The sequence below is a fragment of the Syngnathus scovelli genome, chromosome 5 (genome assembly GCF_024217435.2).
Source record: "Syngnathus scovelli strain Florida chromosome 5, RoL_Ssco_1.2, whole genome shotgun sequence".
NCBI classification, from domain to species: domain Eukaryota; kingdom Metazoa; phylum Chordata; class Actinopteri; order Syngnathiformes; family Syngnathidae; genus Syngnathus; species Syngnathus scovelli.
The window spans coordinates 11,245,359-11,317,447 of NC_090851.1; the positions used below are offsets into that span (position 1 = coordinate 11,245,359).

The window sequence follows — 72,089 nt, forward strand, 5'->3', positions numbered from 1 at the left end:
ATCGAGGCTGATACTTGTCGTTTTGCCGACTATTGGCTTTTTGCCGACTTTTTTTTATTAATCCAATGCCCGATAAGTGATCATTTTAAAACTGGGTCAGGGATTAATCGTTTCTCCTATGCTATTGTACTTTTTCCAGCTATAGTTACAATAAGCTTCAATAATGCTGCATCTTAGTTTTGAATCCGAGGATCCGAGCTATCACATGTTGTCAAAAATAACATTTACATTTAGATATTCTCCCTTTCACTTCACTTTCAGTTAAATGTATAAGAGATGCAGCATTTCTTTTAATTTTCAACTTTAAGCAAGATTGTGCAAAAGATTAACATTTAAATTAGAATTACTTCATAAAACATTCAGGGATCTATTTATTTAACAGTATGAGAGGTGCTCTTGACTCTTGGAACTCCCTGCATTTTTTGTTTCCAATTATAAAATAAAGATGTCATTTGTTTAAAAAAAAAGAAGAAGAAAGAAATAGCATGTAAATCTGAAAAGCTGCTGTTTAATAAACAAAAGACGTGCATGGTGTGCATGTGGGTGTGACTGGTTGTTCGTCTCTATACTATATACCGTGACTGGCTTGGTGACCTGTTAAGGTTGTTGTCTGCCTTTCACCCAATGTCAGAATGTCATGGATAAGCTCCAGCGCCCTTTATGACCCTGAACAGAACAAGCATTGTTGAAATTGTATGGATGTGTGGTCTAGTGTTTTATTGGGGGATCAAACAAAGTATTGAAGAAAAATCTAAAAGGTAATCGGTATCGCATCGAATCAAAATTGTCCCGCATTGCCCATCCCTAACTGCATGGATGACAGCGTGTTGCCAGTCGAGAAGAGATGAGTCGGAAGGAGTGGAATAAAAGATTTTTGAGGCAAGAGCTGTATTCTTGTTGTTCAAAATAATACATTTTAGCGAAGTACTGTATGGGTATACACTTTTCTTGCTTGTTTGATATTGACCAACAGTAAAAGCATAATAAAATAATGAAATCTCTCATTTTAGGGGTGGTGGGATTACATTTAGGGGTAGTGTAGTATTCCAAAAATAGGCTAGAAACACCTACGGTTTTCTCTCAAAGTTCTTCTGTTTCTTTGCAACCTCCTTGAATGTGCTCAAGGAGCTTCAGCACCTTCATCCCTGAATCTCTGACACACTCGGGAGCTCGATAATGACTCCACAGACGAGACGTTGCCTGTCATTCTGTCCATCACTTTGCCAATTTTCAAGCTAGTGGCCCCTAAATTTAATCATCTCTACATCTTCATGATACAGACCAGCCTGTCGAAAGGAGAAAATCACACATATCGTTTTTCTTTATTTGTGTCCCCACACAGTGTTAAAGAAAAAAAATATTTTCAAATCTGAGTTAGCATACCCATTTTATAATGTTTCACTGTATGTGATTAAAAAATGCTTTGATTCTGAGGGGATCTGTACTCCAACCATTTGTAATAACACTTAATTTTTCATGTCTGATGAGATCTGACGGATAGGATATGTGAAATTATCATCGTGAGCAAGCCATTACAAACATTTTGGATCGTGACAAAACTGTTTTGGAGGATTGAAATGAGTGATTATAGTTCTTGAATTATAATTATTAAATATCACTGTCTTAATAGCAGTCTTGTAATGTGAGTACTACTTTAGCACAATTATATATATATATATATATATATATATATATATATATATATATATATATATATATATATATATATATATATATATATATATATATATATATATATATATATATATTGCACAAGTGGGGGTTCACCTTGGGCAGCCATATTGGTGCATGCATGTGTTTGTGTGAGTGATATTCTGGCCCCAGGGTCCTGAGCCATCATGCTTTATGAGGTGTGGCAAGGTGAGAGCAAAACATCTGCTCAGCCAAAGAAAAGCCTTGGTCTGGGTCTCATACTGGATTTTGAGAGTGGGAGTGCACACGCCCACACGCATGCACGCACGCACACACACACACACACACACACACTCACACACACACACACACACACACACACACACACACACGCACACACACACACACACACACACACGCACACACACGCACATACACACACAAACACAACGTGCCAGTTACTCTTTCATGTATTGAACTGGTATACCACTTTACACACAACCAGAAAATCATGTCTTCTACACAGTATATACAGTTAGTAGTTAAATGAGTTAAAAGTCCTTACTATATGCAACTGGAGATTTCCCACCCAGATACACACTCCTCTTAAAGGCGTGTTACCTTTGATACCTGTTCTTGGATTGTACTTGTTTCCTCTCATTCTAGCTTTTCCTGGACGTCGAGGGCATTGAAAGAATCCCCCAGTACCTGCCATCATTCCCCATCCTTCCACTTCACCCTCGCTTTTGCTGCCCTTTCTGTCTCTTTTCAGAACACCCATGAGAGGAGAACTGCCATGTTAGGTCTGCTGGAGAAAGAATAGACACACACAGTGTTCAGACTGCCTTTGACACCCGAATCACTGAACCTGCCCACATCCACTCTCACCAACCTTGTCTGTCAGGCCGTTTGTGTGCGCATGTGTGTGCATGTGTGTAGGTACGTGCATATGTGACTCAAGCGAAACACCCTATTTATGCAAGCAAAGATTGCTAAAAAAAAAATTCACACTCTGGAAAGACAAGTGGGAAGATGTGCTGACTCTTGACGGTGTCTGCTTCCTTGTTGCAATTTTCCTTAAGAGCTATAAAGAGCTGCAAAGACAGTCAGCTTTGATTCATTTTTTTTTTCTTTTGTCCAGTTTCAAGCTTTAGCTCAGAATAACCCTTTAATTTAAACCCACTGAAATACTTGGAAAATACGATTTGAGTATACTACGTTACCTCAACCCTAACCTCCCTCCTTCCCTCCCTCCCTCCATTCAATGTTCTTTTTTTTAATTTTTAAACGTATTACATAATGTAGCTATAACACCATACTAAACTTTTTCTGGTAGATGAAATCAGTTGAAAATGCTCAAATGACTCTACCACTAATTACTGAATACTGTTCCAAGCAATTTGGATGGGACATAGTTAAATTGGTTACAATACATTTTGGTTCACTTTGTTGGACAGTGTCCTGACAGATTTGGTAGATTGACATGCAGTGGGGAAAAGTAAGTTGTTTCAGTTTCAATTGGCAGGAAGTCCAGATTTTTTTTACACTTGCTTTGTGTTCCTGTCATGATTGTCCAAGCTCCCATGGAACTGTAAAATGCTTTCAGAAGTCAAGAGGATGTGAACAAATAGAAATAGGCCTTAGTGCGAATTACAAGCACAAGTTACTCTCACCTCAGTGAAAAAAAGCAAAAGCTTGAAACCCAGTGATGGGCATCTCAGACAGACAACCATTTTGCGAACAGAACACGAGAAATTTTCTTGATCCACACCACTTATGCAGCTAATTTAGTGTCCAATTCTGCCGCTGACGTCACGCTAAGACATTGGGGGATAGTGATAAAAAACTAGCATTCCGGGAGCAATTATTTACTTTCATCTTCCTTTACAATGGATAGATTTCATTGAGGATAAACACCAGTTTATTTTTATTTTTTTACCAAAAATTCATTAAGAAATATGATGCTAAAGGTACTTTTTTTTCATGTAAAAACTTCTGCTTTGCACAGATAATTGGATTTGATTATACGTAAGTAATCTCAAGACTCTGTTCAACCCAAACAATTGAAAGCAGTCATTTCAAAACATGGAATTCTATCACTGTATAAACACTCATTCAAAAATAATGTACTTTCATATCTGCTAATACACAAATACAAAATACTTAATCAGTCTTTATTGTTACAGATTAACAATTTTGTTAACTTCTGACTTCGATCCATTATCCGAACCATATTAACCTTACAAGGGTCACGGAGTGTTGGAGCCTATCCCAGCTGATTTCGGGCAGTAGGCAGGGGACACCGTGAAGTGGTTGCCAGCCAATCGCAGAGCACATATAGACAATCAACCATTCACTCTCGGAATCCCATAAGGACAATTGTCAATTCACCTACCAAGCTGGGAGAATGTGGGGGGGGGGGAAATAGGCACAAGGAGCATCGTTTGGTCAACTCGACAAAAGAAATACTGTCAATTTACCTGAAGTGAGTATATTGTCCGTATCACAATTGATTGCTATATCTCAGGGTTTTGTATTGATATGCAGATACCCGGTGTCAATACACAAGTTCAACATATAAAATGTTTTCAGTGTTCTTCACCTTGTTTTTTCAACACTGTAAACATATCGAAAAATCTTACTCATGGATGATCGGTATCCGAATCAGATGCATAAAACCTCAATATGAAAAAACCCTAAAATACTTATTGTATCTTTGTACAAATATTTTATTTTTATTTTTTTTTGCATACAGGATGCTCACCACCACACAAATGGATTCTCAGTTTTATACCCCCTTTTCCACTATGCACATCCCGAACATTTGGTGAGACAAATCACAGAGGGACATGCAACCATTACTTTTAACAGTCATAGAGCAACCTATCCATCTAAGTCTTGACACATAGCAGTGTAAAAATAATGCTGCAGCACTTAAAAAGGCACCAGGGAAATTGAGACATGGTAGCCAAAAGCACTTCTGTTTATATCTAATGGGATGCCACATAGTGCAATTGGCTGGTGACCGGTCCAGAATATTCCCCCCAAAATTCAGCTGGGATAATCTCGACTTCCCCTATGACCCTAATGGGAACAAGTGGTATAGAAAATGGATGGCCGGAATGCACACATACCAGATAAGAGAATCTGCACATGTATTTATTCAGACCATTATAATCCCTCAAGAGGAAATTTAACTGACTCTGCTGTATATTTTTGTTGCACACCACACAGAGAACCAACTCACACACATGCATGTATGCGGGGAGGCATGTCAGATCGAAAGGGGACAGCAAACAATGCTGCATAACTTCAGCAGAAGACTTACCATCGGGCAAAGACAGTTAATGATTGAACAAACGTCATTTTGGAGATATCCTAAAAAGTGATTATTTTGGAGGTACAATGTTTTGTCCTGATGGCATTGATATTAACAAGCATTTGCTGGAATTGTGCCATGCCAAATGCTCCATTGCAGATCACCTGTTTGTTTTTCACAAGCAGTTTGTAGACAGTCCTCCACTTGAAGGTCTCTTATCTTTGATGAAATTACTATTACTCACAGTGACTCAGCAAAAACTCCGTTGCTATTAACAAGCATTTGCTGGTATTGCACCATGCCAAATGCTCTATGGCAGATCACCTGTTTGTTTTTCACTGGCAGTTTGTAGACAGTCCTCCACTTGAGGGTCTCTTATCTTTGATGAAAGTACTATTATTCACAGTGACTCATCAAAAGCTCTGTGGTTTATATGTGACTCATTGCTCTCTCTTCACCTCCACATTTGAAACATTATCAGAAGTTTTTTCCCATCCTAAAAATATGGCCAAGTCTATCAATGACTGATAAAGAAAACCATTGCTCATGCATTTTATGTCACCTCATCTTGAAAATGACCTAATGTGTTGCTTTCTTGTCTTTCCATATTCAGTAGAAGTCTGCAGATATGCAGCATAATGTTATAGCAAGACTATTGCTTGGAGTTTGCTCATATTACCCCTATTCTGGCTAACCTACACTGGTTTTACTTGAGATTGAGAGTGATTTTCAAGTTTTGCTACTTAAAATATCAAAATATTACATGGCATGTAGCACCTTCTTACTTAGCTACTTCAGTGGGACTTAATGTTCTCTCCCTGGCTTGGCCTTACACTTACAACAAACTGGTCTTTTGATGACTCAGCAGGCTCACAAAAAGTTTACATGTCAGCTCAAGGAAGTGCAAAATATCTTACAGAAAAACCTTATCTTTACAGTCAGAAGAGTTAAAACATGGAATAAACTATCCACATTTTAGACTTAAACTGACAAAATAGTCAGCTGAACATCAGGCCTGTACTCATATGTGTGTGCGTGTGTGTGTGTCTTTATTTTAAACAATTATATATTTTTTATGACTACAGTTTTAATTATTTGTCTGAAAGCTCGTCCAGGGGCAGGCATCAGGAAATAGCACTGGCTACAAATGCAGTGAGGCATAGAAGTTGTTTCTTTTGCATTATAGTTGTGGCATCTCTCTCTCCTCAAATACATATGAAATTAAATGGAAAAATAATAAAGCATTCTCTAATTGAGTACCAGTCCTCCCGAATTCCCTACCAGTAGAAATTTATAGAACTGCTTAAACCTCTATTTATGACTTCTGTCTCCATGTTTGCACCTAGTCTGCAACTGGTCTGCAACTAGTCTGTGACTAGTCTTCCCCCTTGCCCTTGTAAGGATTGCAAACCGCAAAGAGAGGCTGTTGCTGTTACTATGGAGGCATCTACCTTCTTGTAAAATGGATTGTCAGGCTGTTTAAAGACTCGCTAACATGAATTTAGAATTTTTTTCTTAATACATGTTTGAAGGTAATTGCTGAAATTTGTTCCTATATTGTACTCAATTGTGGCGGTTTATGCATGTGGACGATGTTGTTGGCAACCTGTTGTTAATGAAAGATTGGCAAATTCCAGTACCGACAAGCAAGTTAAAATTAAAGGATACAAACAGATGATACCAATGGTAACAAAAGAGCCAAGCATAATATCCATAGACATTTAAGGTCAAGTCCAACTTCAAAGTAAATTTGTAACAGATCGCACCATCCGTCATTGTTTGAGCCAACATGAACGTTATGGAAGACGACCAAGAAGGACACACCATTGTTAAAAATACAAAAAATAAATAAATAAACAAATAAATAAATACACAACTGTCCCAAAATGTACTTTGGACAGACACAACAAAACTGGTACATGTTGGCATGGCACACAAGTTCCATGTTCACATTTCATTAAGGAGGGTTTCCTGCAACCAACAATGACAATAGCTCCATAACATTATCACAAATAAAAATAAAAACTTTCCGCTATAAGAGGCAAAAAAAAAGGACAGAGATGAGCTTGCATCTGTGCCTTTAAATTGAAATAATGCTATGGATGAACAAATGTAAGAGTAGAGGACTATACATGTTCACATCGAGTTAGTAGATTTTTCTCCCCCTACTATCATTACTGAGAACAATATAAACATCCCTTACTGGAGTCTTAAGCAAACATGAAGGAGTCCAGTCACAGTCGAATAAGGACTGAGTGCAACCACCAGATGTGATGCTACATTAGAGTGAGCCAGCAAGACACCATTAGTCGTCTTCAACTTCAAGCTGAGAGATGGCCTCTCTACCATCTGAGCCAAATAGTCAAAAGGCAAGCCAAGCATGCAATAGGATACTTGCATTCCTTTTTCTGGGTGTTCAACGATGTACTTTGGGAACCACTTTGAGTAGAATGGTAGATCACTGTGTGTGACTGTGTGTGTGAGTGTTTGTGTGCGTGTTAATTAGTGCTGTGTATGAATCGGTGGTAATTCAAATTGAGTAGCGAGTTGGCCATAAAGAAAACTAAGTGTTAAAGTGTAAAAGTTTAAAATAGATATGTTTAATATGTATAAACATGCTAAAGAACATTTTAGAATTATATACCTCGCACACGAACTCCCCAGATACAGACAGCACATAACGTGTCCCACCAGAGGGGCACAGACACTGGACCACTGCTACACCGTAATTAAGGATGCATACCACTCTGTGGCTCGTGCAGCTTCAGGACTCTCGGACCACTGTCTAGTAACTAGACTCTAGTTCATCTGATCCCGGCCTACAGGCAGAAAATAAAAACTTCTAAGCCTGTGGTGAGGACTGTGAGGAAGTGGACAGTGGAGTCAAGGCAGGACCTCCAAGCCTGCTTTGACTGCACCGATTGGGGAGTTTTTGCAGCTGCAACTTCAGACCTGCATGAACTCACTGACACTGTCACATCATACATCAGTTTTTGTGAGGATCTGTGTGTGCAGACTAAGACCTTCTGCACGTACAACAACGACAAACCTTGGTTTACACCGAACCTCAGGACGCTGTGCAAAGTCAAAGAGGAGGCCTACAGGAGCGGCGAACAGGACCTGTTCAAGCAGACCAGAAACACAATGAACCGAGAGGTCAGGAAAGCCAGGAGGTGTTACGGGGAGAGCCTGGAGAGACACCTCTCTGCCAATCCTGATCCCTCAACAGTGTGGAAAGGTCTGCAGAGCATCACGGGCTTCAAGAAACGAACCCCACGTCCTGTGGAGAGCCCAAGGCTTGCTAACCAGCTAAACAGGTTCTGCAGCACAATCTACATACTCACCTCCCCCCACAACTGCTCTGTCCACACCTCCATCACCGTTGTCACCGACTCTCTCTCTTGCAGAGGCCGTGCCCACACTCCAGATCCGCGAGGAGGAAGTGCGCCAGATGTTCCGGAGACAAATATCAGGAAAGCACCGGGCCCAGACAGCGTGTCACCTTCCTGCTTGAAAGTCTACGCTGAGCAGCTGGCGCTCACCTTTGCACGGATCTTCAACCGTTCCCTGGAGCTGTGTGAGGTGCCCTCGTGCTTCAAGAGCTCCACCATCGTTCCAGTGGCCAAGAAGCCCACCATCACAGGTTTGAATGACTATAGACCTGTCACACTGACATCTGTGGTCATGAAATCTTTCGAGAGGTTAGTGCTGAACCACCTGAAGGGTGTCACGGGCCCCCTGCTTGACCCCCTCCAGTTTGCCTACCGGGCAAACAGGTCGGTGGATGATGCGGTCAACATGGGACTGCACTACATCCTGCACCACCTGGACACCCCAGGAACATACGCCAGGATCCTGTTTGTGAACTTCAGCTCGGCGTTCAACACCATCGCTCCTGACATCCTCCAACAGAAGCTCATCCAGCTCGCGGTGCCTGCCTCCACCTGTCAGTGGATCATCAGCTTCCTGACCAACAGGGGAGGCTGGGGAGCATCACATCTAACACCCGGACCACCAATACTGGAGCTCCTCAGCGGTGCGTCCTCTCCCCACTGCTCTTCTCTCTCTACACCAACGATTTCTCCTCAGGTGACTCTCCTGTGAAGCTTCTGAAGTATGCAGACGACACCACTCTCATCGGACTGCTTCAGAACGGTGATGAGACTGCGTACAGACAGGAGGTGGAGCGGCTGGTCCACTGGTGCAGCCAAAACCACCTGGAGCTGAACCCGCTCAAGACCGTGGAGATGACAGTGGACTTCAGGCGAGACCCTTCACCGCTTTCACCCCTCACTATCCGCAGTAATACTATTCTCACCAGTTGCATCGCTGTCTGGGGTGGTAACTGCACTGAACAGAACTTGAAGGCCCTGCAGCGCATAATGAATACGGCTGGTAAGATTATTGGTGCTTCGCTCCCCTCCCTGAAAGACATTTACACCTCCCATCTCGCCCGCAAGGCAACCTCGATTGCCAGAGATGTGAGTCACCCGGCTCACTCTTTGTTTGACCTTCTGCCCTCTGGGAAGAGGTACAGGAGCCTGCGCTCCCGCACCACCAGACTCGCCAACAGCTTCTTTCTCCAGGCTGTTAGGGCCCTGAACTCGCTACCCCCTTCTGCGTAGCGTGCGGCACTGTTGCGCTATTTTCGGGAATGTCTGCTGTACGCGCACTTGCTCCTTTTTTTTCTGCTCCTCTTATTTATTTATTTATTGTTGTGTTATTTATTCATTATTTATTCAGCACGCTTTTGTTATACTTGTTTACTTGTTTGTCTGTTGTGAGCCATGTCTTGTCACCGTGGGATAGGGGGGAACAAAATTTCGGTTTCTTTGTGTGTCTTTGGCATGTGGAGAAATTGACAATAAAGCTGACTTTGACTTTGACTTTGATTCTCTCCACAGACACCTTCAAGTTCCTGGGAACCACAATCTCTCGGGACCTGAAATGGACCGGCCACATAGACTCTGTCCGGAAGAAGGCCCAGCAGAGGCTGTACTTCCTGAGACAGCTCAAGAAGTTCAACCTGCCGCGGGAGCTGCTGAAGACCTTCTACACTGCCATCATCCAGTCTGTCCTCTGCACCTCCATCACTGTCTGGTTTGGATCGGCCTCCAAACAAGACAAGCACAGACTGCAACGGACAATCAGGACTGCAGAAAAGATAATTGGAATCAACCTCCCATCTATCCAAGACTTGTACCTGTCCAGGACCAGTAAACGTGCAAGTAACATCTCTACAGACCCTTCTCACCCAGGTTGCAGTCTGTTTGAACTACTCCCCTCCGGACGGCGTTATAGAGCTCTGTACGCCAAAACCAGCAGACACAGAGACAGCTTCTTCCCCCAGGCTGTTGCTCTGATGAACTCACACCACTCTTAGATTCTCAGAGTCATTACTGTGCAATAACATCCTGCTCTCCACTCCTTTTTTGAATTGTCTACACTGTTTGTACTATGTGTCCTCTCTGCATCCATTGAAGCCTGGTCATCCTAGAAGAGGGACCCTCCCATCTGTGGTCTCTTCTCAAGGTTTCTCATTTCCCCTAGCTGGAGTTTTGAGTTTTTCCTTGCCCTCTTGGGAGTTTAAGATCAGGGGATGTTTGAGAATATTTGCCATTTTTCACATGCCCTGAGTGTTGATGTTAGTCACCTAAATGTTGAACAGAGGCTGTGATTTACCGAAGTCAAATTCCTTGTTTGGCACGCTCAAACATGGCGAATAAAAAGTCTTGAATCTTGAATATATTCACACACACACACACATATATATATATTTTTTTTAATTATTTCCAATTCCCGTATTTTCCAGACTATAAGCCGCTACTTTTTGCTCAAGCTTTGAACGCTGCAGTTTGTAGTCGAGTGTGGCTTATGTATAGATTTTTCATTATTTTTATGATATTGTAAGACAATTTGTTTTGGTAATACAAGTAATAGAAATGAGGACTTTTAATTTAAAACACCTGCTTATAGTCCAGTGCACCTTATATATGAACGAAAACAGGATTTTCCACTTTTAGCTGGTGCTTCTTATATTCAGTTGTGGCTTATAATCCAGAAATTAAGGTAGTTACTTGTGAGAATATATTGTAAAAGACAAAAGCTAACACATTTATTGTATGTGCAGACATGCAATTTTAGTCATTTATCCGTACATCTTGGATATAGTTTGAAACAAAAAGGAGGCGTTTCTGCTGGATTGAATTTTAGCACTGGACATTGTTTTATAACAGGAGAGTAACCTTGTGCACTGTGTTGAGTAAACAGTGTCTGTTTCCAGCATGCTAAAAAGCCCTTTGCTATTGTCTGACAACTTTCTAAATGAAGCTCATTATGCACTCATTGATTTTTCATATTCCTTCTCACCGGTAAATAGCCCCAAGGTGCTCCTCTTACACTTTGCCCTCCCATCTCTCTGTAGTACCCGCAATTGTTATCGCTCTGCTGTGTTTTATCAGTCTCTCAATAAACATCAAAACACACCAGACACTTTAGGGAGATGAACATTTTCCAATTAGCAAAGCAAATACCTCAAGCTTACACTCGCCATGCCACATAGTGTATCCGAAAGCATGGGTGGCCGTTACAGACAATTAAAATTGTAAATGTGAGGATGAGGGTTTTGTGTCAATGAACTTGACTGGCCTGCACAGTTCTAACATCAACCCAAGAGAACACCTTTGGGATGAATTAGAACAGTGACTAAGAGCCAGACCTTATCATCCACCAATGTTTGTGACCTCACACATGCCTCTGAGGGGAAAAAAAAAGGCAAAACTTCCTATAAAAACACCTCAAACCATTGTAGAAAGCCTTCCCAGAGGAGTTGAAGCTGTTTTCGCTATCAGTGAAAATGAGTTTATATTCAAATAAAGGCAGGTGAGTGAATATTTTGGTAATATAGGTTAAATCACAAGTCATAACCTGTAACCCACAAGTCATTTTGTCATAGGCCAGTCTATGTCAAGCTATCTCAAGTCAATTCTTGTGCAAAGTCACATTAGAAGTCGAGTCACTTATTTATTTCACTCTTACTTGCATAATTCTCTCCTCATAACAGTCGAAGTCCTAATCATTCAAATGGTGACATCATTGGCCAATTTATGTAATTAACTTGTGTATTACAGCTCTCAACGTAATGCACAATATAAAATCACTTCGTAATACTCTCTATTTAGTTCAATATAGGAGGTCTTCGCCATTTATTTAAAACAAAAAAAAAACATCTAGCAAGATTATATCTCATTACTACATTTGCTATTTCCAAGTTCCATTCGGGTAATACTATAAGCTTGGGCTATGTTTATACTGCAAGTCAATTATGATTTTTCTTTTTTTTTTGCCCATTTCATGTCAATGTGAACAGTACAATCACAATATATACCGTAATTTTTGGACTATAAGTCGCACCGGAGTATGTCGCACCAGCCATAAAATGCACAATACAGTGAAAAAAAAAACATACTTAAGTCGCAGAAGGTCTCTGTGGCGCAATCGGTTAGCGCATTCGGCTGTTAACCGAAAGGTTGGTGGTTCAACCCCACCCAGAGACGGATCCCTTTTGTGTTTGGAAGACTTGATGTTTGGATCTGGGTCACAGTCATTTATCCCTGTGGACGGAAACTATGCAAATGTATTGGTTGCTGAAGAGCACACGATTACCTTGTTCCAAAATATACCCTTACGTTGATTTCAATTTTGTACGTCGAACGTGAATTGGCCTTCCTAACCAATTTTATAGTACTACCCAAAATTCAGATTCACCGCTCTGAGGCCCATGATACAGAATCGGCACCATTATTCTTTCCTAGCTTCTGTGAGACAGAATTCATGTGAGTTGAATCTCGTGCCCGGTTTATTTACTGCCAGATCACTATCCCTTAAAAACTAAATCATACGTACAATTGAAGGTCTCTGTGGCGCAATCGGTTAGCGCATTCGGCTGTTAACCGAAAGGTTGGTGGTTCAACCCCACCCAGGGACGGATCCCTTTTGTGTTGGGAAGACTTGATGTTTGGATCTGGGTCACAGTCATTTATCCCTGTGGACGGAAACTATGCAAATGTATTGGTTGCTGAAGAGCACACGATTACCTTGTTCCAAAATATACCCTTACGTGATACGTTGATTTCAATTTTGTACGTCAAACGTGAATTGGCCTTCCTAACCAATTTTATAGTACTACCCAAAATTCAGATTCACCGCTCTGAGGCCCATGATACAGAATCCGCACCATTATTCTTTCCTAGCTTCTGTGAGACAGAATTCATGTGAGTTGAATCTCGTGCCCGGTTTATTTACTGCCAGATCACTATCCCTTAAAAACTAAATCATATGTACAATGGAAGGTCTCTGTGGCGCAATCGGTTAGCGCATTCGGCTGTTAACCGAAATGTTGGTGGTTCAACCCCACCCAGGGACGGATCCCTTTTGTGTTGGGAAGACTTGATGTTTGGATCTGGTTCACAGTCATTTATCCCTGTGGATGGAAACTATGCAAATGTTTTGGTTGCTGAAGAGCACACGATTACCTTGTTCCAAAATATACCCTTACGTGATATGTTGATTTCAATTTTGTACGTCGAACGTGAATTGGCCTTCCTAACCAATTTTATAGTACTACCCAAAATTCAGATTCACCGCTCTGAGGCCCATGATACAGAATCGGCACCATTATTCTTTCCTAGCTTCTGTGAGACAGAATTCATGTGAGTTGAATCTCGTGCCCGGTTTAGATACTGCCAGATCACTATCCCTTAAAAACTAAATCAAAAGTGGAACGGAAGGTCTCTGTGGCGCAATTGGTTAGCGCATTCGGCTGTTAACCGAAAGGTTGGTGGTTCAACCCCACCCAGGGACGTCTATATGTCTCTTCCTTCTATTTGCATCAAAGTCACACCTTTAACTTTCATTGTGAAAGAAACCATAATTTTCGGACTATAAGTCGCACCGGAGTATAAGTCGCACCAGCCATAAAATGCACAATAAAGTGAAAAAAAACATACCGTATTTGCCGGTGTATTGGTCGACCTTTTTCGATCCAAAATCGACCGAAAAAAATCGACCTCGACTCATACACCGAGTCATAAAATTTAACTTCATATTCATCGCTTCAAATGTGATGGTAACCAAGGCCGTTTCTCATGCATCTCATTGTGCGTTGCTCATTTGAACCGGGCGGCGTGCGCGAGTGCGCGGCCCGCTGGAAGTCACAGCCGATCCGCTCGGCGGGGGCTATTTTCGGCCACTTGGCGCGTGCGCACGGCCTCCCGGATGTGCCGGGCGGGTGCGCGAGCTCGCCGGCCGCTGGAAGTCCAATGAGGCGCCGCGATCTCCTCCGCGGTGCTTATAAACAGCCAATCCGCTCCGCGGGGGCTATTTTCGGCCACTTGGCGCGTGCGCACGGCCTCCCGGATGTGCCGGGCGGGTGCGCGAGCTCGCCGGCCGCTGGAAGTCCAATGAGGCGCCGCGATCTCCTCCGCGGTGCTTATAAACAGCTGATCCGCTCGGCGGGGGCTATTTTCGGCCACTTGGCGCGTGCGCACGGCCTCCCGGATGTGCCGGGCGGGTGCGTGAGCTCGCCGGCCGCTGGAAGTCCAATGAGGCGCCGCGATCACCTCCGCGGTGCTTATAAAGTTCCGATCCGCTCGGCTTGGAGCTATTTCCGGCCTCCCGTTGGTGCCGGGCGGCGTGCGCGAGCTCGCCGGCCGCTGGAAGTCGAATGAGGCGCCGCGATCTCCTCCGCGGTGCTTATAAAGTGCCGATCCGCTCGGCTTGGAGCTATTTCCGGCCTCCCGTCGGTGCCGGGCGGCGTGCGCGAGCTCGCCGGCCGCTGGAAGTCGAATGAGGCGCCGCGATCTCCTCCGCGGTGCTTATAAAGTGCCGATCCGCTCGGCTTGGAGCTATTTCCGGCCTCCCGTCGGTGCCGGGCGGCGTGCGCGAGCTCGCCGGCCGCTGGAAGTCGAATGAGGCGCCGCGATCTCCTCCGCGGTGCTTATAAAGTGCCGATCCGCTCGGCTTGGAGCTATTTCCGGCCTCCCGTTGGTGCCGGGCGGCGTGCGCGAGCTCGCCGGCCGCGATCTCCTCCGCGGTGCTTATAAACAGCCGCATGCGCACGGCCTCCCGGAATTTGAACACATTTCGTCAATAAATTTCGCATATTGAATTTTGAAGTTTAATATAATGCAACAATTGAGCTCGACTTATACAAAGGATATATCATAAAATCGTAAATTTCCGTCGAATTTTAGGGGGTCGACTTATACACCGAGTCGACCTGTACACCGGCAAATACGGTATATAAGTCGCACCGGAGTATAAGTCGCACTTTTGGGGCAAATTTATTTGTCAAAATCCAACACCAAGAACAGACATGAACCAGCAACAACAGGCTAAACGATACGGTATGCTAACGTGACATATACACAAACGAGGAGCTGAGAACGGGCCTGAGTAACATTCAGAGTTATTCAAATAAGTATTACATAAATAACACGTTTATCAAACCATCTGTGTCACTCCAATTCATTAAATCCATCGATCATCCTTTATGTAAACAATGCCGCGTATGCGCCACATATGCGCCGCTGACGTCGGACTCGTAAGTTGCATTTCTAATTATTCCACAGACCCATATAACGATATATAAAGTATATTTCAAATAACTATCATATAACAACAATATTACCAAACCATCTGTGTCACTCCTAATCATTAAATCCATCGATCAAATTCCCCGTCCTTTATGTCAACAACGCCGCGTGCGCGCCGCACAGATCTAGTATACAACTATATTGTAGCGTTAACAAAGTACCAGGAAACACGTGGGTTTGGTAAACGGCTCTTTATTTAACAAAACAAGAGTTCAACGAGCCAACAACTACTGAACTGTAACGATAAAAACATATACAAGTTGCTACACGAAATAAAATATATCAAATAACTATAACATAAATACGTTTTTCAAACCTTGTGTCACTCCAAATCATTAAATCCTTCAAACGTGGGGCCCTTCGTCATCTTCGTCATCCCGTGATAGAATCCTTCCAAGCAGAACAGGAACACCACAAGTCAGCCATAACCGATCACTGTAAAAGAGAAAACCACATCATGGACTGGGAAAAGGCCAGAGTCATCCGCACTGAAGAAAATAAACATCAGCGTTGGATCAGGGAGGCCATTGAGATCCGCAAGCGGGGCCCGAGGACCATCAACAGGGATGAGGGAGCCTATATGCTCTCTACAACCTGGAACAGCATTCTGGAGAGGTGGATGGACAGCAGAGGGCGTGACTCACCTGTCAAATCTGACAGGTGAGCCACGCCTTCATCCATCAGCTGATAAAGACGCGTCACTATCACATCTGATGAAGGCGGAAGAAACCGCCGAAACATGTCAAAACATGTCAGGTAATGAACCTAAAACAATTTGTTTGATATAAAAGAAACCAGTGAAATGATATATATATATATATATATATATATATATATATATATATATATATATATATATATATATATATATATATATATATTATTATTATTATTATTATTATTTTTTTTTTTAATCTGACCCAGGCCTCTTTTGTATGTGTATCTAAATCGGAGCTGTATTGGTTTTGACTTCAATCTGGATGCATCGGGCCTATCCTATGTGGCTTAAAACATCATGAGAAAAAAGATGACATAAAAAGCATGAATCTCCTTAGTAAGGGCTTTGATTGATCAAAAGGCTAATCCTCCAATGGAGACTGTGCCATTTTCAGTATGTGCCAAAGACATAAAATGAACTTTGGTTCAGTCTTTCAAAGTCATCATCTATCAAGTAAAGTCCCAAGTCATTAACCCTGAAGTCCAAGGCAAGAATGACGTTTTTTTTTTTTTTTTTTTTTTTTTGTCAAGTCTTGTTACAAGTCATCAAAACAGTGCGTCAAGTCCCCATCTCGGGCCAGTGAATGAGGGCTAAATGTGCTAATGTTCTAATTTGGTTTAGACCAAACCAAAGGTATGAAAACAACCTTTGGTTACTTAAACATTTAAAAATGAATGCAATTTTTATGCCACATTGCGCACCATGCCCCTATTTGTTCCTACTGTGTCTCCCGTATGAGTATTTTTTTCACGTTTATGTCACATTACCTTTTCTCTGCTCTACCCAGCTTTTCACTTAGATTGTTTTCGCCACATTTCATTCCTAATCTTGTCATTTATTCATCCCCCACTGTTAACACTTTTAAGCCTCATTTCCTATTTTCTCACTAACATTAACTCATAGGCGCTTCTCTACTACGATCTAAACAAATTGAATGTATTATTTTATGTATATGCAATCATAATTTTTTAAACTCAGCCTTGATCTTTTCTATGACACAAGATCTCCATTCCCCGTATTTTCTCCTCCACCCTTCTATGCTCAAACTACCACAGTTCCACTTGATATCGCCCTCTAAACTTGCGCTCCTTCCTTTTTGTGAGTGTGTGTGTGTGTGTGTATGTGTGTGTGTTGTGTACGTGTGTGTGTCCTGATCAAATGAGGTGATTCAAATGGCATTTTATGGGGCCTTGCAGCATAACCAGGCTGAACATGACAGGCAATCATAAAAGCTATTGTCTGACGTGCATGCCATTTTAATGTATTCCATTTGATTTAATGCATGCAAAAGGTGAAGCCGAATGCGTGAGGATGAGTGGTCTTGGGGGTGGAAGGCTCGGGCATTTCGAGAAGAACTGACAGCAAAAAAAGACACCATGAGTTAAAATGCAGCACCGAGAAAGCCAAGTATTTCAGCCCCAATTTAAGCGTTCTTCACTCAAGTATAAAAGGGATTGCACAGCTATGCCAATATCTAATTTCTAGCAAAGATTTGCCATTTGGAGTGAAAGTGAAAATTTAACACATGCAGAGTAGCAGACTGAGGGAGGAATTCAAGAGAGATGGCAGACGGTAAGTGTGAAATATTAAAAACAAAATGCAATATCCAATGCATGAAGTGATTACATACCAGAGAGAGTTGAAGGTGTGAGCATTCTGATATTTGTTGCTTGGAAAATTATTCATTTCAAAGAACCATCATATTTGCATCTGGTGTCATTCCACTTTCACTCAAATTCAGGAAAACTATGACAAGGGCAATTGCACAAATCTGTTGTTAGATGCATGATTTATTTTTGACAAGCCAGTATAGTTGAGAGGGAGTTTAATTCTATAGGCAAGTGTTTATTTCTTTAATCGCACACAGAAAATATTCCAGCAAAGATTTACTGACTGTGAGGCAGATGTCAACCACGTATTCCAAGCTGACTTCACAAGTGCATTCATGTTTCTTTTCTCACTGTTGTCCTTGCCTAAATGTGTCACAAGAGCTAAAACAAGGTGTGCTGACAGCTTGTGTGACATGCTGGTGGCAAGTTCACATTTCAGTTCCATTGTCAACAGCACATTTTTTCTCTTTGTGCTTGCATTTTGAAAAAACAAAAAAAGCAAAACAAATTGGGGGCACGGGTGAATATAGAGTTTATAATATTTAACAAGTTTTCACTCATTCAATCATTTTATTTATTTTTCAAAAACTGTTAGTAAACCCTTAACATTTTCACTTTAAGTCAGTTTGTTGATGATAAGGTGATACATTATTATACATAATTTTCATATTACATGAAAAATCAGCAGGTAATAATAATGAATTAAAGTTTTTTGCAATCTTGAGCCAAAGGGTTGCTCAATCAGAATATAACAGTTAAAATTATTTTAAGGCAACTTCTAGGGTGAGAGATTTGTGTCAAAATGATTAACACGTGTTTTTCATATCCACAATTATATATTGGTGATTTTCACGTGTTTTTCTAATCCACAAATATATTCATAATTTTCATGTGTTTTTAAGTGTGTGAGTGTCTAGATATTTACATATCGTACATTATTTGGTCCCATCCATCCATTATCTATATTGCTTGTCCCCACGGGGTCGTGGGTGTGCTGGAGCCTATCCCAGCAGTCATCGGGCAGTAGGCGGGAGACACCCTGAACCGGTTGCCAGCCACAGGGCACAGAGAGACAAACAACCATCTGTACTCAGACTCACACATACGGGCAATTTGGAGTGCTCAATCAGCCTACCATGCAGGCACGGGGAGAACATGCAAACTCCACACAGGGAGGGCCGGAGGGGGAATGGACCCCGCACCCTCTGAACTGCGAGGCGAACATGCTCACCCGTGCACACCATGCCGCCTATCTTTAACTGTTGTTTTAAAGAATTTTTAGAGGGCTGGTATGCTTTGGAAACTAAGAATGTACTAATAAAATACCCTACTTGGAACCATCGTTTAAATGGAAGTACGCCATTATCCAGTTTAAGATATTGGTGAGCTATGCCAAGTTCTTTGGCAAGACACTGGAGTGTCCTGGCCTGAAGTACAGCCTGTGCTGCAATATCATCAGTCAGTGAAAAGAGAAACCATTCGATAATTGGACAAAAAGAGGTGGTGTAAATAGAATCAGTGGGAGATAAATCACTTCAATTGAAGTAAATAAGGTAGTGTGAAGGAGAAGACACTTGGGGGTACCTTTGAATAATTCCCTCTTTATGCTAAGTCTGAGTCGAAATCCAACTTTTTCCAACAGTTTTGCATCAGCATAATAAAATCACATTTCACAGAGCCACAAAGTCCAGATGGGTTCTGTTCATCACTTCTGGTTGACATTGTCAGTTTCCACATTCAAACCCCAATTCCCACAAAGTTGAGATGTTGTGTGAAACATTAATGAAATCAGAATACAATGATTTGCAAATCAATTTCAACCTTTATGGAATACACAAAGATAAGATATTTAATATTCAAAGTCAAACTGAAAAACTGTATTGTTATTTTGTAACTGTTTTATATGAATAGTAACTTGCAACTTCTGTGCTCACTGAGATGATTTTATTAAAAAGAAATCATTTGATGGAAATAAGTCAAAGCTATTTCAAAGCACCACATCCAGACTTCATCGCAACTGTGGTTTGCAGACAAAAACAAATCAAATATTTGAGGAAATTATCTCTTCAAGTACACTAATTATTCAAGACTTGAGGTATATAAGCAATAAAAGTCCTGCGCATAAATCAAATATGGGAAGTGTACAATAACCAATGGCTCATGTTTTCACTTCTGTTTAAACCTTCATCAATAGACCTCTTTTTGGCAGGTAGGATTTCTCGTGTAATTTCTGTAACAAAGCCATTTATTTGTATTTATTCCTGAGAGAAAAAGCATGTGCATCATATCAACTGGATTTCATCTCACCAAATTACATTTAAGAGGAGCTAAAATCTAATATGTACCACTGTGGGGTAGTCACACATTACTCACCTCCAGTTTAAAAGGATAGTAGTTTATTTTTGTGTTGTAAACATTATGTTAAATCCATCTGGTAAACGTGATTAAATTTCCAAAGTGCTTTCTGTGATTCACATTATTGGAAAAAACAAACAAACACAAACAAAAATGTCTATTTCTCGACAAAAAATAAACCTGATGATTTGGCTGTTTCTTTGTGTAAGACAAACCTTGCAAGTGCAATGCAAGTGACATGAGAGGAAGAGGACAGAAATTGGCCAACAACATTCGTTGCATGATTGGAGCTAATTAGCACTGAAAAAGTTCAATTTGGAAATGTTTTCTATAAATATGTAAGCAGAATCTTGAGTCAGAAAATAGGGGCATACAGTATTACGGAATATATACTTTTGTTTATATACAAATAGTTGAATCTCCGCAGTGACTGCCCATCCATCAAGCAGTGTTTAGTTGTATGTGCTTTCAGTGGGGAGTTACTCGACTTAATCCACCTCTTAATACCACCACTGTGACATCACAATCCTAGAAACCATTAATTCTGTTTAAAAAAACAGTGACACTAAGTGAATATACCTTCAGTGGGACGAGGTTGTCGGTGGAATTGTGGCCAGCCACAGTAAACCGTGATGCAGACACAGCAGGGCAACAGCCTGATCCACCAAGAAGAAAAAAATGTTCCTCCTCCAAGATGATGACTGGACACAGACACCTTTTGATATTTAGTACGTCATGCATAAAACCTTGGGGAAAAAAATGTTTATGACGGAAAGGCACCTCTAAATTGTGAAGAAAAATACCTAAAATATCTTCTTTGAAATGTATGATTTCAGATTGTTAAAAATATTTTTTACAGTACCTACATTGCTCAAGAATGCCAATCCAAACATATATTTAATTGTAAAAAGAGTCACTTGTCAAAAGTGGAACCTCTGCCCTCACTATTTCCTCTCAAAGATTTACTATATCTGAAATTCGACCTGGACTGAGAATAGATTTTAGGACTGGAGAAATGAATGGGAATAGACTGGAAATATATTTTTAGCTGCTTTTCTGACTGGCTTTCACACAGGCTACAAGAAATTCCAGTGTGGTCAGCTTTGATATTCACTTGATGTGACAGAATGCTCCAAATACCTGTGATCATTTTCTGGTAGCAAGTGCCATAAAAATAAAGTATCACCACAGTTTTGTATGGGTTTGACTAAATTATTACCCAATATTTATTTGAGTATGATTTGGACAAACTGATAACTTGCCCAATAAAAAAAACACGTAGACAATTTTAGGGTAATGGGAAAAGCAGGTGGGAAACTCAACTCTGCATGTGTAACGGTTGCCAATAGAAATAACTCATTGTTCACATAAAAGGTACGTTAGAAACACTGCAAAAGCAGCATTGCCATCCTATTTGCCTACTGTCCCAAATTTTACATATTTAATGTGGATTGTTCAGGAGACTATCGTTGAATTACAGGAGCAGTTGGAAAAGGACATACAGTCATTTTCACCTCACTAATTATATTCATGAAATCATGCACACCGCTGTCCCATCCTCAAATTGAAATTTGCTGCTGTAATTTCTCTCGCTCTCTATTTCTCATTCTCTCTCTCGTATGAAAAGTTGGTAAATCTAGTAACAGTCATATGGTAACACTACAAAAACTGAAGGAAATGTGCAATTTGATTGGTTGGCAGCATTACATGGGGCGTGTATCAGCTAAAGGCAAAAATGAGGGAGAGAACTGCTACAGATCAATATTACCCACTGAAGGACGCTGAAAACATGTGTCTTTTTAAGCCATTTACATTGGCATGCAAGGCCGAGAGAAGCAGAGCTTTTTAAACTCAAACTTTTCCAGGACATGTGTTTTCCATGATTAGAAAATCGGTCAGTAATTTTCCAGTTTTTTTTCAGGGAACCTGGGAACACTGATATAAAATTATCTCTGAATGGTGAACAGACAATGGCTTGCATGTATATGCATATAATCGCAATCGCAGTGGACATCATTAACTGATCAGTTGTTTGAAAGAAAAGACTTTATTAAACATGTTAACATTTCATTTTTAACTGAAACAATTTCATTTATGTTATTTGTTTTTAAAAGTAGGTCCCTTGGGTAATATATGGAGTTTTATTTTATTTATTGTTACAGTGCGTGGACGGCAAGAACAGTTCAACTTGCATTCATGCCTCTTCAATCGTTGCAAATTTCGCAATTACGAGAGCGCGTCAGTGTCAGAAATTTTGATGGAAGAAAGTGGGCAAGCCAGGTGTGTAAAAAATGAAATGAATTAGGTAAGTGCGACTGGGAAAATATTACCCTTGGTGAGCATGTTTTTTCCCCTATACTTGTTTTCATTGAACAGTGTTTTTCGTTTGAGAAGAAATTGAATTTTTGAGATGTGCTCCCTGGTCAAATGTAAAACCATGTAAAAGGAAAAAAACACGATTCAAAATCTCTCTCTTGTTCGCTCTTTCTCTCTCTCTCGCACTTGCTCTTGGTTGTTGAGAAACATTAAGGCATCTCTTGCTTTATGCATTTCTTCTCGAGACTAGGCCTGGGGGATTATCAACAAAGAATAAGACAGCGTGTGTTTTTGTACACACTACCATATCCAAGCGTGTGTTCAGGAAACATGTATGTGTACATATTTGTTCGATTACATCTGTGTTTCTCACCTACTCAATGAATTTACATGTATCTGTATTGTCATGCACCTTATGTGGAACTTATGTGGAGTTGGAGTATTTGGTAGTGGTATGATGTTAATCCTTGAGGAAGAAGACATGCTTCTTGAATACCATGAACCATAACCAAACCATTCCTGAAAGTATCAAATTCATCACAGTGGGTATTTAATGACAGTACATTTCCGTGACCTTCTCTTCTACTGTGCAAAAACTAATTCGGTGAAAGAGCAAAACCGAAAGGAGCATGTCGACACAAATAGTGTTAGGGAACGCTACAGTTTTCTATCATTCCGAATCAAAACATTCTTCATTCATTCATTCCAGGGTGAATGTTTTGGAAAAAAAGACAGTTGTGTACAAGTTTCAATTTCAGCCCAGATGAGCTGACACTCTCTGTGTTAGTGTTATGTTTTCTATGATTAGCCTTGCCGGCAGGGATTTGCAGTTGGACTGGAGTGAATGTGTATGTGTGTGTGTGTTTGGGGGCACAGCTATTTGTGTACTGGAGTCACTTTGTTGCTTTCTCTGTGACCAGCCGGGTTTTCGGGAGAAGGAGGCGTTCATGGACTTTAAAAAGATCCCTGTTTCTTACACGAGTAGTGGAAGGCAGACCCCAATTTCTTACACACACCAACAGCCATTTCCACAGTTTTATCCTTTCCTGTGAAACCACTAGAAATAGAAATAGAAAACATTATACGCACAGTAAATAGCTGATAATGTCATGAGTTGAATGAGCAGGGCGACCAAATGCAGCTTGGACCAGGGTCTATTGAGGAAATGAGGTGGGCAAACAAAGACACAGGCGGGATAGAGACTCACGGCGAGCAGAGAGGCAAACAGAAGTCCACTCGGACACGGAACAGATTCTGACCGTTGGCCTCCACACAAGACCGGGGGGGAAACTGGACGAGCAGGACAGGAACACAAGACGCAGACAAAGATGGGAGACAGCAGTAGAGACCAACAGGGAGAAACACATGGGCAGGGTTTAAATACATGGGATAACAAGAAGGAGTAGGTGACAGACATTACGGTAATGAAGGGGTGTGGCTGAGGGAAGTTGCCGGCCGATCATGCTCTGGCACGGGCGTGACGGATAAAGGATGTATCAAATTTTGTTCATATCATTAAGAGCATCAAGTTTCATACTGCTATTACTACTACTAAATGATAATAATAATACTCACTTGCTGAGTGCACATAATAGCCAAAGCACTGCAGCAATATCCAATTATTTGCCCCTTGTATGTAATGATGCACACCATTTTGTCTTCAATCAGGCTGTACAACATCAGTGCCTCCTTCAAGCCCAATACTATTGTTGTTTCTGTGAAACACCAACTTTCCACACATCTTGTTTTCCGAACCTGGACTGAAAAAAAAAATGTTTAATTGACTGAATTTTATTTTGTGAAGTAGTTGCACAAAATAAAATTGTCTGAATTCAGATAAACTTTCTAAGTGATAAATCTGGATCCGCTTTTTCATGGCCAGGAAAAAAAACCTCACTGCTCTTTCTCTCTTTGAGAATCTAAATCTAGATAAACTTTCCTCTCCAGCACTGTGAATAGACTTTACCAGGGTAGCTAGGGAGTGTGAGCCCCCTCGTTGGAACTGCAACTGATCCGTCATATCATCTCCTTGTGGGTGTATGTATAATTAATGCCAATCCTAGTCCACTGCAATTGGCAAGTGACCAGTTCAGGAAAGTTTGCTGGGAAAGGCTCCAGCTCATATGCGACCCTAAAGAGGACAAGCAGTATAGAAAATAGATTGGTTGATGTATGTCCTACTCAGCATTTTCCAGATTTTTTTTAAAAAATTAAATGTTAATGTGGTACAATGGTTAATGTAAACATTGGTGCATCATTGGTGCATCATTGGCACTAAAGAACCCAAAAACCAACATAAATGCTTGTTTTTGTGCGTCCTTTCCCAAGCATCCTCTATGGATGAGTCTCTGAGTGAAAGTTCAGATGAGTGTCAGAAGGGGAGATGGTTCTAATGTGTCATGGTGAAGTTAAGTGACGGTCAATTAATCCGGTCATAGCACTGAAGTGAAAAAGGCACATGAGCTGACATATGAAACATGGTTCATCATTAGCCTACAGCTGACATAAACCTCTGACCTTCATTTCATTTGTACAGTACTTTATGTGTGAATAAGCAGGTAAATGTCATCACAGCAATCAAAAGGTCAGGTATTTAATTCCAGGGCAGATCAACCAGAAATTTAGCATCAGCAATAAATGAAAACCGAATTAAACACTTGCTTGTTTTTTTTTTTTTCACAAGCTTTGATGCTGTTTGGAGAATGATGTATTAAATAAAAAGTGGGAGTATGTGGCTGTTCATTAAATATTTTGATGTTCCTTCTTTGGTTATGCACTGCAGATTTTGATCTTTCATTCTCACTCTCTTTCTTTCTCTCTTTTCGTTTCTTCATTTTGCATGTGTGTGGTTTCTAAATGAGTACCGTAATTTCCGGTGTATAAGCCGCACCGGTGTATAAGCCGCACCAGCTAAAATTCGGGGATATTTTAGTTTTTTTTCTTACATAAGCCGCACCGGACTATAAGACGCATGTGCACACGAGTTTTTTACAAAGAAAGACAGTACACAGAAAGCCTTTTTGAAGTTTGAATAACATGCTTTAACATGTCTTTCTAAACATTGCCTGTGACGCAGCAGTAGTACCGCAGCAACACGGAAGTGTGCACGCGAGTTATCAACAAAGAAATACTGGACACAGAACGCTTTTTTAAAGTTTTAATAACATACCTTAACATTTCTTTCCAAACACTGCCTGTGACGCGTCAGTAATACTGCACCAACACGGAAGTAACACAGAACTAATAGGGTTTGATTAAATAAAACATACCGGTAAAAGTCACTGAGACGCGGCGGTAACACAGCAGCAACACGGTAGCACAGCACTAACAGGACTGGTTAAAGTAAAAGTAAAAAAAAAGAGCTTCATTGTCTTCATCTTCCTCCTGTGCACTGAAACCGTCGAAGTCTTCCTCCTCAATTTCCGATTGGAATAGCGTTAGATATCCTTCGCCACACACTTTCTCAGTATCTCTTTCGTTGTCGATTTTATCCATTTCTTCTAGCACTTTCCATGATGAGGGTCTGTTCATGCTAATCTTATCCATGCACAAAGCACTAAATTACATCAAACTAGCGAGCGACACGTATAGCTCCAGAGTAGACGGGACCACGAAATGAAGAAAAGGGTGCCGCAACACAATGTCATCAACATCGACTGCCTTTAGTTTAAAAGCGGCATCATATGCATTTCTTTTGTCCCCCATAATGACGGTTTGTGTATAAAAGCTTCCTTTCAGTAATGTCCGTCTTGATCGCGTTCTGCGTGATGCGCGAAACACAAACTAGCACGTCTTCTTCGGCGCATTATCTCTTCTTCGCCTGTCTTGCTCTTGCTTCCTGCTAGAGCGCCCCCTGGAGTCGTGCCGCCATTTAAGCCTCAGGGTTCAAAGTAACCTTCTGAATAAAATGCATTAAAAGTTCACATTCATTACAACTTGTTCTTGGTGAGCAAAATGTCAGAAGAATTGAATTTAAATGCTGATTGATTGGGTTTTAATACAATGCAGATGGTATTAGCAGCGCCACTGCTTTGTATAATCTCTGAGTCACATGGCAGAGTAAGAGAAAGGGTTTAGAGCACAGGTGTCAAACTCAAGGCCCGGGGGCCAGATACGGTCCGCCACATCATTCTATGTGGCCCACAAAGACACATTGTGCATCAAATTCGTGTGTCATTACTAGAATTGCAAATTGTCTTCACTTTTAATAATATATATTTTTTCAAATATTTGACCAGTTTTTACTCGTCTGATTTGAAAACGAGTTATTTGTCAGTTTGTTTTGTAGCTTTTACTGTATATAATAGTGTTAAGAGTAAAAGTGATCAAGTCATCACAAAAATCATGAAAAAAATCTTATATAAGCCGCACCTGACTATAAGCCGCAGGGTTCAAAATTTTGGAAAAAAGTCGCGGCTTATACACCGGAAATTACGGTATAAGACACCAACATATATTGTGATAAATTACAAAATTCACTCCCAAACTCCCAAAAAAAACATTGTTTTCCAAACGTATCGATGCATCAGGCTATTTGAATGACAAACTAGGAACTGGTGGCACTATGTCCCTAAACAACGAGCCTACAGAAACAAAAGATACATATACTTTTATTCCAAAAAAGCACTATAACACCTTTATTCATCCACATTAATTTCTCTGTTAAATCACTACATTGTATACAAAATACAGTATTAGAAAGCAAGAAACAGGTCTACCTGGTAAATTAGTGTGTTACCTGTCAAAATGTTGTGACAAATACGCAACATCTTTCACAAGAACCCTGTAGACTGAGCATTCATACAAGATAGCCAACGTCAGATGACACACCCTGTTTCTTGTTTCTGTCTACAAGTATTCTCCGATGTTTGAATCAATGAAAGTTAGTTGTATTATAAAAAAAATATATATAAAAAAACACTATGCACAACTTATTTATACAAAGTGAGAAGCTGTTGTTGACTTGCATCAGAGAAGGTTGAGGGTTAGACAATTTAGCTGCTACGATAATTGGGCTGCACAAACCCCTTTACCACAATAAGGTGACATCAGGGAGGAATAAAAACATATGATGATAATTGACAAAATGCCAAACAGAACTTGGTAAATCTTAACTTGGCAGAAAAAAACAAAATGTGTCAACCAACAACCAACCAGTCAGCCTTAACCAATACACAATTTGGTTTAAGTACTAATAATGTTGGAAAAATTAGTCAGACATATTTGTTCTCTTAATTAATTGATGAAAAGCTCATATTACCCCCCCTCCCTCACTACTCCCATTATGACTATAATTTCAGATGACCAATTATTACCATGATCTTTCAGACCACACTAGTTTTGTGACTCTGTCTGTCTGTCTGTCTGTCTGTCTGTCTGTCTGTCTGTCTGTCTGTCTGTCGCTCTCTCTCTCTTTATTATGCAGCATTTTTAACAACTAAACAAAGAGGCATGAGCTGGCCTCGACACTGACATAGTACCTATCACAGTTGCCCACATCAGTTGCCGGCCTTAGGCAAGCAAGGGTTCTTGCCTGAGAAATGAAATATGGATTTCTAATTTAAGATATCTGGGTCAAACCTCCTTTCATTTCTAGGCACTGCAACAACCTCACACCATTAACCGAGAAATACATATTAGTCTGAACTTTATAATGGATGAGGAGCCCCAGACAATCGGGCAGCTGCTGTGCCGATAATGACTATCAGGAGATGATCATTTCTTTTGTTGTCAATATGAGCTTTCATTAAAGTCATTAAAAAATGCTCCCCTTGTATAGTGCACATGACAAATTAAAAAGGAATCGAAAGAAACAAAACTGTGAGCTGCTGCCATCCATCTATACCGTACATATGACACATACAAACATACAGTACATTTGCCCTGTGATTGGCTGGCAACCGATTCAGGGTGTCCCCCGCCTACTTCCCAATGACTGCTAGGATAGACTCCAGCACGCCCGCGACCCCAGTGGGGACAAGAAATATAGAAAACGGATGAATGCATATATATATATATATATATTTATATATATATTTTTTTTTTAAATCCAATGCATACCATTTAGCTGCAGTATATGAGAGTTACATTGGCAGTGCATGAGGTCCGGTGGAAACAGTAAGCATGGACTGAAGCGATAAGAACAGCACTTGGGTTGCTATAATATTGTTATCGTGATGCCATTATGACTAGAAGTGTGAGAGGTGATAATAGATTATTTCAAATTCCTGTAGTTGGGCGCACTCCTCATACTTCCAAAATAGTAAATGGCAAATGGATTTCACTTATATAGTGCTTTCTCCACACCGTATGGTGCCCAAAGTGCTTTACATTGCCTCACATTCACCGATTCACACATTCATTCATAAACAAATGGGAAGCTGTAATGAGCATCACTTTGAGGAGACCTCAAAATGACAGGCTAGTTCAATAATTAACATTTCATCATTAAAAAGAATAAGCCACGTTCAATGCTTTAAACTGGTCAATATTTTGACGAATAGAATATAATTGTGAAAAAATACTAAATTTCACAAACTGATCATTTCGTTTTGACGCCAGCGATATGCTACATCTTTAAAAAGGTGACCACCAAAATTTAATACAGTTTTGTGGAAGTCTTTACCATAGTCACTTGTGGAATTATCATCTATCATAACAGGTTCCCATGACATAACTGGCATGATAGAGAGTGGTCCTTTTCCTATGATCAGGAGCCAGAGGTAATTGGACCTATCTGCAGTGAATCACAAGAGGGAACCTGGAGATAAAATGAGTGATCCCCCCTCCCTGATCCCTTTTTCTTTTTGCCTCCTGACCTTTGATGTCACTTCTGGGCCTATGTGTGATGTTTCTTAATGCCGTGTGTTATAGCTTGGTTTTTGGACTTTTAGAGTGTGATTGTAATTGACTACAAGTGTATATATATATATATATATATATATATATATATATATATATATATATATATATATATATATATATATATATATATATATATATATATATATATATATATATATATATATATATCAAGGTCAATCAAGGAGGTGGTTTTCTGTGGGAAGCCAACATTGTTTTCATGCAAAATACACACATAGTGACAGGTTGTTCATACCTAGCGCAAATACTCCCTTAAGTTGGTCTATTTGGAACATCTATAAATATAATGAACCATGAATATAGTGATCCATCAGTATGCGGCGTTCTGAATGAGCAGCAGCTAATTGTGCTTTTAAAATAAGCATGCAACTTTTCAATCTGGACATTTTTCAGAGGGTAGAAGAATGTTTTATTGATATCAATTTGGTATGACAGCTGAAAGTTAGGTCGGATTCTATCATCACACCAGGTTTTGGACTTGGTCTTTGGTTTTTAAAGACAGTAACCTCAGTTTTTATCCATCCATCATTCGAGCCGCTTCATCCTCACGAAGGTCGCGGGGGTGCTGGAGTTAATCCCATCTGTCAACGGGGGTTGCGGGTACATCTTTAACTGGTCACCAGCCAATTGGGGGGCACTCAAAGACCAATAACCATTCACATTCACTCACACCTCGGGACAATTTGGAGTGGTTGGCCTACTATGCATGTTTTTGGAATGTGGGAGGAAACCAGAGCACCCGGCGGAAACCCACACAGGCAAGAGGAGAACATGCAGATTACTTGGTTAAATTAAATGAAATTTTGGTACATCTTGTTAGTTATTTGTTTTAGACAGTGACATTAGGAGCTCAGATGAACAGTAGTAATTTGGGTTCACTGCTACCTATACTTTCATTGCATGTTTTCTGCAGTCATGATCATCAACATGGTCTGTCATGGTTAAGAAGGAGCTGAATCAAAAGGTAGATCAGTCACACAACTTTTGTCTCAGCTGGTCTGGGAATGACAAGGTATCCATGGAAGAGCTTGGCAAAGTGGGCGGGTAGAGAGAAGTCTGAACTTCCCAGGTTGAACTTCCCAGGTTGCTTCCCGCACAACCTGATAAACTGAGGAAAATGGATAGATTAATGGATGGCATGCTGTCATTCAAAGGATCAAACGATCTTTGCTTGTCCTGCTGAAATGAAGCTCTTAATGGCTGGTCATCTCTTGCCTGTGAGCCAGTGTATATTACTGTGACAAAGCCAAGTTCAACTAAGGTTGAATGCCAATATGGGGATGGATTTCATCTGTATTTGGTTTTGGCTGTGTCACTTTTCACATCACTCAGTGACAGTATGCACTGTATCTAGCTACTTGCTTCTACGTACAGAAGCAGAGGCTGCAGTATAGAAAACAAACAAGGACCCGAGACTATGAAAGCATTTCAACACAAGGAGACAGCAGTTCTTATAATGTATCTGTGTGTGACACATTGGTGAACACAAACTCCCCCCCTGCACCATTACTTCAACTGTGCTTACCTGGCACAAAGCTGCACACACGCACTTACACACAAACGGACACACTCACACACAAACAAAGACACACACACACGCCAATGACAATCATTGCCATCTGTGATTGGCTGGCAAACGGTTCAGGGTGTCCCCTGCCTACTGCCCGGTGACTGCTGGGATAAGCTCCAGAGCGCCCGCTACCCCCATGGGGACAAAGCAATACAGAAAATGGATGGTATGGATGGATAATAATGCATCAGATTTCTACTACACTTTTCAGGACAGAAGGGTCAATGCCAGTATGTGCCTACGGCCACTCCCACCACTACCAAACATTCACATCACCAGTGTGAGTGACAGTAGAGGCAAGGTGGGTGAAGTTTCTTGCCCAGGGTCACAACAACACAACTTGGACAGAGCAGGTTTTGAACAGCCGACTTTTTGCTTACTGTACGACCTGTTCTATATCATTAGCCACGGCCACCCTCATTGCCAAACACTAATATCCCACCCCCACAGGGACAGCAGCCGATCAAGAACTATCTAAACACTGGAGATAAATTTACCATTTACCGTATTTTCCGGACTATAAGTCGCTCCAGAGTATAAGTCGCACCAGCCATGAAATGCCCCAAAAAGTGAAAAAAAACATATATAAGTCGCTCCGGAGTATAAGTCGCATTTTGGGGGACAATTTATTCCACAAAATCCCACACCAAAAACAGTCATGAATGAGCAACAACAGGCTAAACGATAGCAACAACAGGCTAAACGATAGGTATGCTAACGTGACAAACACAAACAAAGAGCTGAGAACGGGCCTGATGTAACATATAGAGTGATTAAGTACAACTATTACATGAATAACATGTTTATAAAACCATCGGTGTCACTCCAATTCATTAAATCCATCGATCGTTCGATACGATAGCAACAGGCTAAACGATAGGTATGCTTACGTGACAAACACAAACGAGGAGCTGAGAACGCGTCTGACGTAACATATAGAGTGATTTAGGACAACTATTACATAAATGACATGTTTATAAAACCATCGGTGTCACTCCAATTCATTAAATCCATCGATCGTTCGATACGATAGCAATAGGCTAAGCGATAGGTATGCTAACGTGACAAACACAAACGAAGAGCTGAGAATGGGCCTGACGTAACATATAGAGTTATTAAAGAAACGATTACATGAATAACACGTTTATAAAATCATCGGTGTCACTCCAATTCATTAAATCCATCGATCGTTATTTGTCAACAATGGGTGCGCGCGGCTGAGGGCGCTTGCAATTCAAAATATTCCACAGGCTCATATAACGATAGATAAACTATATTTCAAATAACTATAATATAAGCAATAATATTATCAAACCATCCGTGCACTTTAAAACCATTAAATCCATCGATCAAATTCCTCGTCCTTTGTCAACATCGTCGCACGTGCGCCCTGACGTCAGCCTCGTCTTTATTCCACAGATCTAGTATATAACTATATTGTAGCGTTAACAAAGTACAAGGATAGACGTGGGTTTGGTAAACGGCTCTTTATTAAACAAAACAAACCTGTGGCGGCGTGGACTTCCAGACACGAGAGCTCCACGGCATAGGACCGGGCGTGCGTAATGGCCATGTCCGAGCCCCATGCATGGTTCGCGGACAGCCACTCAGCCGAGCACCGGCCCCCGACTCAGTAGAGTAGGACCGGGCGTGCGTAAAAGCCATAATAGTTTTTCAAACCTTCTATGTCACTCCAAATCCTTAATTCCTTCAAACTCTTCGTCCTCCGTGTCACTTAGAAATGATCACCGCTAATGATGCCGGTAGTCCTTACGTGGGTACGTTTGTCCTTTATGTAAACAACCGCCGCGCCGTGCCACTGACGTCACTTGAAATAGTAATCCCGTGGTACATCACGGTTCTCCAAACTTTCTTTCTGCTGCTCGATTACTGTTTTCAGCTGCATATTTTACAACTTGAAGTTTGTAATCTGGAAAATATGAGTTTCTTTTTGGTGCCATTTTTCTTAAACCCACCCAGTTGATGAGTCACGGCCAACGGTGAAATTTAGAGCGCCCTCATCCAGTTTCGTCTAAAAATATATATTTTTTCAGATGTAGTTTTTTGTTTTGTTTATTTGGTTGTTTTATCAAAGTCAAAGTCTGCTTTATTGTCGATTTTTTTTCATATACCAAGACACACAAAGAGATTGAAATTACGTTCCCACTATCCCTCGGTGAGATAGTACGCATATGCATACAAGCAACACAAAAAAAAAAGACAAGAAGGCACGAACAATGAATAAATAAGAGTGTTGAATAAATGATAAATAAACAAATAATAGTAAAAAATAATGATAAATATAAGAGGAGCAAAAATGGAGCAAGTGTTCATACAGCAGACAGTGGACTTGGATATGGTGCTTTAAAGTGTTAATTGCTTTATTTGATGTTTTTTATGTTTTGAATATGTTCAAGATAAAGATATAAAAGCATGTGAAGTGATCAACTATACTAAAAATAACATGCGAAGTGGTCAACTATACTTGTAAGTAAGTGATGTCTTAATGATCAAGTAAAAATTTGTGAAAAAAAAACATGTATAAGTCGCTCCTGAGTATAAGTCGCCCCCCCCCCCCCCCACCCAAACTATGAAAAACACCGCGACTTATAGTCCGGAAATTACGGTAGTTTTTAAATGATAGCACTTTGACTGCTGCTTGTAGTTTAGCCTTTTGTTTGAAACTTAAGTCAGCCATGTCACTGGCTGAGAAAGCGAGGTGTGGTTTGTTCCTATGTGAATTATTCTTGCACAACAGTTGGGCAGAAGCCTACCGGCTCACTCACAACCACATTCTCATTAAATATGGAGATGACAGATTTACATGGTTTAATTTTGCACTTGATGGGTTGGCAGATATTCACAAGAAAAATACTTTATTATCACTATATTACAAACATTCAAAAGTCAATTTTCCATGTCTCCTTCAAAATTGAGAGAACTTATTTGTAAGGTGTTTGTCAGTGTCTTGCTTTTCCTTCGTGTGTAACAGTCTCCCAATTATCTCTCTTACCACCCACAAAAACTTTTCTCAACTGTTGCAAAAATAATAGCCATAATGATAGATGTGCACTTTGCCGTTAGCGTATCCCACACAAAAATACAGACAATAGCACTATCACACAGACACCTACACATCCACATAGACGACAGACATTATCTTGAGCTGATGGATCATTTAAATGGCATTTTCATCCACATTCTGAGAATTGTTGATGTTATTTTTACAAGATACTTATCTTGCAGTCTTCTCAGAATCACTGACAATTTTTCAGTTTTACGTACATGAAACATATGGGTATATGTGGCAATTCTAATTCAACATCAGGCCTTGAGTATTATGTGGGGATTAAGTACATAAGCTATTGAATAGTTAAATATGTTAGGCATCGACCCACATGACACTCATGCATTGGTTCTGTAAGGTTCCCAAAATGTAGAACTAATAAACCTACGTCACTTATGCACCTGAAGTCAGCACAAGCAATGCTTGCTTACATTTGAATGCAGATGAACATTCCGGATGTTTCGAGTTGTTTTTCTGATGTTTTATCACAGTCAGAGAGCATAATAACATATTACTAATATTACTTTATGATTCAATCCAGACAGAATAAAAAATGAATTGAATCACATAAATTGACAATTAAATTTTCGCAACCAACAGCAGATAGAATATTAAATAAAATGTTGAGAGTGGAGGCAAATAAGCTCTAGAAAGTGTGATAAAGTTAATAAGATGTAAGTGCAATTGAGAATACAGGTGCAGGCAAAAAGCAAAGCTAGACATACTGGACAACATTTTTGATCCAGATTCTGAGTCAGCGGTCTATGAACCAATATGAAGAACGATTCGCAACTCTCGTCATATGACATTCACATTCATTTTTGGTGGGTCATTTATTAGGTCAGTACTAATGAATGTTCTAATCAAATGTAGGCAGAGTTGTGATTGCATTTGCCAATCTCCAAGTCGGTCTATGCACATTGTGCCCAGGTAGAGTAGGTGACTCATTCTACGAATATGTTGCAATCTTTATTTATTTTTATTTTTTTTTCGAGGCAGAGGACAAATCACAATGCTCGATTTTTAGCAATCGTCAATTTGTACTTGGCCACAGATGGCAAACATTTGGTGAATATTTGCTACTTTGAAAAACCCCTGCTCAAAATGCAACATTTGCTGCTTTCGACAACACTCGAAATTGTTGGCCCCTCAGTAGGATAAGGAGCTTCAGGGCCCAGTTATTCAAAAGTATTCTGTATGGATTTTGGATAATGGATTGGATCAGTTCTTGTAAATGTATTGTCCAAAAGCTGTGCAGGTAATCAGAGCAAGTATTTATGTACAATTATGTGACATCTTCAGTTAGCCTACTATGAATTACCACCAAACATTTGATTAATAATGTTCATTTGTCTTTGAAATCATTCTTGTATATCCTAATAAAGCCTTAAACTCCTTCTTGGGAAATAATTATTAACAAGAGAATTGTCTCAACATCTTTGCTGTAATTGAAATGGATATTAACCAACATTTAAAATAGTTTAGCCTTTCAACCTCTTTTATATTCACGTTGGTTATCAAAAGTGACTCTTGTATCACTCACCACATTAGCATAAATATATATTTTATTTAAATAAATATTGAAGCCATTAAATCCGTCAAACGAAAGGGAATCGTTTCCAACACTATACAGTAATTTATACGGTTTGTAATGTTTTCTTGATCCGTGAATGTTTCATTTTAGCAGTCGTAACAATTTAACCTCAGCCATTTACATGGAAATGTTTTATTAACATACTTTTTAAACTGTGAGCACAATCACTGTCCTTTACAAACAATACAGGATTAATGAAATTGCTTACTGTGGGTATCTTGCATACTGTTATGGAACATAATAATAGTGATTTGAATGTGCAAAGCATACAAGTAAAGCTTTTGGAGTTTATATTGAACCATAGCCATAAACCTACCTCGTAATAAAAGAAATCATAAAGGATGCATGCTTGCATGGCATAGATTCATTAATGTTTTTCTCAGTCAGCATATTTTGTTGACAGAAAAAAAAATACGTCTAGGCATGATTCTAACAGCAATTGAGATCACAACAAGGGCCTAGATCAGGGGTGGACAAACTTTTTGACTTGCGGGCCGAATTGGATTCTAAATTTTGACTGCGGGGCCGAACCAGGAGCAGATGGATGTAGTGTTTGTGTGAAGTATTATAAATGACATGTAAAGGTCATTGCATAGAAGGTTTTGGCCTTTAGTACGTAGTAAAGCATGGATATTCGAAAAAAAAAGCTATTTATTAGTAGCATTAAACAAAATATTTCACCCAAAGACTACTATCAGTGATTCTCATTAAATACGACACTGTTATTTTGAATAACAGTTTCCATCACTTCAGCGGCTGCAGGTCAGATTTATGAAAGATGTTTATCTAATGAGGCGAAATCACATAAAACGGCAAACATTCCGACCAAATACATCATCTTAAAGAATCACTAAAAGAATACATCTAAATAAAGTAATAAAGAATCAAATCGGCAACACGGTGACGGATATCTGAAAATCAGAGCAGAGCTTTAACTCACAAACACCTGGTGACAGAGATGAGTAAACGGCAAACACTTTCTTAAAGTCGGCCTTAAAACTTTTAAAAGTTAAGATTAGTCGCAAACAGGTGGTGCATCTATCTCCTTGAACATCCTGCATTGTTTGAAAATGAGAATGGCCGCTAGTTTCAATCCCTGCTATTTGTAAAAATTATTTTCCAAATGCTTGTTTTTTTTTTTTTTTTTTTTACAACAAACGAGAGAAACTCCCCTTTATTTTCAGTGGGAACAGTGTTGTTGGTCTCCCTTTTTTTGCTAGTGCTAAATAGTCTGGAGTAAAATTTGTTGTGGCAATTCTTAGGATAGAGCCGAGGTGTTGGTCCGTTAAACCTAGATCTGTGACGGGGCTTGTTGATGTTCACGTGGCTGAACGTCTGCTCACACGCGTCGGTAGAGCCAAATTGTCCACTCTTTTTTAAAGACTCGGTCGGCTCTCAGTGTCAGCCTTTCTTCTCCTTGGGCCACTCATTTTAATGGAAGGATTCCAGGGGAAGGATTGTGCGTGCGTGGCTTTAGCGTAAAACTGTATCTGAAAGCTCAGCGTGCAAATCACGAGAATGCTCACAGCCCCACACTCAAAATTCGGCATTGATAGAAATAGAGCGCAGAGTGCATGGGGTCCGTACTACTGAGTACGTACACGCACTTGTGAGTGAACAAAGATCTTTCTGACACGGCTTCCGGGAGTAAATGCACGGGCGGGCGTTTCCCCATCTACTGGGGAAACACAGTCATTGCAGGGAAAATGACAAAAAAAATGTTTCATAATACAATTTATTCAGGTCTGGCGGGCCGGATTAAACGACCCCGTGGGCCGGATGTGGCCCGCGGTCTGTAGTTTGCCCATAGCTGGGCATCCATCTAGGCCCTGGATGGATGGATGGATGGATGGATGGATGGATGGATGGATGGATGCATGGATGGATGGATGGATGGATGGATGGATGGATGGATGGATGGATGGATGGATGGATGGATGGATGGATGGATGAGGGAGGGAGATAGATAGATAGATAGATAGATAGATAGATAGATAGATAGATAGATAGATAGATAGATAGATAGATAGATAGATAGATAGATAGATAGATAGATAGATAGATAGATAGATAGATAGATAGATAGATAGATAGATAATGCTGTAATTAGAAGTAAAATGGTTCATGATAGATAGATAGATAGATAGATAGATAGATAGATAGATAGATAGATAGATAGATAGATAGATAGATAGATAGATAGATAGATAGATAGATAGATAGATAGATAGATAATGCTGTAATTAGAAGTAAAACGGTTCATGAATGACCTCTCCACACTATGAAACAAGTGAAACTGATTTGACAAAGATCTCGCAGTCAGTGCCTAAAGTCAAGGACATTCCTGATTGAATTAGTGTCATTTCAGAGCATTTGCATGAATTTCCTGCAGAATTGCCCTACACCAAGAGCAAAGCCTCTATATGACACACACGAAAATTAACCTTGTTATTATAGCCACAACCAAGTCAAAATATATTTCATTGGGTGTTTTATTTTCCCTTGTCACCCTAAAGGAGCTATGTCTGTGTGTGACATAAATAGTGAACTATATATGAACTCTCATGAAAAACATCTGAATGTTGTTTTTCAAGGTTCTTGGTAGGAAATGCGGCATAGTTTGGCATTTGGCATAAAGTTATGATGATTGCCTTTTTTGTAGCACTATATATATATATATATATATATATATATATATATATATATATATATATATATATGAGATATTGTGGAAATAAAATGTAATCATATCAATTGAAGCAATGCAACAAGTGACTTCTGCCAACTAAATAAAATGTCACGTCTTCTCATGGTCACAACACAACCATGCACATACACTCATACAGTCAATACACACGACTAGGCATACACACTGTCAATGTCACAAGTGCAGAACTGGTCACCCCAGCCCCCAAACAAGTAGCTTGCGGCCATTCGTGAGCAACAAAACAGACAAGGAGCGAGTGAGAGGACAGCAATGGAGAAACAGGAAGAAGTGATGGGAGCGAAAGGACAAGGTGCAACAGCGCTCTGAGCCATGGCGTTGCCACAAACAGCAAATGATGAAAGCGGGCAAGGTCACAAGTCATTGACATTGGTGACAGTTTTGCTAATTAGTGACTTCATTTGAGAAGCAACTTTCTAATGGAGCAATTTTTTGCAGATTAATCCCAGTTACCTTTTTTATATTTCACAATGAAAAAATGATTTAAAAAAAAACAGCCATTGTTTGTCTTGTTACCCGAAGGACTAGCTCCAGCACATCCCAGGGCTAAGCCAGAAATGTTGCAACCCGGGTGACATACTCAAAGTGATTAATGGCTTGTGGGTTTATGAAGGAGGCAGCTCGTAACCACGATACCTTAACTGAATTGAACAACTGACTAGCATCACTTAATTAATATGTCATGGTAATATTCTTCTATTTAGTCAAGAGATTGTGCTGTCTTCTCTGAACAGTTATGAGGGACCTATTGGGACTGCTGTTTCTCATACTCCCGAGTCCCCGACTCGCATCGCACCTCATCTGCGTTGACCGTTCACAATGTGAGACGGCTCTTCAAACAAGAGAAGACTAAAGTTGCCGGGCCGAGCTGTGCTTTTCCCTCTTGCGTGAAAATCTGCGCTGATCGGCTGGCCAGCAGCTCTTCAGTTACCCTTGAAGCTATGTGTTCCATCCTTTAGTTAGCTTAACGCCTGGTATAACGTACCTATCAACAAAAACAAAAAATGCCCTATATTTCCTGATTTCAAATTAGCTCTCAGCCTCACTGGTGCCCCTGTCAGTCAAAAGTAATGTACAAGAGCTGACCTGAAAACAGCTCTGCCTCCGGGCAATTTGTTATGCTCCCTCCCCAGTGAGTGCTTTTTAGACTGGTGTTGCCCAGAGTTGTCTTGAGTCTATTAGTTCACAGTATATTTACAGCCAAATGCCCAGAGACCCGCCTCTGTAATGTTGTTTGGGGGTTATAAGAGCAGAAATTGAATGAAAACCATTGCACCACATGCATAATTCATGGACATCATTATCAAGCACACCCATACGCGCAGATAAATGCACACATAAAAACACAAGCGAACGCATGCGGGCGAATACAAACAGGCGAGCGCATGAGCACACAGGTCATTATGTGCACTTATTAGAAGGCATTTTCGGTCATTTGTACTCGCGTTGAATTTGAGCCAATTGTCCCAGCATGGAGTCTTTTCAGGAATAATAACAGAACAAGAACATCACACGTAGGGTTAAGACCTACTTCAACAATGGAAGCTACAAAAGAAGAGCAATAAATGGCAAATGGGCTGTACTTGTATAGCACTTTTCTACCAAAGCGCTTGACAATGCTTCCTCATTCACCTACTGATGAAATGCCATCAAGAGAAACTTGAGGTTCAGTGTCTTGCTCAAGGACACTTGGACATTGTCACAATGCCTGGAGCGTGAACCCCAAACCTCATGGTTGGGAGATGACCACTCTACCACTGAGCCAGCTGCCATAAAGGTGGGCACTTATCCAATCTAGAAATAAAAAACAGTGGACGGAAATGTCAGCTTTACCAAGAAAAGAGCCTTACCAACCAAATTTATATGTTTTTTACTCACTGTTACATAAAAAAGTTTGAGAGACAAGGAGGCAGGTAACATAAAAATTAAGATGAACTATTTGATCTTAATATTGCTGCTTACCATCTGACATCACTTCAGCAGCCTATGATGTAGTGCAGGGGTGACAAACTCATTTTTTTTTTGCGGGCCGCATTGTAGTCATAGCTTCTTTCGGAGGGCCATTATGACTGTCAACCCAAATAAATGTATGAACACCTCATATTATATACAGCAAAAGCTACAAAACAAACTGACAAATCACTGGTTTTCAAATCAGGCAAGTAAAAACTGGTCAAATATAAAAAAAAAAAGATATTATTAAAAGTGAAGACAATTTTCAATTCTAGTAATGACACAAATTTGATGCACAATTTGTCTTCGTGGGCCACATGAAATGATGTGGCGGGCCGTATCTGCCCCCCCCCCCCCCCCCCCCCGGGCCTTGAGTTTGACACCTGTGATGTAGTGTGACTTTACACCATTACAACCATATTAAAGGCTTATTTTTAACTAGTAGTATATTAATGTTGTTATATCTAGGTATTCACTGTAAAGTACTGTAAAGGTGTGGTACGCTAGCAGCCGACAGCAATAAACAAGGCCCAGGTTAAAGGACATTGCCAGCTCTCACTATTTCAGCAGAGCAGCAATTGTCGTCAAGGACAATTCCCCAAACCGACCACCTGTTTGAACTCCTGCATTATGGCCAGCACTACAGTGTACATAAAAGCCGCATAAACAGACTTAGGGACTGCTTCATTCCCAGAGCCATCACCAAACTCAACAGCAAAAAAATAAATAAAAGGGGGGTTGTAAGGGAAAAAAAACATAATACAACTACTCACCTCCACTTTTTTTTTACGCACCTGGGTTTCCACGTTTTTTATCTGCTCACAGGCCGACCAGACTTGACAGATCCACCATGCGGAAGCAGCAAATGCAAGTGATACATTGATTTCCGCCTGTAAATTATGGAGTATGGAATTTTCCTAACACTTGTAAAAGTCGTTGGAATTCATTAAAAAAATATAGCACCGTTGAAATATGAAAATACAGTACAATGTCTAGTGGATGTGTCTTGTGGCTATAAACTAACACTTTGGAGGAGAGTATGCTTTTTCGGGCTGTGTTCAAAATCTTGGTCAATTTTCAGACGGCCAAATTTACGATCATCAGATTGGTCACTGGGGCAAAACAACCAACAAGAAATGGCCATTATCACTAGATGATTTAAAGCAGCTACAGTGCCATGCCTGTTGTTGTGTTTTTTATGGATCTTTATTATTCTTGTCTGTGCGGCCAGACACAAAGGCTCTGCTTTGGAGACCTCTGCTCAATATCATTATTAAATCATTAGCGCAGGTGAAATGGTCGGTCTGGCTAGAAAGCTGAGCCTACATGTTGGTAAAAGAAGATGAAAAGCAAAACAAATTAACATTGGAAGTTTAAATAGATGTTATATCTTTCGGGGAGTCCCCTTTCCAGTATTACGTGCAAATGTGGCCTATGTTATACATAACTGCAGCCACATTTCAAGTGCAGCATGCTGTTTCACATTCCCAGAGCACTTGACAGTCAAGTAAAAGGACAAGTGCTTAAGTCAATAACAGAATGCGCACAAGACTAAATTTGATGGGTAACGCACACATTTTAGGGTCGCTCCACCCAGAGTGCGTATCTAGCTTGAAGCTGTGTAAATGGCAGACTTAAGTGATCGGGAGAATGTGCACAGCCAGAAAAAAAATCTCAATTTCAATATATAAATGCAAGACTACCGTCATGTTTCCAAGTGTTCCCCACACATGACACTTTTGCATATAATTTTAGTCATCTTTAATTTCCAGATTGTGTCTCCTGCATTTTGCTTTTGTTTTTTTCATTTGTACACTAAATTTCCCCCTTCTGTCTTCTTTCCCATTACAATGACAATATTCTCTTCAATACTATATAATGTTAAATATCCTACACATAATGTGTTTACAGCGGTTTGATCCAGCCGTGCACTTGGATCTCATTACATGTATGTGCAGTAAATGTTTTAGCTGGATATCGAGAGATTCCAAAGAGGAAAACTGAAAACTGAATGGTACAAGCAGTAGATAGCCACACTGTAACAGAATAACACTCACGATTATGCCCCCTCTAAAGATGGACACATCTCAAACTGGATCTACAGTAAAATTATGTATACAAACAATGAAAGTGCTCAGTGAAGCATGACAACCAACAAAAGAGAAAAATGTTTGTGGGCTGCAGAAGGGGTCTTAATGGACATGAGGCAGCCTGCTGTGTTTGCAGCCGAGCAAAGAAGACAATGCAAGAGAATGGGCCCAACATGATCTAATACCTGCACATATATTGAAGGAAAACAATTTGATTTTGCTTTCAAACTCCAGCTCAACCCTTTCAGTGATCAGTAATATATTTCACACACTGACGGCTGGTTAAATAACAGTTGAGGGAGCCAGGGTGGAAGTAGAAAACTCCAGAAGGAAAGCGGTATTAAAAAGAGATGAGAGATGAAAGTGAATGGAGACAGCTCTCAAATGCTTTTCCTGCCTCTCTCCTGAGATCTAGGCACAATGTGTGTGCTTTTGTGAGTGCACAAAGATGGAAAGCTCTCAGATAGATGAGGAGCATTGTTTGAGACGTCCCCCTTGTTATGCACTGCGCCAATTTCACAGACTTTTCAAAGTCGCTGATACGATGAATAGGAAACATGCTGTGGAAGACCGACGTCTAATTTTTGTTTAACTGAATCAATAAACCCAACCGAATCAAATAACATACACAATCTTGGAATTACCCATCCATTCATCCTTTGTCCCTTTTTCTTTTCCGCTTGTGCTCAGTGGAATGGTGGTTGAGTAGAATCTCAGTTGATTTGAGCCAAAAATGACATGCACCCTCAACAAGTCACCAAAAAACATTTACATTCACAATTACACTTATGGGCAACTTTAGTCATCAATTTAAAGAGCATGCATAGTTTTGTGCTATTTAAACCCAACTAGCTCAATCCAAGCGTGACATAGGAGACCATGCAAACGATACAGGGGGTTATTCGAACCTGAGAGTTCCCAAATGGGATGGAGACCACTAGGCCACTCTACGGCGCATGTTTGAGTTGATTAAACATGCTACCATTGAATATTTAAAATTGTAATGCACAGTAGAATTATGCACAGCTGGAAAAATAATAATATGCTTACATAAATAAATAAAACATATTTACTCAGTGATTCAATTAACATAAACAATGACAATGATTATATTGACCATTTAAAGCTCGCAGCTGTTGATACAAATGAAACACTCGGAGATCAGGTCACAAGCAGGCATAAGCACAAACACATGCACATTCACTGTCAAGTGAAAAGAAGCAAAAGAGGGGGGAAAACAAGAGCCTTTAGGTTGCCTGAAGCTGTTTTCCAATCAATGTCACTAGGGAATGAGAAACTTGCAATATCATCAGTGGTGATAGAGACTGCCCATGGACACCTTCCCTAAATGCTAAACATCACATTTTTGTTGTCTTTATTGGGAAAGACCTAGCAAACAAACAAAACAGAAATCACTGCTTTCATTTTGACATATCAGTTTACTGCAGTGGTGTCAAACTCAATTTTGTCGCCGTAGTTATGATTTGCTTCTGAGGGCCATGATGACTCTGAGCTCAAATAATATACAGGGTCCAACAAAATGATCTGACACATTTGTAGGTTTAATAAAATGCAAATAAATTAAAGAAACACATTTTTTTTTTCGAAAAGTACGTACATATAATGCCATTTTGTTTGATACGATACAATATGTTGTGATACAATGTGATATATTAATACAGTATGGTGTGATCACCTCATAAAGACAATTTATTGATAAATAACTCATTTTGATATCAGAAGCCGTGTAAAAAGTCCTATTTGTTTAAAAATTACATTCATTTTAAAAGAGGGTGGGTAACAATATAATGTCTGCAATATGTTGCTGTTTTTAAAAGTGAAGACAATTGGCTCCAAAAAAACGCCAACAAAGTGGATGCACATAATTTGCTCGACGATAGTCAATAGTATTCAATCATTTACACAAAAGAGACAAGTACAGGGAGACCATACAAACTTTCAAAATCAAAGTAATACAAAATCAATCATCACAAAGATACATTCCGGTTTAACTAATAGTATTTTTTTTTTGCTCAACTCTCACCAAGAAAAAAAAAAAAATGCTTCTTGACAACAGCCTTATTTAGTTATTTACAGAATCCATTTGGGAAACATATTGATTTACTTCAGTGATTATTTTGTAGGTTTTTTTGTAGCAAGTCATGCTAGGAATTCATCCACTTACATTTACATGAATAGTAATTTATATTAATTGTTTGGGATTTCTAATGTATTTATAATAACTGGTGTATTACTGACAAAAACACAAAAACCCATCCAATACCTAAAACACTTACTGTCACTAGGGTCACATGTGAGTTGGAGCTTACCGCAGCTCTTTGGGTAAGAGGCATGCATGGTAGACCTTAGTCTGGCCGCCAGTCCATTTCATAGTCAATAAAAGGTTTTATTGTTAGGGAAACTATACAGACTGTCAATCATCTTGAGGCTTTTACTGTATATGTGTGAGGTGAAGATATCAAGCAGAAATGTAAATAAGAAAAATCGCTGTCTGGTTATAGACAAAACATCTGCTTTACTCTCCCAAAGAAGCCCCATAAAGCATGTGTGATGGCAGCAGGGAAATGGTGCTTCAATTGTTGTCGTTTCAGTTGTTTAATCTTTTTTTCTACCCTATAAAGAATAAATTATTGGCTAATTATATGCGGTTGGACACCATTCCACTGTTATTTTTTTCTTAGTGAAGCTCAATTGGATTCACACAACTATCATGGTTTTTATTGTTAATATCACCAACACTGAAGCATGCAATGCCTCTGTGGCTTTATGATAACAACAATCAGTGTTATTGCACCTACTTGCAACCTCAATTAAGTTTAGAGGCCATTTTGTCTTGGATTTAAAGAGCCTGTGACTTCCTCCAGGGGCTAAATCCTATAAACCACTATGACCCACTGACATCATAACTTTAAGCCACAAGGCAAAGCGATGTCAGAATATCCTCAAGAGAAGGAAAATGGAATCTTACTCTCATTAAAAGTGGGTCTTTTCTGTATTGCCTTGATCACACAGATCAACAAGAGACTCTTATATTGACAAATATGATGTATTTTTTTTAAATTTGATTTACAATGTACCAAAGGGAGGTGTGGAGCTTGTGTTCACTCTGTAGAATAGCATGAGGGGACAGACAAGGAGACTGTTTTCACCATAAACAGTTCGCAAATGAAATGATGCTTTACCAAGCATCACTGAAAACAAAAAGTGAGTGGCTTTATTTGTGTCTTTAATTAGGACATAGAGTATATATACTCCAGGTGTAATTCTTCACCCAGTCCAAAGAAGTGGGTCTTATCATTTTTTTATGTTTTGAGTCAGCCATATGATTGACTGGTGATTTGTCGTGGGTTCTCCTGTCCATCACTTTTCAGTCTAAAACCTCAGTACAGGTAATTGCTTACGTCCTTGCATCCTTTAGTTTCAGAAATATAATTAACATAGAGCTCTGTCTATGGTGTACCACCCTGGATTTAACGGCCGTAAAACCAGGGATTACCCTTGCTAACAAAAACACCAAAGTGTGTCTGTGATGTTCACAACAAGGGATTAGAAGGGTCCTACTGACAGGATTAAAACAATACTGACTGTTTTCCTCTGTCCTTCCCTGCCAAACTGCTTTTATCCCAAATGCTCTTCCAACATTAAAAGATAATATTTTCTTGCCTTTTCCCCGTGCAGAGGGTTTTCTGGTCTCCATATCCTACTCCCACTTTTTAACCTGTGCTGTGCTATCCCTCCTAAAGCCTTACTTCTCTGGGAGGATTAGGTAAATCCTAGCTAATCCTAAAATTCCACACTAATGCTATGTCTCAGCGTATTTCTGTCATTTATGAAGTAGCATAGTAAGATTTAAGTGGAAAAAGTGCCTCTAATGATTTCTGTTGACTTGTTGAAATTTATGATTATATTTTTTATACTTAAATGCACTGCACACATTGTAATGGAAACAGACGGGTGGGACGACCAAATGCGACACACTGTTTAATGGGGAAATGAGGGAATCGGGCGTGGACTTCCAGGAGCGAGACTGAGTCGTGGTCAGTGATCGGGTGTTCGGTCTGGGCTGGCGGCGTTCGGGCTTGGTCGGTCAGTACACGGAAACAGGTCGGCAACCGGGAGGCAACAAGAGTAACACAGCACAGAGCAAGAGGACAGATGGGTAGCATTCTGGGACAAACTGACAAGGGAGTGACTGCTGTGTGGTGTTTAAATAGGACTAGTTAACAAGCAGGAACAGGTCTGGGTAAATGACTTAATGGAAGAGGCGTGGCTGTGAATGGTATTCATGGTGATGGAGTCACAGAGCGTACTGGCGGGTGACAGGTGGCACACGTGACACAAATTATCAGAACTACATTTTATTATCTGAATGGCATGAAGGAAAGTTCTATTTCAAAAGCAAAACCATTGACTCATTATTTTTATGGATGGCATGACACAAAAAGTAATAGTAAGATACTAAAAAAAAAAAAAAAATTAAATGTGGCTGCAGTTGTTGAGGGCTTATTTGAGGCAGCCAAATGAGCTTATTGAGCACTAATATGTGGACAGCTGGGTTAATTGTTATTTTATTTTCTCACAACCAAATATTTTAATTAATATGAAATGTAATTAACAACAAAGTATTGAGTGACAGAGGTAGAATTAACTTGACAGCCATAGATAATGTGGGACAATGACACGGCCGATGTATGGTGATGAGACGATTGGGCTGTTACCACAGTGATTGGCGTAGTGAAATTGGAATGATGGCAAAAATAAACACAGATTTTGATTCCAAACACCAACCCCCCAGGCACAAGCAATCACACGCAGACAAGCCACAGAGCCATCAATAATCACATCCTCAACAATCATCCAAACAGAGATGTTTGTACATGGATAAACTCACTGACAAAGCTGCTCTAAACCTGCCAAAAATGAAATTGGGTTTTTATGTGAGGTTGTCATTCAGAGACACCAAAAGTGAAAGATCAACAATGTCCAAGTTAGCTGTAATCAAATACAAATTGCCAAGGACAGCAGTACTAACAATAAAACACATTTTTAGAAAACAAAGATGTTTACTCTGTTTACCTGTGTAATATGACATGGATTTTTTTTTCAGGTGAAGAGACATTGCCAGGTAGAGTAGATATAAACTAACCATGCCTTCAGAGTTGCTTCTGGTTACCCTGTGACTGGAAATCTTAAAATGGAAAGGTTTTAGGAAAATATTTTGTTCAAGAAAGCAGAAAAAAAAGAAAAGTAGATAAGTCATCATTTATTCCATCAATTTCGCCAAATTGCTTATTGATGCCTCTAAACTTACACTTTTTTTTTAAATCTTGACATGAATTGACCTCGTTCGTATTTATTTACTTGGCTGGCATTTCTGATAAATCATTTATGGTATTTGCTGTTGTTATAAATTGGCTGACAATGTGCTACTAATTAAAAAAAAGACATATTTACAGACAAGTACAGACATGCTCTTATTTGTTTGTTTCTCCGTTTCAGGATCAGTTGAATTTGCAGCCTATTCCAGCTGACAGGATGAAGGTGAAGTACACCTTGGACTGATAGCCATTCAATCTAGGTGTGACAAATACACTTTGTTATAGCCTGGCAGTATCGTTCAGTTCGAAGAGAGAAATTAATTTCTCAAGAATAACATAATCATTTGTTTATCATACGCCTTCTCTCGAATTTTCTTAGCACACGTGTATTAGGTGTTCCCTAATTTGATGCAATGCATGGTCAAAAATTCATTTGACAGAATTTCAATGGAATTCTGACAGGGATTTTTGCGCGCAGACATATTTTGGTGTTCACTTGCTAACGGTTTTGGCTTTCCTGGTTTGCATGCTCACGTGATTTCACAAAAACGGAGGAGGAAATAAAACTCCCAAATATGCGGCAAGTATTTCTTAACTTGACAGAGAGCTGTCCATTGCTGGGACGAAAACCACATCACTCCTCCTGAATCTGAGATTTGACCTCCCACTGGACCCTCCTATCCTGTATGTCTGAAAAGACCTAACCAAGGAGACTTAGAAGTGTAATTCCTCTGCCATCCAGAGGCACTGTTCCTGATGTCCATGCAGTGTTGTAGCGGCGGTTCTACTGTACAAGGACAGCCCCACAACATCCAAAGCGTTTAGTAACTCATCCATCCCTGGGGCCTTTCTACAAAGGAGCTTTTTAACCACGTCAGTGACTTCAACCCCAGAGATAGACGAGCCCACCTCAAAGTCCCCAATAGAAGGCGTGTCGGTGGAATTCAAGAGGTTTTCGAGGTATTTTCTCTACCAACCCACATCGTCTCGGCGTCAGCAGCAGACCATCTCCACTATACACAGTTACAATGGCACAGTTACAAAGTTGATCATCGAACTACAGCCAAGGGTGTCCTTGTTCCAAGTGTGCATATAGACACCCTTATGTTTAATCAGGGTGTTTGTTCTGGATAATCCGTGACGAGCACAGACGTTCAGTAACAGCGCACCACTTGTGTTCTGATCGGGAGGGCCACATTTTATTTTCATTTAAATACGTCATTGTGGACAGGGGACTGATAAGGCGCACAGGCAGTTGAGTGCATGGACACAAAATTATAACCCCCATACACACCCCTTTTTTCCCTTCTACACCCCTCGGAGTCTACTCGACTGGCTGGACACTCCTATACAATGTAACCAATTTTCTGAATTTCACTTGCACTCCCCCTCGATTTTGATAAATAGCGTGAGAAACAAATTGTCATTATATAGTAGGAATTATTTGGCAAACATTTTCTGTGTTTCTAATGTTGAGTGTCCCAAAATATTCAACCCACACTGTCCTACAGCCAGTTGTGGCTCATCAATAGAGGGCACTAGGTAGCAGTACTTCTGTAAAGCACGCTGTTCTCTGTTCCCTTCAGCCCAAAGGCTAGATGACTGTAGAAAAAAAGAGGAAAAAAACTGAAGAAGTTGAGAATCACACAGTAGGGGCATGATTAACCAGTTAATATGATTAAATTTAGCAGAAGCACAGGCCGCATTGTCGGCTCACATCAAAGTGCATTTCTACTACTGCCGCTACAAGAGCAAAATGAACCCTCTGTGAAACCAAGGGGGAGATAATAAGTCAAGCAGAACACTAGGAAAAGACTGTTACATTAAACATAAAGCCAAATGGAAAAAATGTGAGGCAAAACTGTTGCAAAAGGGGAGGAAGTTTTAGGTTAACCTACCCTGTGGATTGACTGCATGACCTGAAAAGTGGCAGTTAACATCAAAAGCTTCTCTCTGTTTTCATCAGCGTGTAAATGAAAGGCTATTGACAAATACTTATGGTGTCAAGTATGAAGCTGGCTTGCTGACCTTGTGCTTTTATTATCTGTCTTGAGACTGAGAGTTTGTGAGCTCACTCGTCGATGTTTTATTGCTTAGCATGAAACATCTAAATTGGTTTTGGAGCACAGCACTCCAATCGACTCAGACGTGCACATCACAATAAATATACCGATATCACAAAAAAAGAGAAGGTACATATATAAAGAGGTAAGAAATCAGGGCCTGAAATGAGATCCATACTACATACGGTGCATATTACCACTATTATACTATGACTACGACTGATACTGCTAAATAAATTATATTTAATACTCTGCCTATTCCAAACATGCTATTCTCTGTTGCTATTACCGGTCATTTTGAAGGACTGAATGATGTAAATCTTATCACTAACAAGGAAGAATCAAGCCCTATTGGATATTGCACTATTCAAGGACCCCATGTTAACGCATAGAAATAACGTACACAGGCACAGTGGCTTGGCTCCTCCTCATGCTGGTCAACAGCCTTGTTAGGGACTACTGTTGGTCATTCTAGTATAAATAGCATTTTCAAGTTCATCCCACAAGTGTTCAGCTGGACTTTTAGCAGGCAAATTTATATGTAAACCATGCTCTTGCTCTGATTGTAGAGTGCCCGAAAGGACCCCATAATCCTGAAGCACCCCCGTTAGAAAACAAGAGACACATTCAAAAGTATTTTCCAAAGTACACGTGAGACCCTATTTTTGTAGACGGATTTTCGTGTGCGTGGAAAAAAAAGGTGCAACTTCATTTTCATACCGTAGCAGGTGTTGTTTGCCATGTTGAGAGGTGCTGTGCCACTGACCCATCTGACAATTTAGAAAGCAGAGAACAGAAAGTAGTCTGCATTCGGTGTAAAAACAGCGCATCTTTTTTTTTTTTTCGTGCCAGATGCACGGTCCTAGTCGAGCAAGCCAGAGTCAACGCAATAACGGCAATTGGTTATTGGGGGGAGTCACATCAAGCACATTCTTGAGGCGGGGCATTGCTGAAATTAAATTCAGTATTTTTTGCACTATAAGGCGCACCTGCATTGAACTTTTAATTTTAGAAATGTTTTCATATATAGGGCGCAACGGATTAAAAAGTGCATAGACTCAAAGCTTCTGCATCAAACTGGGGTTGCACCCTATAGTGCGGAAAATACGGTAATATGCAAAAAGTGGACGTGACATAAAAACAAAAAATAAAACATCTTTTGACATAAATGCTTCCAGTGCCGTCAGCAGCTGGGGCTTTTATGACCTTGTGTGTTTCTGGTTATTTAAAACTGATTTAATGTTGAATGACGAGGACAAAGATGACGTACTCCACTGAAGAGTGACGTCGCACACACAGGAACGTCATAACAAATAAATAAATTGGATTGGACGGTTCGTTTTGAACCAAGACTCAGTCGCGGTGAAGAGTTTCATCTCCAGGCCCACTTTTTTAGTGGGCGTGACTTGCCAGGCTAGCTGGGTCGTGGTGCAAGGCTGTCTTCAATTGCCCATATAAGAGGAATAGTTAGTACATGGCAAAACATTCTTACATACAAAAACTGAATATGAACCTAATCATTACTTTGGCTTTAATATTAACCCGAATAATACTGCTCCTTTGTAAACTTTATTGTAAAGTTTCATTGGTCGAGCCTTCAAAATTGAATAAATCTAAAAACATTTAATATCTGTGTACAATTATAGAGCAACCATTAATTTCTGTGTTTGTTTCATTCTCCTCTCCATATGCACAGTGAAGGACATTGTGGACTGCCAGTTTGGCCCTCATTATAACAATGTGTGTGATACCTTTTACATTTGTCAGAGAGAGCGGGTGAACCCTGCCATTGTGCCCCCTCTGGCAGGAGCCCTGTCACATTAATGACCTGGGCTTCTTTGTGATTTGCTGTCGCCATTGTTTACATGCTAAATCTAATCTGCGCCTAAATGCTCTACTCAGGGATAGTTAAAAAAAAAAAAAAAAAAAAAGCACACACAGATTTCACAAACAAGACATTGGTTTGACTTTAGTGTTTTAATATTAGCTAATTATAATGCTAACTTTCTAGTAGGCACACTGGTATGTGCCTGTCAGCAGATACTGCAAGTGAAAAAAGGAAAAAAAAAAACAATCTTCATATTCAAATCTTTTGAGATAACTGTCGTGTTTACCATTAAATTGTCAAACCATAAACCTGACATTTCAGGGCGTTAGTATTTTGAGGGATCTTTTTTCAGATGGGAAATCTTATTGCTTTTTTAAGCCTCAGTGATTATGAAGTCGGAGAAGATGATAAAAAGTGTTCATTTGAATGTCAGAAAATGTTAATTGCATCCAGTGGGAAGAGATATATTAAATGTGACCAAAAATACTATAACTGTAGTCCATAAAACAGTGACATACACCTTCTGACAGAGCTCATAACCAGCACTGTAAATCAATAGATTGATCTATTGATAGGCCAATCTCCATGCTGCTTCAATTTACTAGATTGTACATCAAACAAGTGAACGAAACACTATCAAGCAGGTGCACAAATACATGCTTTATGCTTTTCTACACAACTCTGCCTATACCGACACACAAATTGACAAGCTATTGCACTATAAGAGGGAAAAATGCCCCACAACAAACATGTCATGGTGTTTTAAGGGGGAAATATACTTTGGCACACAATTGATGAAATGTGACCTTGGATATTTTTCTTCCATTTGGACTGTGTCTGGTGAATAAATGGTCCTGTGTTAGAACTGGAGCTAGTGAAAAGAGAAAAGAAAGAAATCAAGTCTGTTGTAATATGTTAAAAACGGAAAAATGTGTACGTAGTATATTATATATATACTAGTTTCTTTGGCTCAATTTATTTAAATGGAAGTTTGTGTGCATTGTGTTGAAGCAGAGTCAGTGTGAAGAGTCTAGGCCAAAAATTAAAATATGTTTGATAATTTGGCTAATGCACTCTGTGATTGACCTATCATGGGGAGTTGCAAAGCCTGAAATTGGATTTTGGTTTGAAAAGAGAAGATAAATATTAAAGTTTAGTTAATTACTTTACTGGTCCTCTCATGAACGTTTTCACCTTCAGATTTTTTTCTTTGAGCGTGCTTACTCTATTAACCCAAAAGACCCACTCATTTTTATTCTTCATTTAATTGAACAAGGCCGATCTTGCTTTCAAGCTCTAATGAACACAATAGAAATAGTGCATACAAATGGCAGATCTATTGGGAACAGCATCTACTATGAAGGCTAGTGTCAGTATGGGGGTACTGGTAACAAAGTAGTTCTATATGTATTCTGTGCTCCAAGAGACTGTACAAAGGAAGGCTTATACTATATACGTATGTGTGATTTCAGATGAGTGTTGGTGCAGTGGAAGAATGGAGCGATGCACGTTGATTTTCCACCTGTTGGTGTCTCTTATGAGAGGTCCTTAACAATATGTTTTTCCATCTACCATCATTTTTGCTGATATATCTATACGTACATATATCCCACAAATGTATACTTTTCCCTACTTTTTTTCTACATTCTCTGGTCGAGGTGAAGAATGGTTCAAGGATTCTAGAATTTCTTGGTCCATGACTTCTTTAAACGTGATATAGTAAGAAAGAGGCAAGGTTGGGGCGAGAGAGCACTCTATCAATTAAGCAGTCTACCAGCACCCAAAAAGAAGTGAATCCTTGGAATAGGAGTAAATAAAGACAAAATCATAAAGCTACCCATTACAATCTACGCTGGGTCATTCTGCAAATAAAACGCTACAGGTACCAGTCGAGTGTTCTAAGTCGAAATACTCAGGCTGAGTAAAAACATCCTCCTCAATACAGGTGAGTTTTTTTATACCATGCTCAAATGCAATTGTCAACTATTATTATTTTTTTTTATTTCACATTGCTGGCCCAATTAGGGTTGCAATATAATAAAACAGACTGTACCATATATAAACCATCTTGAACGGAATTGTCCTTTATACAATAAAAGTAATTCAACCGGCATATCATGCAAAAAAGTGCATGTTGTGAGACTGTGTCATTAATAAACTGGCACTATGCAAGTCTGCTGGTTTTGGTAGATAAATCAGACTGTCAGTTCACTTTTAGCACAATTATTACAAATGTCAGCCAAACTGTTTTTCCTCTGAAATAAATAACAAAATTATATTTCATAATGTTCTCAATACCTCCCAGTTTTATTGATCTAAGACTTCAAATTCCACTTATTTTTTCCAATTACATCCCCCCCAAAGACTATTCTTGCCAACTCTTGAATTAACTGCAGAAAATGGTATTCCTCTTTGACATGTCTTTTACCTACCTGGCCACAATGTCCCCCAAAGTGACTTTTCTGTCTGCAGCCAACTCATCTCCACTTTGCCCCCATCATCATGCCCATGTAGCAGAGGTCCCACCTCCCGAAAGAGTCATCAGCAGTGCATAGTTTCTAATAACAGCTAATCTATTTAAGCAGCTACTAAAAATGTCAAGGCATTGACTTTTGAGGGCCAGGGACAAAGAAGGAATGGTGTGGAATAGAGGATTTTGAGTAAGAGTCAGGAAGCACAATGGGAACTAATAGGTGAGTCAATGCACACATGCATCTTGATTTAACACTGTAAAAGCCAACTGAATCTGTTTAGAGTGATTGTGGCTCAAAATCTTTTTTTAAACCCAGTTTTGGTTCAATGGCAAAGTGATTTGTGAGCACTTGCAGCCATCAGATCTCATTATGGCATGTGCAATGCCTTTATAATGACTGCAAGAAGACATCCAATGTTGAAATCAACCACAGTTCTTTGAACCTATTGAGGAGACATCATACCCAAAGAAGAACATCAGTGAAGAATCAATACGAAAGAGTGAAACGGAAACACTCACTGTAAAGTAAGATGTCAAACAACTCATGTGTAGGTCAGTGAAAAGGGAAAAATAGTTGTGTTGTTAATAATGTGACAAATATGTATGGTGACAGAAGACTAAATTTTTGACAATTTTCATTAATGCATTATTGTGTGTTACATGCTATTGTAGTGAATATTTATTGCAAGTATCGTAAACTACAAATATGTTGCACCAGTTTGATCTAGCTCTTGTATTACAACATCTAATAGACCGATCCAAATTGGGGCCAGTGACTGCAAAGCAGTCAAATACCCGATGCTATGGCTACAAAGTTACAGATTCAGATTAAGACAAGGCATTCCATGAGCATTGCATAAAAGCCATTAGCGAAGATGAAGCTGAATTATAAAGTTAGCATTGAGGCACAAACACCAATTTAATTCCAATAATACATGGCTTGAACTAAAAACAAAAATAGCTTCTGGACTCATGGATTATGCCTGTGACTGGCTAGTGACCAGTTCAGTGTGTAGTATGCCTAGTCTGTATGGATGGATGGATGGATGGATGGATGGATGGATGGATGGATGGATGGATGGATGGATGGATGGATGGATGGACTCCCACAGATGAGTACATACTGTACATGATTGTACAATCAATGTTGAGAATTGCTTTTCCATAACTTTCCATAATAAAAGCCACTTAACCTTTTTTAATCAGTGGTCGACAACCTTTCTTTCACCGTGACCTAGATAGAAATGTAATTGTGTGTACAGTGAAGTCTTCACATCTGTTCGAACTGCAGATTTTTGGGAGAGAAGTGAAGGGAAAGACAAATAACTGTTTTGACCATTACTGTGGCCTTTGACCTGTACAACTCAATTTTTAAAAAGCTATTAGACCTGGGCTGTTCATCAACAACTATGATAATGTGGTTTTATTCTGGACTAATGCTGCCTGTAATACAGACAACGCTTACTTTGCTTCACGTCACACTGGTGCTCCGAGTCACTCCTCTGAAATAGCACCCATTGCGACAACCACTGTATCAATTAAATCTACATTAATAAAAGGTAACGCCAAATAAACATTGTATTTTTCATTGGATTATATTTTAAAACCAATTCAGATTATATTACACCAAACTAGTTAGTTCTTTTAATAATCAAACGTGAGTAAAAAGTGTGTAAAACTGCAACATAAATAACTGGTTCTCTTTTTCTACTACATATGGGCTACCACTTCTTCTCTCTCCCGTCACATCCCTTCCTGCTTTGAGAGGGGATTAGGTGATAATGACTGAGTCTGATGCTGCTGCTAAATGGATTTTGCAATGACCAACCTGGACAAGATCTAAGGTGGGCACATTGCCAGAGGTATTGCTATGGAAAATTTGTCGAGTTTTGAGATTTCAGGAGTAGTTTTGAGTCTTAATGTGGCAATTCTTGTTACAAAATGGACTCTCTCATTGTTCTAGGTAATATTGTATATAGAACAACATTAGTTGTAAAATGTTGCCTACTCTGTATCCATTACACCCTGGTCATCTTGGAAGGGGGATTCCCTCCATTTGTGGCCCCTTCTTAAGATTTATTTTTCTTTCCCATACTATTTTGTGTGGACATCCACTGATGGGTTTTTTTCCAGATTGGATAAGTACTTAGTGTTACAGTGGTCGTTTCCCAACCCAGAGTTTGGGTGTTTAATTCCCAGCCATTGTGTCCATGTCAAAGTTTCCTTGAGCAAGACACTAAACCCCCAGTTGTTTCTGATGGTATGTCATCAGTTGGTTAATGGGGATGTAGTGTGAAGCGCTTTGAGTACGAAAGGTTGAAATGCGCCTTACAAATACAGACCCTTGGCTTGTCTCATAGCAGATTGCATGCAAGGAACATTGCAGCAAAAAAAATTATACAACCAATTAATGATGTATTATTTGGTGATGCTGGCTTGATGAAGTACTTATGGAAAGGGGGGAGGGTAATGACAGATGAAGCACTGCCAATAATGCAGTATGTCCCAATTCAAGCAGTCTTTAAATCATAATAATATTGCTTCTAATTGTTTCAAAGGGCATCTTAAGCGTAGAAACAAGTAAGACTTGCTTAGTCATAAAATGAAGAAAACATCATGTGCAGAGTTTGTGAAACAAATCCGAGCACTTCTCCACAATACCCAAGACAGAATACATTCAACTGTTTTCTCACCTGCTGTTTCCTATCTGTCTTTGAAACTTTTATGAGTGGAAAATTCTATTTGTAAAGAATGTCCATGCAAACCTAAAATTATATATCACACCTAATTCCTATTATTTCCAAGTTACCCTTAAAATATTATCCTCCCATGGCAGAATATATTGTACCCGCTAAATTGCATTCATGTGCCCCAATCTATAAAACCACAAACTCTCAGTCCACTCACTCAACTTCAAATTATCAGGAGCAGGTGGACTCCCTCTTCCCAACACAAAACTAGAAGACAAAAGGCCACTTCAGCACTCGACAACTTCTGGTCCCTCCTGGGATTTAGCGGATTAGTGAGGAGTAAGAGAGCAAGGAGAGAGAAGGTCTGAAGAGTGGAAGACAAGGAGGAAAATAAGAGAAGGAGATTGTCTTTCTCCTTTCTATTCCCATTGTGGGCCATCCACCGTACCAGCTGAAAAGCTATGCTAATGGACAGCTGAAAGTACATGGAGATAACACCAAACCCACTTGACTTTCTGACACCTACTTGAGTGGGGCCTCAGCTTTATCCTTGGCTAGTTGTTATTCATAGAGCCTCAAACTAGTCTGTCCGTCAGCCTTAGGGTGGACAGTTATTTTGTCTTTTCAAGGACTCCGGCACAGAAGAGGTTCTCATCTTTGTGGGATACTGTTACAATTGCCGGCTTAACCATTAATTATCATTTAAATGCTTGTAGGAGTCAAAGGTCCTTTGCAAGGTGGTAGGGCAGATTATGGTCTTGATACATTCATGAAGATTTTGCTTTACCATGCAAGGTCAGCATTTGGTGAAATCCTCGCTGCACCTGTTCTTCACAAATAATGTTCGGTTTGTGTGCCAGTTACTTTTATTATACAATCTGCATATGCAATCAGTCACACGCCCACGAAAAAGTATTCATAAATAAATAGGATTAGAAGGACTCGTAGTTGGACTAGTTTTTGCAATGTCAATCAAGCAAGATGATTTACCCCAAAGCCTGCTAGCTAAATGCTAACATTAGATGTACGAGATCATAGAAAGGCTAACAGAAATGAATCTGATGTTGTGGATCTCAACCAGGGCGGCACGGTAGAGCACTGGTTAGCACGTCCGCCTCACAGTTAGGAGGGTGCGGGTTCGATTCCACCTCCGGCCCTCCCTGTGTGGCGTGTGCATGTTCTCCCCATGCCCACGTGGGTTTTCTCCGGGCAGTCTGGTTTACTTCCACACCCCAATATGCTTGGTAGACACGCCAAAATGTCCCTAGCGGTGAGTGCGAATGGTTGTTCATCTGTGTGCCCTGCAATTTGCTGGCAAGCAATTCAATATTTTTCAAGAATGTTTTAGATGAATGAAACTGTTCATTTGGTGGGAGGTTGTGGTCTGAGAGGACTGTAGTCTGACACAGGCATGACTCCTGTGCAGTGTTGAAACTTTTATTCAAGACGGGCGGCAGCTCATCGGCAGAGTGTCTTATGAAGAGGCATTATCAGGCCCGGGACCTTGTTCGGGTGCAGCCGTCAAAACCTTTTGTACAAATCCTGCAAAGAGCAAGGGGGAGAGCGGTATGGGTGGTACGGTCATTGGAGACCATGATAGTATATATGAGAATATATAAGATCACTGTCTCAATGTACTAATTCAGATTGTTTGTCACAGCCAGTCTATTTTTCGAAACATGTATAGCCTCTCGATAGTTCCACTGGTCCAACTCTCTATGTCGTTAAATGATGTTTTTCGACCTTCAAATTCTGTCTGCATGCAGCGATCAGGTGAACCATAACGTGATGTGAAAGTACGAAGCTGCAGCTGGGCAGGCCATGGTAGGCTTCTCCTTTGCTAACTGCGATGTAGAAGTGATTTGATGTGTTTAGTAAAGTGGTTATACAGTAATCGCTCACTATATCATGGTTCACCTTTCACGGCCTCGCTGCTTCACCGATTTTTTTTCACAGTGCATTCTGTTATGGCTTCAGAAGAAAAAGTCACTACAGAGCTGAGTTAGGCCGCAGAGGTGCACTATATAGTACGTACTGATGATTAAAATTATTATTTTACTGTAGTCATCTGGAAGAAAGCATTTACTTCTCTTTGTTAGACAAATGAAAAAAAAGTTTTGTGTTTTAGTTTCAATGTTATACCTGTATAAAAATGGTAAAAAAAAAAATTGTTTCTACTTCACGGATTTCACCTATCACGGGTTCTTTTCGGAACGTAACCCCAGTGAAAAACGAGGGATTACTGTACTTGGGTAATCTTTGCTTAGATTCCTCTAGTTGCCTGGTGCAATTACCAGGGAGCCCAGGAAAGCATTCTCCACATCTAAACTGTGCTCCACCTCTTGCATAAGCGTTCACCTAGAGAGTAGAATTTCTTGCCATTTATGGAGCAGCAAGACTCTAAGGTAGAGTGAATGTCTTCCAACCTGGAAGTTGGGCGTTAAATCCTCAGCCATCGTGACCATGTCAGTCTCCTTAAGCAATACTGAACCCCCAGTTGTTTCTGATACTGGGTCATCAGTAGGTGAATGAGGAAGCAATGTGAAGGGGTTTGATTACCAAAGGTAGAAAACCACTGTACAAGTGCCAGCGCATTTACACATTTATTACCAGTATTCCAGATATTCCAGAGCAGTGTTGGGAAATCTCTGGCACATTGGTGCGCCAGGGCGTTGGTGTAGAAACAGACACCGGCATTTATGCTTTTGCGGGAGACCTCTGAGTTATGAGCCGCACAGAACAACTGAAATACCCACCACTGTCCCGGATCTGTTCACAAAGCTACTATGTCTCTGTGAAGCAAAAAAGACAAAAAGAGAAAAAGTCCCTGTTTCTCCTCATCAGCTCATCCAACTTGAGACTGATTGACCATGCAATGGAAAAAAAAATCCCAGGCAAAGTTTTTTGTGTCTACTGTGTACTGATTCATGCAAGGATGTGCACAAGCTCGTTTCCCTCATCTATGGCATCTGTGATCTATGGCTTTCTTGTGTGTCAAAAATGGATCGGGTGCACAGCAGATAAAAAAACCCAACAACAACTGCTGTTTAGAGGCGCGTCATAAGAGCATGATGACACAAAACACACAAAAACAGACAAAACACAAAGTACCAAAAAACGGGGTGCTCGTATGTGTCGTTATCTTGGTTGTCCAAATCCTGTTCAAATCCACTTGTTTTCAAGCTATAAAAAAAATGATGCACTTGAGAAGACCTCAGCACACTACGCCAATAAAAATGTGAATTTTAAATATTCTCTTCTTGGTATTTTCAACAGGCGGCTCGGTGGCGCACTGGGTAGCACGTCCGCCTCACAGTTAGGAGGGTGCGGGTTCGATTCCACCTCCGGCCCTCCCTGTGCGGAGTTTGCATGTTCTCCCCGAGCCCGCGTGGGTTTTCTCCGGGCACTCCGGTTTCCTCCCACATCCCAAAAACATGCTTGGTAGGCCGATTGATCACTCCAAATTGTCCCTAGGTATGAGTGCGAGTGCGAATGGTTGTTTGTCTCTGCGTGCCCTGCGATTGGCTGGCAACCGGTTCAGGGTGTCCCCCGCCTACTGCCCGATGACGGCTGGGATAGGCTCCAGCACGCCCGCGACCCCCGTGGGGACTAAGCGGTTCAGAAAATGGATGGATGGATGGTATTTTCAACTGATTAGTCATGCACTACAATTTTGTAATATCCTAGAATTCAATTTCTTTATTTAGCGAGCTTCATCAGATATGAGATTAAAATGTGATTAATTAGACTCATTCATTAAAAATTCAAAGATGAGCGTTACAATATTTTATGTTGTTTTATGTTGAATTTTCTAAATGGAATTGATTTTCAGGGTCTTAATAACAGGTATGATGTTGAGACTATTCAAGATGACCATCACATACACATTTGTGTCTTTGACACAAAATAAATCAATCAGAGTGAGCAAAAACTCTCTTCAAGGCACTGCCCGGCCCTACTTTTATCTATTTTCAAATGGATGAGAATTCTGCATATTGTCTTGTAGTGTTGTAGGCATCTTCACCGTATGACCTCAAAGTGAGTGTGAGAGGCATTCTAACAGAGAAATGGTGATAGAGAGCAGACCAGGTGGCAAAAAAGGTCTGAATGGAAATGTCGCAGAGGCACAATGGAACTATTTAAATCTAAGGAAGTACATTAGATCATGGGTTTCAGACAAGAACAGTGGTGGAACAATATGAAGGGGGGCTGAAGTACAATACCAAGATGTAACTCGCCTCAGACATTTTGTCGACAGCACTGGCTCTTTGTCATAGTAAAGAAGAGTGGCAAGGATATGAGGTTGGGATATTTCCAGCCCACTGCAGTGAAACATGTAGCGGCTCCGGGCCATGCAGGTTTGACTCATATTCATGATATAGTGTTTTACAAAGTGATAGGTTTGAGACATATGATCTGGTAGTTCCATTACCAGGAGGGGGACACCATCTTGAAGGCTGGATTAAAACCATTCCCGGACAAAAAGTCTGAATTTATTGTGCAGAGGTTTTGGAGCAGGTCTTAATGAATTTTGTTACACTATTTTTTTTTTTCAATAGACAAATTGTGACAAACAATCCCAACGGGGCAATTATAAAAATGATATTGTGTGTGTGTGTGTGTGTGTGTGTGTGTGTGTTTACTTTACATTTGGCCTTGTTTTAAACAATAGCAACCCTCTCAACCAGTGGTTCTTAACCTTGGAGGTACCGAACCCAACCAGTTCCATATGCGTATTCACCAAACCCCTCTTTAGTGAAAAATACAATTATTCTTTTCAAATTCAAGACATAGATGTTTTTTTTACATGTGCACAAAATGAGCCTTTACACGGTCAATCAGGTGGGGAGGCTTTGCCAAACCACTGAGACCGACTCACCGAACCCCTAGGGTTCGATTGAACCCAGGTTAAGAACCACTGCTCTTAACCCAGTGGATATTGACCTGACATGGCATCACTGCAATGGCAATTGTAAATCGCTGTAGTAAAACGGTTTTTAATTTCAGGTTAAGAGAACAATTCAAGTATAGACAGACTGAAGCTGATCGGTTTTTGATATACCAAGGTTAATAATTCATTTTGTTGTGTTGACTCGGGCATCATGAGTATGCACCATCCATCAACCTGAATCGTACGAGTCTCTAGTTATATGCTGTTAAGTAGCTACACAAGGCGAATGAGTTAACTTGGATGATTCATTTGAAATGACTGAGTTTAGTGAGCAGGCTCACCAGTCAGTAAATCAAAGTGAGACTTCCATAATATATACTGTATTTTGCTCCGGAGTACAAGTCGCACCAGCCATAAAATGCATAATAAAGAAGGAAAAGACATATATAAGTCACACTGGCGTATAAATCACATTTCTTAGGGGACATTTATTTGATCAAATCCAACACCAACAACAGACATGTCACCTTGAAAGACAATTTCAAATAAAAATAGAATAGAGACATCAACAGGCTCAATAATTGTACGGTATGCTAACATTACATGACACATAAACAATAAACTGAGAACATGCCTGGTGTGTTAACATAACCTATTAAGAGTTATTCAAATAACTATAGCATAAATAACATGCTAACAAGTTTACCAAACCATCCGTGTCACTCCAAATCACTGAATCCAATAAAATCTTCATCCTCTGTGTCACTTTTAAAGAATTCCGCTAACTCCGGAGGTAGGAGATGCGGCGCTTCCTCTTCTACGTCGCTTACGTCAGACTCATCGTCAGTTGCAGTTCCAATTATTGCAGCCTTTCTGAATCTTGACACACAGGCCTAGAGTGCTCTCTTGCGGTTTAGTGTGAAAATAACATGTGAAATTATATAATAATGAGTTAACAATTTCACACATAAGTCGCTCCTGAGTATAAGTTGCACTCTTGGCCAAACTATGAAAAACTGCGACTTACAGTCCGGAAAATACGGTAATTATGAAATTAAAACAAAATATACATGGTGCACAATTTTGCTTTGGTTTAATTTGGAGGAGTGACTGTACTTCCAACTCATTTTCCGATCCATCAATCTATTTTCTTTACAGTGTCGTTTATCCTCATTAGGGTTGATCCAAGCTGATTTTGGGTGACAGTTAGGTTGCCGATCAATCACAAGCCACAAGAACACACAAAAATTTAGACTCACTTTTACACCAATGGGCAGTTTAAAGTTTAACACTCTAATTAATCTAACATTTTTCTGGATGTGGAAGTAACCTGGATTGCTGAGAAAACCACTAAAGCACAGGGAGAAATAAACGTCCAAATTCCTTATAGAGAGGTTCCAGATGATGTAATTTCAAATGCTTTGGTACATGCAGGATTTATAACTGAGAACACATGAACTGACCAAAAAAGTGCATCTTCAAGCAGATCTCTCTCATCGATTTATTTGGTGTAGACCAATGTTCGCATGATTGCTTTTGCATTTGACAAAACAAGCCACATTAGGAGAGCCATCACACCAGGGTTGACTTTAACACAACCAAATGTGACAATTCTGAACAAAGCCTTAAAGGTAAAGATGACCTGTCAAAGTAAATGCCAATCCAAGATCCAGGACATTTTGATGTCTAGCGCGTATTATAGTTCAGTCTGACCGATGATCTAAGTAAAAAAAAGCTTGTAGTTTTACAACTTTTTGCAGAATGAGTAATAGACCATCTTAAATATCTAAACATTTTATTTTGATAGTTAGGTGCTTGGATGGATGGATGGATGGATGGATGGATGGATGGATGGATGGATGGATGGATGGATGGATGGATGGATGGATGGATGGATGGATGGATGGATGGATGGATGGATGGATGGATGGATGGATCGGTTGGTCGGTAGATTTCCAGTTTTCATGCAAGACATCAAACTGTATCTAGTGCATATTTACAAATTTTAAGACGTCAGAGTTAATGGGACGAGGATGATGATTGTAAACATCATCCATTTTATTTATAAAACTTCAGAGGCATATACTTGTTACTCTTTCTTTGAATTCTTCACTTTGAATTAACTCAGTGCCAACTTGTTAGGGGTGGTTAACAAATGCTCTCTGCTTAATTATCTTTTTAATTATCATTTTCTTGCATTCACTCCAGCAAGGTTGAGAGATGAGAACACTGAGAAAGATGAAAGACAACAGAAAAAAAGAGGTCAGCAAAGGATGACACAGGATCTTGAAAAGGAACAGGTGGAGAAAATTAGGTCTATTGGTATTACTTTCAGTAAAGGACCTTGCCTGAAATCACATCAGTGAAGCGTTAAAACACGTACAAAACTTACATACCCAAACACACCTATGTGAATGCCAATTCAAATATAATGCAATGGATGTCCTCTGCATTTCATCATCAAAGCCTTATCAGGCTGCACAGGGTCGGAAGGGGAGAATATGAACCGGATAAAACAAATCGTTTGATGTGTGAAAGACAGACACTGCAGCTCCAAAGTACTTAAGCTTCTCTTCCCAGTGGACTGACAAAGGAGAAGGATAGCAGGGAGGAAGGAGTGTTTCTCGTTTATTCTCTCACCCCCACACCACCGTTCCCTTCATCATCAGGGGTTTTCGGAGTGTTGCGTCATTGCATATTAAGTTCCAGTGTCAGCGATAGGCCTTTTAATTAAGTAAATAACGTCAGCATTGATAAGGCTTGACGACAGGCCTGAGACTAAGCAAATGACATGCTTAAATGACAGTTGAGGTAAAATTGCCTTAGAAAATATCAGAAACCTATTACATTATCCATCCATCCATTTTATTTTTTAATTGGGCCATTGGTGAGCTATGGCCTATCCAAGCTGACTGGATAGGTTGCCAGCCAACCGCAAGGAACATACAGAAAACCACCATTCACATTAATGGACAAATTAGCACTGCCAAATAACTTGCATCATTTGGAGAAGTGGGATTCAGCAGGGCAGTGAGTCAGATGTTTTTCCCACCTGGCCACCGTCTCCTCACACATTATCTCCAACAAAATATCTCCAACAAAATCTACATTTTGCTGAACTTTTAAACAGACAACATGTATATATATATTTTTTTGTAGTAATATGTTTACCAATTACTAGATGGTAGTACTTTAAATCTCCAACTTTAAGAACCTTTCAATTTGAAAAGATGATGCATTTTGTACTCTTATTAAATGAATTTGCGTTTTGTTGCACAAGTGCTAGGGTTGATGTCACAAAAGATATGTATCAAACTCAAGCTACAAAGTATGTGTTTTCCTTTTCAGTGTACTCATCCTGAAGTACTTTGTAAATAACTGTAACCTTAACTCACTGCAAACATTGCAAAGCAGTGATCCCCGAATTACTTCTTGGTTATAAGGGTGTCCCTTGGACAAAGCCAGTTGAAAACCCCTGCTCTATTAAACAATAAACAAAAGGTTTTCCATATTTGTTTCCTTCTTCTTGAATCACTCAATGTGTTTGTCCAATCTGAAGTTAACTGGTGACCTAGATTGGCAAAATTGTCCTATTCAGGAAGCAAAATATTGATTGGGTTTGCACACTCAAGATAATTATATTGTCAGCACTTAATCAACCCTATTAGATTCCTCAAGTGGCTTCGGTCCCCGCCATTAGGGTCAAGAGAACAATTGACTTTATTTGGACAGAATGAGAATGATAGGAATTCAAGTGGGGGTGAAGAAAAGCACAGAATTAAACATTCACTCACTACATTTAAACAGAATGGGACAATTAGAAGAGTGAAACAACTGGGGACAATACAGTGTCAAATGAGTTCTGCAATTTAACAAGGTGTGAAGGAAGAGGTGAGCAGGGTAAATTGGACTGGAGAGAATTAGGTGGGAGGTTGCAAACATAGATTCTGAGTGATTGTTTCCTGAAGTTTGTAACCGTCCCACTACAGAGGATGAAACAATTGAAAAAGTCGTTAAATAATTAATTTGTCAACAGCGTGCAGCACAAGGGACTCTTTGAAGAAGGAGCACAGATGGTCAGCAGAGTTAAAAAGAGGGAGACACACACTGACACAGTCCTACACGAGAAAGCCTGGTGCTGAAGTCTGGCTCATCACCTGCATGCACACCATATGCCACTGAGGCTGACAACCTGCTCGCTAAGCCACTACTTTAAAATGCAAACAAACACTTATGCTTGAGCATGCACACAAATCTTCCCTCTTTCCTAGCTGTTCCTTTTTTTTTGGACCGCAAAGATTCCTTCTTGCATACTGATGTGCAGCTCTGTTTATGCGAAGCTGCAAAGATAAGAATGAAACTCTTGATAGAAATGCCTGGCAGAGTGCCTTCACCTATACACTGATCCACATCAGTGCACGCATCTTCTCTGTCAAATACAGAAAACAAGCGGATAGTCACACTTTCAGGTGCCACCTCGTCCCCACACACCCGAGGCAATGCGGTGAAGAGCGTAAACAGCGCTTTCTGTCAATCCATCACTGTGTGAAATTACCTTCGTCGGTGACAGCCATCCCTGAGCCCAATCTTAACACTGCAACCACCATTAAAATCTAATGAGGCAACACCACTCATAACAAACAAACATGCATTTGGCATCATGTTACTAAACATACAGTGTCTGCACCAGAGCCAATAAAACAACAACTGGCCTTTGTTTGATTCCCGTACAGACTCTAATGGTTATGTTTCTCCCTTTGAGAGGGACTAGTTTTATTCCACTCAATGTGTGGCTTGCAAGTGATTACTTCAAAGCTCCAAGGATCTCCAGTCGTTTCTTGTAATGCAATTTCAAGACATTCTAACTATGAAGAACTTTCAATCAGATAGAAATAATTGAATGCAGAGGTGGGAATAAGTCACCTATGTGCAAGTCAAGGTACATTCATTTATGTATCCCTTAATCACAAGACTTTCAAAGTTGTTATATATTAATGGCATCTCCAGGTCACCCCCCTCCCACTCACACACACACACACACACAGACGCCACACATTTCACTTGCATTTCAAAATCTATTTAATTCAATTTCATTTCTATACCAATTACCATGAATGTGACCTATAATTTATATAAATAACTAGTAAATAAAAACCCTTCACTTTTATTTTAATTTCAATCTCCTCAAAGAACTTCACACTTTTTCCTCATTTACCTACGGATGACGCAGCATCAGGAAGAATTGAGGGTTCAGTATCTTGTTCAAGGACACGTTGACATGGTCACAACGGTTGAGGATCAAAGTCACAGCCATGGGGTTGGGAAATCTGTACTATACTTACTGGGGTTGGAATGCATTTTTGTAAACAACTTTTTTTTTATTTGACAGCCATGATCTTAATGCAAAGTTGTCCAATACAACACACCTCTGAAATGCTGCTGGCACATTTTCAAGTATCGACGACTCTTATCCACTTGTAATGCAGGCAAACATCTCCACACTTATTTCTCTCTTCACAACTGACTGCTATGTATGGCGCTTCATTTCTTCTGCATTTAGCAAATTCATTTTAGGTGCTTAAGTGCTGATTTCAAAGTGCACATCGCTTCGCCTCGCTATTAAATGTGGGTGAGGGACAATTTGCATGGCTATGCAAACGGAACCGCAACAGATGAAATTGCACCGTTTTTATAAACCATCCTACTAACCTACCTAAGTTTCTTACTAAGCTTTACTTGCATGTTCACGATCACCCAGTTCTTAATGGTTCCAAACAAGTCTTCGTGTTACTAGCTAAAGTCTGACCCAAGATTACCTATCTGTGTTGTTGTTGTTGTTTTTTTTACATTTTTCAAGTTAATTACTAAGTCATTGTCGTGTCTTCATTCTTAGTGTCGCCATCCTATTTTTTCAAAGATCATCAACAAGGTAATCCATTGAATCATATTAATGATTATTGGGGCTGCTCCTTCATTGTTGTCGTTTAGGTACCCACTTCGCACCATCAAGTGACAAATTGCTTGCTGAGTTGGCCCGAATGAAACCCAACATTTTTTTTGTCATTATTTCTTTCCTTTGTAGCGATAGTAGGAGTCACTCGTAAGAGTGTAGGTAATTAATAGCGACTCGGGAGAAATGCCTCAATTACTCTCGTACACTTCTAGTCAACTTTTTGATTGTTTTAGAGGGTAAATGGGGAAAAAAACTCAATAAATCAGTCTTTAAATATGAAGAGGGTTACAATAAAATAAATTGGGAGATATGTTGCCAGAATAGTATTACATTATCATATTCACCAAAAAGATTTAAGATACATTAAGGAATCTAATCAAGCCTGAATGAAGATGTTGGTGTTCAAAGGGAATTCCAAATACCAGTCTTTTTTTGGCACAGAACATTGAGGCTTCTCACAGATAGATGAGGAAGATTCCCCTTTCAGAATGACAAGGACATAAAGTATATAACACCCAAATCAACCAATGCCTTTACAAGGAGACTATAAAGTTTTGGAGTTGACTTGTTGAGAATGTTTGGGGTGACATGAAGGCGGCTGAGCACAAGAGATACAATCACAATCTGACGGATTTGGAGCACTTTTGCATTTAAAAATTGGTCAATATGTTCAAGTCAAGACAGGTCACGCTAATAGACTCATAGCCTAAAAGTTTGAGCACTGCACATCTAAATCTAAATACTATTATATAATGTATGTTTTTTTTTTGATGGCATCCTCTCGCTGTGTTCTCTCTTTTTCTCTTTATTTCCTTTTTCTCTTCTTTTGCTTTCTGTCTGTAACGTGGAGTTGGACAGCAGCCAAAAGTGTTTATTGTGATTTAATTGATTTACATTGAAAAAAGATGTTGCAACCCCCAAGTATATTCCCTCAATAAAAAAGCATTTCAAGCAACTTTTATGGTTTTCTATTGTTCTACATCTCAGTCTTGACATTATTCAGTACATCTTGCTATTGTTATGGTGTGAGAATATCATTTGTGACTGAATAGGGTGTAGAATGTGTGGTGAAGGACAACAGGAGTAGACGAACGATAGTTAGCAGTGGAAGAAATGCTAGCTGGGTGTGTGCAATTGATTGGCGTTAGTTTTTGTGCCACTGAGTGTGGAAGCAATAAAGAGAAAGAGAGAAAGAGTTGTAAAGTAGAGGGAATATAAACTCCCAGATGCCAGGTATTTTTCCAACCAGCAGGCAAGAAGACAGGAGTCTAATGAGTTCCCTCATAGCTGAGCGGGTGCCGTGTTTGGATCACACGAATATTGTTGCACGTACACAGAGACACACACATTGCAACATAGCTCATGGGGCTGTTATGAATTACATGGGCCCAACCTAAAACCTTGGCCAAGTGCTTCAACACATGATACCCACATACATCATTATACCCAGTGGCTCAGTCTCTCCACAAACATTTGACATACATGTAATTGAATGTGATAAAACATCATTTGTCATGAGACTCTTGTGTTCACTCAGTGAACAAGATGCTATTGTGAATTCGCTTTAAATTAATATGTGTACAAATTTACTACCAAATGGTCAAATAAACATACTTGAAGGATGTGCAATATGTTCTGTATTACCTCTCAAAATATGGAATAAAAGGTGCTTTTTTATTTCCAAGTTTCTTTCTTGAGAGTGACAAGAGGGTTTTTATCAGATACGGTCTTGAACCGAAACAAGTGGAAAACAAAATAAATTAGAAAACAAAACATTCAAGTAAAATCCAACTGTCAGTAGCTCACATGTCCACAACTAAAGTCAAACAAGGGAAGTTTCACAAAGAGTAACTAAACGGGAGCTCAAATCAATATATTTTTCAAAACCAACGGAAATATTGCTCATTAGAGCTCAGAACTGATCAGACTACTTGCTTGGTCCATGCTCCACCAGGTTTTTGTTTTAATTTCAAATTTTCACAAAATGTACTTTTGTGAAGATGAATGGAATACTTCTGTGGTGTTATGGTTTGTCAACTGGGGTCAGGTAAGGACAAAACAAAAATAGGTGCGTAAAAATGAGTGCAGGTAGATAAATGGTTGAATAAAAGAAATGTCAGTCACACGTTTTTCTTTTTTTTTTACTCATTTGATCTGTTCATGATCATGGAACTTTATGACAATGGAAAATGCACCAATAATATATTGCACCCTATTAAAAAGACTTGACAGTTGCAAATTGATTCAAGGAAACACTGTGACACAAACATAGCCAATTAGAAGCACCGACAGATCCAACAACTCACACAAGATAAAAACAATACTAACCACATGCTGTTGGATGTGAGAAAAATAGCACACACAAACATTGGGATCTGTTAGGTATTGTATGCTGTTCTTTTTAAAAAAATCAACAGGACACACATCAAGAAATGTTGACTTATTTTGGAATGCATGAAGATGTCGCATGCCTGCTCCTTCAGCACCCTGGTCAGCGCTTTTCCTCAACGCACTCATGCCCGATTTGACGCACACCGTTCACAGCCATGCCCTGCACAATCAGCGCTCATTGCTGCTGCGCACAACGGATTGGGTACGATCTTTTGTACCCCAAAACCGAGTAGACTTAAATCGCAATTTTACGCAGACTTTGGGGTCCAAAATTTAGGAATAGCGGCGGCTCGGTGGAACACTGGGTAGCACGTCCGCCTCACAGTTAGGAGGGTGCGGGTTCGATTCCACCTCTGGCCCTCCCTGTGTGGAGTTTGCATGTTCTCCCCGGGGCCGCGTGGGTTTTCTCCGGGCACTCCGGTTTCCTCCCACATTCCAAAAACATGCTTGGTAGGCCGATTGAAGACTCCAAATTGTCCCTAGGTGTGAGTGTGAGTGCGATTGGTTGTCTGTCTCTGTGTGCCCTGCGATTGGCTGGCAACCAGTTCAGGGTGTCCCCCGCCTACTGCCCGATGATGGCTGGGATAGGCTCCAGCACGCCCGCGACCCCCGTGGGGACTAAGCGGTTCAGAAAATGGATGGATGGATGAATTTAGGAATAGCATTCACCCTGAAGGTGTGTTATATAGAAAGTCTGTTTGTTGAGAAAGGCTTGTTTTTATGCAGCCAAAGGGGTCCTTTTTTATGTTAATTTAGGTCAAGCATGTTGTTGGGCATCCGTTTGCCGTCCGTTTCCACGCACATTGAAGTCTGTTGACATTTTATTTAAAAATAATTGAGTAAGTCATTTTGATGCTATGTGAATTGGATGGAAGAGAGAATAAAGCAGCCACTTATTCTACTCCAGCCACACTCTGACTTGTGAATGATTGTGTGGATGAGTTGCTTCTGCAAACTTCCCCCTTTCTGTAACAAGAACAATCCTAGCTATCTATAACACGTTAATGAAGCTAGACATTCAACTTTGCACGGTCCTTGTATCATCTATTTAAAATACTACTTGAAAATGTATTTAAGACAAAAACAATTGGGGTCCATGGCCAGAAGACAGAAATTCGCGTAGGATTGAATCGAGTAAAATCGAGATTTAAGTATAAATTGTTTATACTTGCCAGTATAAACCTCTTGACATCTTGGGCAAGAGTGTCCTGCTGAACTTAAAAGGAAGAGAAACAACAAAATGAGTGAGCAAGTCAGATAGTAAAATAATGCACAAAATACAAAAAAAAAAAATGCCATCATGGGTAAATATGGTGATTTTTTGTTTTTGTTTTGTTTCAACAGCTAACTTCCCTAATGACAATATTTCAGTGTGGGGAAAGACTCTGTCATGTTCAAGAAATGAGCTTTTAAGAGTACTGATGACGAAAAAAATAGAAATAATTTGGATACTACATGAGGCTTGGTAGCAAGTATACATTAGGCCAATTGGCTTCCAGCTGTTTATTCCTAATACCCTGCCCATCCTCCCTTTCAACTGCTTGAGACTGACCATATTTTACTAAAAAGCACACTGTCTTCTCTGATTCTATCTTTAAATCAAAATGGGTCTTCACATTGTGCTGTCAAACCCCAGCCTTCTCTGTCTTTATAATGTCACCCAAAAATATGACATGGTGTCACAGTAAAGGGTGTGAGCCCAGAGTGTGAGGAACAAACACAGTGAAAGGAAAAAAGACCAGCAAGCACGAAGGATTGAGAACCTAATTACCATTGCGTAACAAATTAGATGAGGGTTCACAGAGAAAAAGAAGTCTAAAAAAAGATGGGACTGGGAGCAGAAACCGCAAAGAGAATGATCATTAAAGTGTAGCCGTTGGGGAAAGATCAAGTGAAAACGGAGCTTATGGGATCAGGTGAAATGGTCAGGATGGGTGAGAGGGAGGGAGAGATT

General features: G+C 39.9%; 1 long non-coding RNA gene and 4 other non-coding genes across 5 annotated transcripts; 4 read left to right on the top strand and 1 right to left on the bottom strand.

The window, feature by feature from the left end:
• Positions 1-12,454: 12,454 nt before the first annotated feature.
• Positions 12,455-12,528, top strand: trnan-guu (transfer RNA asparagine (anticodon GUU)). The gene has a single exon. It is a non-coding gene; the product is annotated as a tRNA-Asn (tRNA).
• A 357-nt stretch (positions 12,529-12,885) lies between these two features.
• trnan-guu (transfer RNA asparagine (anticodon GUU)) lies at positions 12,886-12,959 on the top strand. Its single transcript has one exon. It is a non-coding gene; the product is annotated as a tRNA-Asn (tRNA).
• A 364-nt stretch (positions 12,960-13,323) lies between these two features.
• trnan-guu (transfer RNA asparagine (anticodon GUU)) lies at positions 13,324-13,397 on the top strand. The gene has a single exon. It is a non-coding gene; the product is annotated as a tRNA-Asn (tRNA).
• A 364-nt stretch (positions 13,398-13,761) lies between these two features.
• trnan-guu (transfer RNA asparagine (anticodon GUU)) lies at positions 13,762-13,835 on the top strand. Its single transcript has one exon. It is a non-coding gene; the product is annotated as a tRNA-Asn (tRNA).
• Positions 13,836-14,916: 1,081 nt separating this feature from the next.
• Positions 14,917-23,995, bottom strand: LOC137840336 (uncharacterized). The gene is made up of 3 exons (XR_011086917.1): positions 23,834-23,995; positions 20,890-21,011; positions 14,917-16,062 (listed from the first exon to the last, which is right to left on the bottom strand). It is a non-coding gene; the product is annotated as an uncharacterized lncRNA (long non-coding RNA).
• Between the last annotated feature and the right edge of the window lie 48,094 nt (positions 23,996-72,089).